Source organism: Engystomops pustulosus, chromosome 5, assembly GCF_040894005.1.
Source record: "Engystomops pustulosus chromosome 5, aEngPut4.maternal, whole genome shotgun sequence".
NCBI classification, from domain to species: domain Eukaryota; kingdom Metazoa; phylum Chordata; class Amphibia; order Anura; family Leptodactylidae; genus Engystomops; species Engystomops pustulosus.
In genome coordinates, this window is record NC_092415.1 from 91,458,216 (window position 1) to 91,530,304 (window position 72,089).

General features: G+C 43.3%; 1 protein-coding gene across 2 annotated transcripts; it reads right to left on the reverse strand.

The window, feature by feature from the left end:
- Positions 1 to 406: 406 nt before the first annotated feature.
- On the reverse strand, positions 407 to 31,903 carry LOC140133074 (serpin B6-like). Of its 2 annotated transcripts, none has more exons than XM_072152673.1 (7): positions 31,745 to 31,903; positions 23,591 to 23,768; positions 20,661 to 20,798; positions 19,745 to 19,862; positions 18,087 to 18,229; positions 16,643 to 16,810; positions 407 to 4,687 (listed from the first exon to the last, which is right to left on the reverse strand). In XM_072152673.1, the coding sequence occupies exons 2-7, from the start codon at positions 23,756 to 23,758 to the stop codon at positions 4,283 to 4,285; spliced, it is 1,140 nt and encodes a 379-aa protein (XP_072008774.1). In that variant the 5' UTR covers positions 23,759 to 23,768; positions 31,745 to 31,903; the 3' UTR covers positions 407 to 4,282. The 2 variants fall into 2 exon arrangements, with proteins under 2 accessions (XP_072008774.1, XP_072008775.1); XM_072152674.1 differs by lacking the exon at positions 407 to 4,687 and adding an exon at positions 8,970 to 10,879.
- Positions 31,904 to 72,089: the final 40,186 nt, after the last annotated feature.

The following is a 72,089-nucleotide window of genomic DNA, read 5'->3' on the forward strand; positions in this document are numbered from 1 at the left end:
ACTTGGCAGACAAAATAGTTTTTTTAAATATGGAAAAATGCTTGGACAGACATAAATTTCATCAAACATAATCACCCATTGTTTTCTTTTCAAAAGTCCATTTCATCCAGTGTGAACTCCTGGGGTATACTTTCTGAAACAAACAAGCCTACTCCATTGAGCAGTATGGCATCAAGCATGTCATGTGACGTTTCAGGGTGTGTTTATCCTGGTTCACATGCATGCCTGGGAAGGATCCAAGTAATTCATAACTTCCTTTATTGAGACAATAAATCAGATGGTTGCTTTCATTTTCTACAGGGCCACTTGGATAGGGGACCTGAAATTTGATTGTTTATTGCAGACAGTCCCTGGGTTACGTACAAGATAGGGTCCGTAGGTTTGTTCTTAAGTTGAATTTGTGCGCAAGTCGAAATTGTATATTTTATAATTGTAGCTCCAGACAATTTTTTTTTTTCCCAAGTGACAATTAACCCCTTAATATGACACAAAATGCATATTTCTAGATACTACAATACAGAAGATAGCGGCTTTTGAATTCATACTACCCCTGCAATCACTAAACTGGACTCATCTGTTGTGAAAACAAGGTAAGAAAAGTCATATTTCTCTGACTTTGGGGGGAGATGTTTTATATGTAAATGGTTGAGATTTCACATAAAAGCGGGAATTCAAGAAAGGACAGTTTCCTTGCGCAAAAAAAACTGGTTAGAGAAAAATGCGTCACATATTTTAGATGCAGACAGTGAAGCGTTTGCCCTAATAACATAGGGGAAAAAGTTCATTAGATTTGGTGATCAAATAGTCAACATGACACAGTTTGTAAAACGTAAGACAAATTTTTTAGTCTATGTTTTAATATGTAGCTGCCAAAAAAATGAAAAATGTATATTTCATAATAAAGGAACACATGAGATCCGTTAATTCAGAGGAAGGAGCAACAAGATCAGGGGTCGGGAACCTTTGGCTCGCGAACCAGATGTGGCTCTTTTGATGGCTGCATCTGGATCACAGACAGGGCTTCTATCCAGGGGTGTACTGGCCATAAGACCCACCGGGAGAAATCCTGGTGGGCCGACTAGTCAGGGACCGTTCTGAAACTGGTGGGGCCGGTGGAAAAATAAAAAACCATCTACTCACTCTTCTGGCGCACGGAGCGGTCATCGCCGGCCAGACTGCTTCAAGTAGCGGAGCTGCGAGGGAGCATTGGAAAGGTGAGTACAAAGTTTTTTATTTGTATGTACTAGGATGGGGGACTGGCTTGCTGTATACAAGGACTGGCTATATACTGTACAAAACCTGCCTGTACCTAGATGCAGTGGTGTGTACTGCTCCCTATAGGCTTAAAACAGCGAGGCTCTCTACAGGACATCCCTTAGACTTGAGTCCGCGGGTTGCTGGCGATACAAGCCACGTGATGGATGGGCGGAGCCAGCTGTCAGTCCCGCAACCGACGTGTTCCATGTGTAAGGTAGCGTCTTAGCGAATCAACTGATTCATCAGCCACAGCTGAGCGGGATGCAAGTTAACAGGTAAGGTGACCACAGTTAGTTAAACAGTTACAGCTATAGGTCCGTCCAACCCTGGTGATTGGGCTATAGGTGGTATATGATAACAAAAATAACCTATAAGAAGCCATGATTATCAATCCAGGTGTGATGGATCCCACCTCCTTCACTTCATATAGCACCATTTTTTAGATCACTTCATACAGAGGCTGGAAGAAGTGCAGTGTTGTGCGAAACAGCCGTTGCCTTGTCAATGAGCACCCTGTGTGTCCTCCCTCGCACCATATACCCTGCCCCTGTTTTGTAAGTATGTTGTATTATAATATTGATGAAATAAAGAGGATGAAAGCTACTTTGGGAGATCAGTAAATGTCGTGCATTTCTTCTTACTACTTTTGTACATTTGCTATTTGGGGATCACTGTCGCGTTGGATTCAAAGCACCTACGATACTATTCAGTTGTGGCAATCTGAAGCACTTATCCTATGTTCAGACGATTGTAAAGGATTGGGAGTGCCATGTCGATCTTTGTTTTTTGGGATTGCATCTCACTTGAAGTTGATTTTCTAGATCATGGTGGACTGAAAGAAACATGATCCGGAAGTTAACCATCTACTTGACTAACGTTTGTACTAGTAGTGATTTAGTTTAGGTAATCTTCTGCTTACAGGTTTCCTTTAAATGATCATCAATGGAAATGCATGATTGACTAAGGATCTTGCATCAAAATTACACTTGGTTTAATTTGTTCTAAACTCTGTCAATATGTTTAATTGTTCAGCATGGTCTAAATCTAATCAGTAATATATCTTTTGTGTCTCCATTTGATGCTATGTCTATCCATTAGGAGTAGTTATAAAAGACAGGATCAGTATTTTTGTGTAGCATTAGAAAAGAGATGGAAAGACAGTTCATCCGTACTTCCTTTTAAAAGTGCACCCATAAAATGACAACTACAAAAGCTTTTTTAAATTTTTGTATATTTTGGTTTTACATATGAACATTTATGTGTTCTGGATAACAAGAAATGCAGCTACAAAATCATACACAGTCCAACTAATCTACTGTAACAGTCCAACATAGAATTATACTATCTACGAGAGTCTAAAATAGGCACATATCATAACCGAAACTGAAGAAAATTGTAATTCTACTCTTTATGAGGTGATGCTAATAAACATTATACAGGTAACTTATAAGGCAATTTTTGTATAAATCAGGATTTTAAAATAAATGTATAAAAAGGTTTTATAAAACAAATAAGTTGTACTTGCCCTGCCAAGCAATCCAGTGCCATAAGATGGTCTCCACTACTGCCAATCAGCAGCAGAGCAAACGTATGGTTAATCAACTGAAACCACAACAGAAACCACAACAGAAACCAGGAGCCCCGGCACTAAATCTTCCAGTGAAAAGTATATATTGAAAAGACCAATTTTTGTCATATGAGGGCTTGTTTTTTGCCGTAAAATTTGTATCTTAAAATGGGTTAATTATTATAGTAAAATAGTATGATTATTCAAATTTATTAACTCTTTCCTGCAACCAAAAATAAACGAAATATGTACATTTGTCTATGTGTCGTCATATTCTGAGAGCTATAACTTTTTTATTCCTCAAAGGAGGGTTTATTGCAGGAAATGGCAATGGTTAGATTGGTACTATCATAGGGTACATTTGACTATTTGAGCACCTTCTATTAAATGTTTTTGGGAGATCAGAACAACTACTTTCTGTACTGCAAAGCATTGTATCTGTCAGTGTTTTACTGACATTTGGCTTATTAGACCCAGTCTTGGACTGGAACTAATAGGTCACTGTACATGGCAGATCACCAGCTGCCATGGCAACCCCCCCTGACACCTAGCAATCATGCTGCAGGGGGCCAGGGGAGTGACTGTGGGTACCATATTATTCCCTCTGTCTCTGTCCTTAACACCCCAGCAGGGCAAGATCTCACAGCCGGGCAGAAACCGCAAGGACCAGGCTGTATGTATGAGTTTGTCTCCTGCTGCGGATCCGAGGATTATATAGATCTTTCTTATGCAGCAACGGCCCACTAATTAGGATCATCTATATTGTCCCATGTCGCTAACCAGTTAAGACGTCTGTAAAAGTCAGTAAACTTCCTACATGTATGTATATTAATGGGAATGGGATTTTGACTATTATTGTAAACTTATTCTGAATTTACAGTTCTATCACAGCTCATGTGAAAAGACTGATGTCACTAAAAGCATGCAATCCTTTTAGAAGGTTACATTTAGTATTAACCATGTCTATCTAAGGAAATGGAAAGGTCTCAAATGCTTGTTGTCACAGTGGCACTCACAGCCAACAATATGAAAGACTGGGAGGCCAATAGTGCAGTAGAGTACATGACAATTAAACATCTCATATATATTTTTGTAGAACATGAAAATTCCTTTATTTTCAGACCAACTAGTTTTTTCCCCCCAAATGTTATGTACATTTAGGCAGCTTGAAAGACTAATGCTATTTTTACATGTTGCATACTTGTAGATTATCAGTGTAACTTCCGCCTCAAAAATATTCCATCATATAATGTATCTTGCTTAAAAATAACTTCCCTACTAAACCTCCCCCCAAACAGAAACTAACAATCTGCATCATTCTCTACACCGTTGTAATTATGTTTTGACTTTGCCATGGATTTTACATCCACAGCATGTAAATTTGCATAATATATGTGGATTTACTGCATATTTTTAAAGGGTTGAGAAACACACAGTCTACAGGGTGTGTATCCAGCCCTAAGGTGAAGCGAATCTACCAAAGAAAAGAATGCATCTGCTTTGCTTGTGTATAATAAAGAACAAGAAAGGATGGTCACAAGTGAATCTTGGTACAAGCCGAGCACAACGTAGCATAATAACAGCCCCGGTGGCAGCAGCCGCCTCTGTTCCCTCCTCATTCACCTCTACAAAAGATTTGTGAACCACTTTGGATAGAAATAAATCACGATCCCCAGACATGCCTGAGAAATCACATTTGCCCATGTCAAAGGCATCTGTCATGCCTAAACCTCCAAGAACGGATTCTAGATCATAACTGTTTTCTAGCTTGAATTTTGGAAAAGAGAGCTCCACTTCAGTTCTGTCCATGTTATCTGGATTAGTCACTTCTGTAAATTTCTCATAAGTGAGTTCCTTTTCAAGCTGGAAATAAAAATATGAATCATTAGTCTGATGTCATTTAAATTAAGAGAGATAAAAACACACAAATTTGATCAATCTTGAAGGAATGGTTTATCCTTACGCAAATACATCAAAGTATTTACAAGAATTTTAAGCAAGGCTCTATTAACATAGGATACCATGGCTTCTCTCCATGGTATGAAAGATCCTTTTTAATAGGAATGGCCTACTGTGAAATTGGTTACCTATTCAGTTGGCTCAAGTCAACATGAAGATTTGTCCTCCGTGACAAGTAATTATTACATGTAACCTAAAAATGTTAACATTAAAAAAAATATATATTTTTCTGTCAACATAGACATATGAGTGCTTATTTTTTGCATTTTTCAATCAGCAGTTTTAACCACACATTGCTGCGTTAGGCCTCTGGTATTGTTGGTGTTCACAGGCAAGCCTATGATGCAAGGAGTTTCATCCACAGCACTGTGCAGTTTGTGATATCCTGCCTGCTGAAAGTATGGATTTAGCCAATGTAATGAAGAAGGAAGGGGGTTGTGCCTAATGCATGTGCAGCTTTGTATGGTTAAAATTGCTGGTAGATACCAATTAAAAAGTTATGTTTTGTGAGAAGTGTAGATGGAAATATGGTAGTTTTGATGGAAATAACAGCTTTTTAACCTAGACATTAAAAAAAGAAGCAATAAAGAAGCAATAAATAAAACAACGAGGATGTATTTGCAAAAGGAAATACCTTAGGAAATTAGTTTCTGTAGTCCTAAGAAATGTGCAATAATTATGAAAATAAATACAAATTATGACACAATCAAAAGGAGTCATAGTGATGGGGCATGCTTCTAAATTGACAAATTTGTGAAGTGATTATGCATACATTTGATAAAGAAGGCTTGAGCATTTTCAATTTTGGATTCTAAACCATGCAAAATTAATATAAAATAAAAATACATCAGTTTCTACTACTCGCCACAAATCCCTTACCAGCTTTACTGTATCCATCCAAGATTATTTTAGAAAAGGACATTCGACAACACAAACATGTAGCCAGATTAAGAAACAGCCATTTACTTTCTCTTCTTAATGGCTAAATTTTACTACATGAATCAATTAAAAGGCCATTTATGATATATCCACAGGAGGTAGCCTTCTCAAGAATGTGATCTATAGACCAACATCTCATTGTTTAATAGAAGGGTAAAATATTAGCATGTGGTCTCTGCTTGATACAACACAACAGCACGTCAGTCCATTGGGTCCAACCAAATAAAAAGCAAATCCACAGATTGATCTCCAAGTAAAATCATACAGCTTTTTGTTGAAAGTTAGAAGAGACAAGCTATTACAATGCTTTTAGACCCTCATAAATGAGAATGCCTGACGGAGAACTTTGCTGCTCATACATCCAGGATTGCTTGTTCAACCATCTCAACACATGCAAGCCAAGTATGAAAGTATGTTTCAATAAGATGATGGTATGCTCCAGTCAGAAACATTTAGCAGCATCTATCAAAGAAATTGATCACATTCTATTCTAGTTTGCTAAATCGACAGATGCTGAGAAAATGTTGAGCTGCACTTCATCCCTTAATGACCGAACCCTTTTTTTTTGCGTTTCCATTTTCACTCTCCACCTTCAAAAATCTATAAGTTTTTTTTTACTAACAGGAGACAGATTTGTATTTCTTTCCTTTAAAGCCACTGTATAAAAGTCTTTGTTTCTAATAACGCAGTACTATGAGTGGAAGAAAAACAACCTTGTAACATAAGTTTTAACATGAAATAATACCCAAAGTTTAAATCTATCATTAGCTTTTATGCATTATTTACCAAACATACCTTAAGAATGCTGTAACAACACTGATGCAGAAGCATATCTTGTTTAATCTCTGAACTGAGTGGTTTTACTGAAAAAACAATTATAAAATTATAAAAAAATAAGACTCTGTCCCTCCTGTGACTGCCCCAAAGCTCTCCTCACCTTAATTATGCACTGCTTCATCCTTGTCCTGCCCAGCAATACATAATCACTGTGTTGTCCCTGACAGGCAGAAGTAATCAACCACTGCACCATCCCCCAGCTAGTGTGTATGAGCCATCTAGCTCAGATTGATTATTCCTGTCTGGACAGCTCAGGCAGCTCCTGTGTATGTATAATTACCGTATATACTCGTGTATAAGCCGAGTTTTTCAGCACAAAAAATGTGCTGAAAAACCTAATCTCGGCTTATACACGAGTTAATAAAAAAAAAAAAAAAATTAATACTCACCCTCCGGCTCCCGGCCCTCGGCGGCGGCTCCTGGTCCTCGGCGGCAGCTCCCGATCCTCTGCGGCGACTTCTCCCTTCGATCTTCACGTGCCGGCAGTCGCGTCTATGCGACTTGCCGGCGGGCGCATAATATGATGTAGCGGTGTCGCCGCTGACGACGTCATCAGCGGCGACACCGCCGCATCGCACTGTGCGCCCGCCGGCAAGTCGCATGGACGCGACTGCCGGCACGTGAAGATCGAAGAGAGAAGCCGCCACAATGGACCGGGAGCCGCCGCCGAGGACCGGGAGCCGCCGCCCAGGACCAGGAGCCGCCGCCGAGGACCGGGAGCCGCCGCCGAGGACCGGGAGCCGCCACTTCAAATCAAAGGTGAGTATCGTCGGAGGGTGAGTATTAAGTTTATTTTTTTTTATTATACTGAGGGCAGGCTGTATACTTCATGGGGGCAGGCTGTATACTTCATGGGGGCAGGCTGTATACTTCATGGGGGCAGGCTGTATACTTCATGGGGGCAGGCTGTATACTTCATGGGGGCAGGCTGTATACTTCATGGGGGCAGGCTGTATACTTCATGGGGGCAGGCTGTATACTTCATGGGGGCAGGCTGTATACTTCATTGGGGCAGGCTGTATACTTCATTGGGGCAGGCTGTATACTTCATTGGGACAGGCTGTATACTTCATTGGGGCAGGCTGTATACTTCATGGGAGCAGGCTGTATACTTCATGGGGGCAGGCTGTATACTTCATGGGGGCAGGCTGTATACTTCATGGGGGCAGGCTGTATACTTCATGGGGGCAGGCTGTATACTTCATTGGGGCAGGCTGTATACTTCATGGGGGCAGGCTGTATACTTCATTGGGGCAGGCTGTATACTTCATTGGGGCAGGCTGTATACTTCATGGGGGCAGGCTGTATACTTCATGGGGGCAGGCTGTATACTTCATGGGGGCAGGCTGTATACTTCATGGGGGCAGGCTGTATACTTCATGGGGGCAGGCTGTATACTTCATGGGGGCAGGCTGATTGTATACTACTTGGGACAGGCTGTATACTACACCCTCGGCTTATACTCGAGTCAATAGGTTTTCCCATTTTTTTGTGGTAAAATTAGGGGTCTCGGCTTATACTCGGGTCGGCTTATACTCGAGTATATACGGTAATGTGTTTTTGTCAGCAGCCAGGGCACCCAGCTTTCCCAAGTTCCTGAAATGTAAAATATATATTTTTTTTAAACAAAACCACACAGTTCAGGATTAAAACAAGAAAAGTTTCTGCATCGTTGTCACTAACACATTCTCAAGGTATGTTTGGTTCACAATGCATAAAACCAAATGGTTTTAACTTAAAACCCAATATTATGTTAGCAGACTATTACTATGTTATATATTGAAGCACCTCACAGATTATTGTAGCCTTTAACTGTCACATGTACAAAAACACATGAACTATACGAATATGGAATTTGAGAAATTACAATTAATAAAACACCTCCCAGGATTGTGTAGGGCACTTAACAAGTTTTCCAGATGTAACTCATGTTTCCCTAAAGCATTTTTATACAAATTAGAATCACAGTGCATCAGGTTAGAGATGTTTCTTGTTTGATGTTACTTGATGCTGGGCAACATAAAACAAAAAGATAAAGGCCTTAACCTTAGTGCGCTGAAAAATTATTAAAACTAATTTTTTTTCTAGAACAACAGATCACAGAAAGATTAATGTAGGTCTTGAAATCTACTAAAATATTAGTTTTACAACAAGTATAAAAATGCCAAATAAAGGATGCAAGTGAGAAATAACCAGCACCATGTTACAGGTAAGTACACATAAAAGACATTCCTATAGACGCATCTGGTAAATTCAAACAGATTTTCAAATGTCAAATGCCTAATATTAAACAAAAGGTAAAATGCTTTGTATAAGTGTGAAGATTGTAAGCAAAACCTGAAAATGAGTAAAGATTTTCAGGATTAAATGTATGTGATTGATTATAAATTGACTTTAAAGGATGACTAAATATTTTTAACCATTTTTTTTTATTTCATAAAATAATAGTGCAGGTGATAAGCATGAAATTGGTTATATTCTTTACTAACAATGTTTTTTGAAAACTTTTCTGAAAACTTTACACAGCAGACTAATAAGAGAAGCTAACATTTTACATGTCTAAAGGATACTTTGCTTGATAACTTATCTCCTTGCAGAACTGACTAAGAAGTTAAAGGAGTTTTTGGGCCAGGGTGTCATTCTGGTACTTACTGGATGAATGCCGAAATTGGAGCAGAATTAGTACACAGTTTTTTTCTTGTTATTTTGCCACCCCAGCCCTCACAGTGTCTTCCCAAATTCCTAAAAAATTCACTAGAAACTTTAAATGGGTTGTCCACTGTAAGCTCATTACAGCAAATGATTAATATATTATTTGTGTTACAAAAGGTTATTAAATTTTACAATAAACGTTCTGTATCAATTCTTCAATGTATAGTAGGTCTCAGCTTGTCGTTACCTTTGTGCAGTGTGCATTATGTATCATTGTTTTCCAGATGTTCCGTGCAACATTTCACTAAGGTTTCACTTTTTTGCGCCTTTTTTGGCGTAAATCTGCACCTCAGATAACCTCAAGTAACCTCTTTTGTCAAAATTCAAAAATTATTGCATTTTTTTTATTGGTTACTTCTAAGGGTGAGGTCACATGTAGAGGTTTAATTGCCTTTTTAATGCATTTTGAAACTAATTACAAAAGCTGAGTATAGGCGATTTGCCTTATTTCATTACTGTTAACATTTGCGTTTACAAAACGCAATATAAATGCCACGTTAATGCATGTGTTAACTATGCGTTTTGTGAAGTCAAATGTTAACATTGATGTAATTAGGAAAATCAACTCTCCTTAGCTTTTTTAATTCGTTTCAAAATGCATTAAAAATGCAACATGTTAAATCCCAAATCAACAGTATTGTCCACTCCTGTATATATTACCCCCTCACGTGGCCTGTGAGACATTTTCAACAAAAAGTAGCCAAAATTTGCCCCTTCCAGGATAGGAAAAACTGAACATGTATCAAAAGTAAAAAGACAGGATCATACATAAGGTGCAAAAAAGAGCTGCCAAATGTCTCAAATTCACCACTGAGAGACAAAAGTATGATACATGTGGCCCACTGTGTTTTAAAACCGTGAAGAATTGATACAGAAAATACCTGAAAATTGAATAACTTTTCGTTACACAAACAATATTATTTGCTGTAACAGCTTCTCTTCATCTATGAATGGTAGAAAAATAGAGGAAAAGTTTATGTCAACACACAAGTAAATAAAGAAAAAAGATAGGATACTACTATTGTAGGTAAATTAACATTAATTTCTGAAAGAAAGAAAACAGCTTTCAAAATTTAAGTAAGGCTTAAGTGTAAGGCACACAAATAAATCTTATTGTTGTATATGAGGCACTCTCATACTTGGAGATTGGGTCTAGCTGTATTGTTGAGTGCTGCTTTATTCGTCTCACATTTTAAACCTAATTTTTCAGGGTGCAGAATATCTACCAGCAAATAAGATGCTACGGCTTTGTCTATGAGTGATGAAGAATAGGAAAGGATGGTCACAGATGATCTTTGGCACTATCATCATACAACGAAGCATCATTATCCCTGCGGTGGCTGCAGCAGCCTCTGTACCCTCCTCATTCACTTCTACAAAAGACTTGTGCACTACTTTCGACAGAAATAGTTCATTATTGCTAGACATTCCTGAGAAATCAGATCCGTTCCCAAAGGCGTCAGGCATTCCCATGTCACTAAGTACAGATTTCAGGTCATAATTTTCTTCTAGTTTAAACTTTGGCAAATGCAACTCCATTTCTGTAATGTCCATTCTTTCTGGATCTGTCCACTCCAAAAATTTGCTATATGTTAACTCTTTTTCAAGCTGAAAAGAACAAAACGTTACAACAGTTACATTCCAAACAGTAGTTATGGCTTTAGAAAGTACGCATGTGGAAGGATAGCATACAGAACTAGGTGTCCAGGAAACATATGCCCTCAAATGAAAAAGGGCTTAGGACGGAAAAAATAGTAGCCGAAGGACAGAGTACTTTGCTGAATCACAGAGTACACACAGGATCACTTGTTCAACCATCTCACCACATGCAAGCCAAGTATGGAAGTATAGTTCAATAAGTCAGAAACGTTTGGCAGAATATCTCAAAGAAAGTGATCACGCTTGATTCTAGTTTGCTATATCAACAGATGCTGAGAAAATGTTGAGCTGCACCTAACCTCTGTCTAACGACCTTTCCCTTTTATTTTTCCCATGTAAAGAGTTGTGTGAGAGCTTGATTTCTGCATAACTAATTGCACTTCATAGTTGGGCGCTAGTGTCCATTATGGGCTTAAACGGGAAATACTGTTATTATATTTTGATAGATCGGACATTTTGGGACACGGTGATAACTAACATGTTAAGGGTTTTTTACATTTTATTTATATTTATATCAGTTCTAGGAAAAGGGGAGTGGTTTGAATTTTCAGTTTTTTTAATAAAAATTTTTTTAAAGCCTCATGGAGGCCATGGAGACAGATCATCACTCCCCGATGCAGTCACAGAAAGCGACGATCCAAGCCACCATCTTTTAACCTCCAGCTTTGCCACCACCGATCACAGGTGTAACCGGTGGGTGTTTGCTGCAATATACCCACCCCGTAGCGACAGGGCTCAGCCCGTAAGCCCTCTCCATACACCCGCAGCCAAAGTGTGACATACTTCTGATTGTGGGTTTTAACCTCTTATACACCCCTGATTAGCTTATTAGGGGGCATCCGATCCTTCCTGTGGCAGCCTTGGGTCTGATGAGTGCCCTGGGTCTGCCCAAGGCCCTTGTACACAGGCTCTGCCTCTGGGCAGAACCCAACTATAACTAAAGAAGTATGTGTCAGCATGCTCAGTCAGTTACATAACACTGCAATTTGTGTAGAAAAGTTTAATAAAAGAAAATGTCCCCAATACACTGCATTTTCATAAAAAGGCTAATAAAGTATAAAGAAAAACAAAAAGCCCCCATATTTGGTATCGCCACATCTGTAACAATCTGTACAAGAAATCCTGAAAAATTTGCCTAAAAGATGTTTTTTTTTTATCAATGTCTACACAAAATTTTTGAAAAAGTGATTAAAAAAAGTCATGTGCCACAAAATTATACTACTGATACAAATGAACAACTCTTCTTGCAAAAAATAAGCCCTGAACCGTTCTGTCAAGTGAAAAATACAGTTGCCTTAGCTCCCAGTGTCTGGCCAGACCAGAACACACTCCAGTAGCCTCTGCAGTTAATTTACATATTACTAAAATAAAGTTTTTAAAAAGTAAGGTTATCTTTCAGGATTATTAAATTACAGATTAGGGCAGAGGCAGGCAGGAGGGATCTAATCTACTTTTTATAGTAGATTTCAAATGGTAGGTCTCCCTTAAAGGTACTTTAATACCTATAAATTCATTTATATACGCAGTATTGGATAATCCTAGATTTGCCCTTGGGATGGAAGATGTCGTTTTTTAGGAAATGGAATATGGTAGGGTTACATAGGGTTTCCCCATTTCCAAATTGGGTCAAGATGGATTCAACCTTCGGAGATATCTGAAATTTAGGAGGTCAGAGTGTCGAGTCCACGGAGATCTTTTTTTCTTATGGACTTATTTAAATTCATTACCTCAATTGAAATTTTCTAAAAATGATCCTACTGATAAAAAAAAAAAAATTATGTATGAGCTCAGACTCTGGACACCACCCTCTTTCTGGGATTTATAGTATGCCTCTTATACCCATGAACCAAGTGCTATCCATTTACAGTAAAATGGGAACATGAAATGTCAATTAGTTTGACAACAGCTTACATAAATATATCTCCCATCAATTCAAGATTTCAAAAAGATGATTATAAAATATTATCACAATGGTATCAAGTACCTACTAAAATTAATGCTACTATTCAATGGGTTGGCAATGTGGAACACATTTTTTGGTCTTGACCGTTGCTGCTTCCCAAGTTCTTCAACAGAACTTGAATATTAATTTCCCTCTTGAACCAACTTTTGTTCTTTTACAACATTGTGAGATCTTTGCTGTGATTTCTGTTAGCAGCACCATTATGTATATCAGTGTTATAGAAGCAAACAACAGCGCCATCAGTCCCTCTGGCTTTCAAAATGTAATGAGATTATGTGTATGGTGGAATTGGCCTTATACACAAGGAGGGAAAATGGGTTAAACCCCTTCCCGACATTTGACATAATAGTACTGAATCGCATGAGGCGTGTTCCCGCATTTTGCAGTACTATTATACCATATATAGCCGACACCCACCTCGAAGGTCCCTTTGATTGCGGGTGTTAACCCCTTACACGCGGCAGTCATACTTGACCACGGTGTGCAAGGGGCATCACAGGTGAATTGGACCACCCACCACGCTTACCAGAGGGATGGGGGGGGTTCCACTGCTCGGGGGCTGCGCGATCATCTCCCGGGAGCTGGGTCCTAGCAGGAACCGGCTGTAACACACTGTAATACATCTGTATTATAATGTGTTATATGAATGACGGCTTGAACAAGCGATCAAAGCATCGCTTGTTCAACCCAACCCGTAAAAAAAAAAAAAAAAAAAAAAGTTTAAATAGTTTTTGTAATAAAAAGAATTAACCACTTACCGACATGTGACATAATACTACGTCACATGCCAGGTGCGGGTGCATGGAGAGGGTTCACAGACGGAGCCCTCTCCATAGGCGGTAAGTCTTTGCTGCATATTGCAGCAAAGGCTTAGCGGTAACACCCGCGATTAGCACCTTGTAATGAATGAGAGGGAAAATCCTCATATACTGCCATTTGCCATTTTGAAAAATATAAAAAAAATTCATTAAAAAGTGATCAAAAGGTTGCACACAGTCCTAAAAATGATAACATTGTAAACGTCATCAAAGTCTGCAAAAAACTACACCACCCACAGCTCTGTACACCAAAGTATAAAAAAAGTTATCAGCGCCAGAAGACGTCAAAAATCCCCCCAAAATTCCCAAAATACATTTCAACTTCATTGCAGTCCTGCCTTTAAAGGAGCAGCTAACATTGTTTCAGTGATTGCTCCTGGGTGTTGATGAGGACAGAGCTGGAAATCAATCTGTCATGATTAAGTAAGAATCACACCACTGGACACTTTAAAAGGAGGCTGGTGCTTGGCATCATTGTTTCTCTTCTGTTATCCATGGTTATCTCTAACTGTTGACTGAGGTGCAATCTATCGCATCACCAAGAAATTCAAGGAGAGAAGTTCCATTGTTGCCAAAAGCCTCCAGGGTGCCCAAGAAGGCGGAGGCGGAGACTCTTGGAGCAAGGCTTGGTGTCAAGGAGGGCAGCAAAGAAGCCACTTCTATCCAGAAAAAACATCAGGGACAGACTGATATTCTGCAAAAGGTACTCTCAAGTTGATTGAGAGCATGCCAGGGAGAATTGCAGAGGTCCTGAAGAAGAAGGGTCAACACTGCAAATATTGACTTGCTGCATTAACTCATTGTGTCAATAAAAGCTTTTGTTACTCATAATATGATTGCACTTCTATTGCTGTATGTGATAACAACATGTTACAAACACACATTAAAACCAGAGGGCAACAGATCATGTGAAAATATAATATTTGTGTCATTCTCAAAACTTATGGCCATGACTGTAAATAAATGCAAAACATAACACCAAAATTTTTCAACTAACATGAAGTACAAAGTGTCACAAGAAAACAAATTTCAAAATCACTTGGATATGTTAAAGCGTTCTAAAACTTTAACCACTTATAGAGACACAAGTCAAATTTGAAAAATGGGCCGTGTCAGGAAGGTGAAAAGTGGCTTCAGAGTTAAGGGGTTAATGCTACCTGCAAACTTGAAGTTCAGATGCCTATAGGACCTCGATTGCAAATGGTGATTTGTAGAAAAGTGAGCCTTGGCATTTGTAAGGTTGATATAAGTATTAGTTATACCCCGTTTCCTTGAAAATAAGACACTTCCAAAAATAATACCTAGCACAATTTTTTTCAAGCTTAGAAATAAGGCCTTCCCTGAAAACAAGACCTAGCGACAGTCATTGCTACAATTTCCCCCACACCATACATTACTATTAGTAAACCATTTTAACATGAAATTCAGGGTTTGGAGAGTTATTCCAGAAGATGATAGGACTTAAAATACCAGGTTTGCCAAATGTACCATACACGGAAATAGAGTCACAAGAAATTCTTAAAGGGGTATTCCGGGAATATGAACGTCTGACACAAAAACCCATGATGATATAAATAAATAAATACAACAATACTCAATGTCATTAGTAACAAAACAGAGCTTAAATAATTTGATTTTATGATTTACAAAATTTATGGCCTCTCTAAAGTAGGTGGAGTTATCACTAAGATGGCCACCACTGGAAACTACAAGTTCCATGATCCTTTAGTTCTCAGTAACTCCTCCTCTCTCTTATGCTCTGCTCCCAGTGATGATATAACAGTGATATAACAAACTTTCTTGCTCTGTTACCATGGTAATGATGTGTAACTGCCATCAGCACAACACTGACCATACTGGATGCACTGCAACCAACCGACTACAGCCAAACGTAATGGTGATCACATGACATGCCCAGGCAGGTACAGGACATGTGATGTGGACATGTGACCAGCAGCCATCTTCTGTCCTGCAACGGACCGCGCAGAGGAAATTAACGGACTGATTAAAGGGCCAGTAGCATTTTAATTCTTCATTACAGTCTATGTCACCAGCATTTTCTGCTAAGGGGAGCAACATTTTAAATAACAACTAATTACACATTGGCTTATATTTTGAGTGCCCACTTGTATATGAATTATGCCGATTCCTGGAATACACCTTTAATGGAATTCAGAGTTTAGCTGGTATACTGATCTATGTGGAGACATGACTACAGTACAACAATATACGCAAATTTTACATCCCCTGAAATAAAGACCTGGCATGACTTTAGGAGCAAAAATTAATATAAGAAACAGTCTTATTTTTGGGGAAACAGGGTACCAGTAATCAACTGGCCGACGTAGGTTAAGTGGGGGATGTTTTCTTTTTTTTTTCTCTATTCTTGTTTTGCGTAGTGTTTTTCTTGTCTCTTTTTACTTGTGGAAGTATGCTTTTGTTAAAAACACTAAAAACTTCCCTTTAGAGGTGATCTAGTATCAGTTTTACTGATGGTAGATGTGTCCTGCTAAGAAGTACCCAAGGAACTATGCTCTTCTGGACTTCTTTCATTTTAACGGTATACTCCGCAAATGTTAGTAACCGTTAGTTACCGTATATATATACATGCATAAGCAGAGTTTTTCAGCACAAAAAAATGTACTGAAAAACCCCACCTCGGCTTGGAGCTGCAATGAACTTATAAAACTGTGCACTTCACAAGGTCAGGTGTGGGGCAGTTAGATTTTCCTAAAGGGGGTTAAAAAACATAACAGTCCTATTACAAATCAGCTTATTACATGCATGATTTTCTTTTACATCAATTCTTTTATCTTTGATCAATGCAAGTATTTTTCACTGGTGTAGAAAAATAAAGAGGATATCGTCCATCCAAGCTTAAGTAGTGCTGTAAATCTAAAAGAGCGGAATACACAGATCACAGCTTCTTACCTTCTCAAGTCCAGTGGTTCCATCTTCAATGTCATCAGGGAGCAGTATGATCATACTCAATTCATTATTAACATATGGCAACTCCAGGACTTTGGTAAACAATTCCCCTATGTAAGTCATGGGATATTTGGCCTTTTTATACATCATCTGCACTGGTTTAGTTTCATTCTAAATGGGGGAAGACATTTTTATCATAAGCATTGCATTTCTGCAATTGTGGCAGAAGAAAACATTCAAACAAAATATTCAACAATATTCATAAAAAAATCCAACGAAGTGGCTCTTCTGAAGAAAGTGGGATTTTGTTCACATTACAATGTTTCACTGCATCATTATGTATCATATTAATACAGGAGTATCGGGATGCTTGTTGGAAAAGCATAGAAAAGTCACCCTTTGACAAAAAAGCTTATGTATGTACAATGTGCTATGAAGCGCTAGGTAATTATTAGCAGGTCTGGACCGATTCTACTGACTTCCAGTACAGTTCTTCTTAAAACAGAAATGCAAACATGCTGTGACAATGAGAGCAGTTTAAACTCTATACTACCTGCCATATGTTAAAAAAAATCTCTCCAACACCCCATAGTAAAATACTAAGGCTACATTCACACCTTCCCTCCATTGTGAGGATTCCTGATGCATTGTAACAGAGGACTACAACATATCCAGCGGTATGCATTCTCCAGCTTGGCTCCTCTCTCCTGAAAGCAGGAGAAAACGTCGGCTCCCGCCGGATGTTACTGTCTATATTTGAATACGTCACAGGGGAAACACCCAGAGTGTACACGGGAAGCCATAAAATACAGTTGCATCTGTCATCCATAGGATTATGCTGAGTGTATAATGTGCTCTCCTACTGGAGGAAGGATGATAAAGAGCAGATTGCTTTGGTTTTTTTTTTATACTGATTCCTGCTGGATGAGACCTATACTGAGCAGATGGATGATAAATAGATGCCTGTCAGTATAAGTCTATGGACAAGTTCAGCGTGTACACCAGAACATTCATGGTGTACACAATAAGTGTGTCCAAAAAACATGATGTGAATGTAACCTAACCCTTCATGACGCAACTATCTTTATACCAATGTCAATGTCCCTGAAGGCCAAACATTTGCCTATTGTGGACAAGATACTACTATTGCTGTTTAAAATTCTGAACAAATAGTGCCTACACATGAACGGTTTCTATGCTCAGTTTTAGAGTTCTGGTATTCATGTATTCATAAACAATTTCCTCAAACCTTCTTGATGTGGTGGACAGGTTGCCTGCATACAAACAGATACATCTCAGCCCGTCAGTCAATCAGCAGTGAAAGGGATGGGAAAGCAAATCCCTCAAAAATGCAAAAGAATGGAACCATAGTATTTGATTCTTCAATTTGTCAAATTGCACAAAATCATATGTTGTCATTCATGTCTAGATAAGAAATTTCAATTACCTTACTGAGCCTAAATGGCATCTCATGCGTAGAAGTTTTATCAAATTGGTTTGCCCAATTTCCTTTGAAGTAAATTGCATTGACAAGCACTAATCTGGTCAGGGAATCTAGGCTGCCACTAGGTAACAAGTCCTGGATTTTACCTGAAATGAAAATCAGACATATGATATATTCAATATGTTGCAATTATTTAGAAATAAGATAAAGCTGTAAAGATCAAGGTCTGCTCTATATTTGTATTTATATATTTCTCTTATGCAACAAAAACATTAATTAGACAAACAAACAAAAGAATATCAGGTCATTTATCTTTAGTCCAGAAATTTGCACTTGTCTTTTTGGGGGGTGGGGGAGGAGGCACCCTATCTACAGCACCAGGAGAGTGGAATTTTTTTTAAGCCAAACAATTTAACCCCTTACCGACATGTGACGTAATAGTACGTCACATGTCGGGTCCCAATACATGGAGAGGGATCGCGGGCCGAGCCCTCTCCATAGCCGGTAAGTCTTTGCTGCATATTGCAGCAAAGGCTTACCGGTAACACCCGCAATCTATTTTCTGTGGATCGTCGCTCCCCGTGACATCATCGGGGAGCGGCGATCCGTCGCCATGGTAGCTTCGGGTCTCACGAAGACCCGAAGCTACTTCGGGTTAACCCATGCATTACCATGTGCTGTCAGCACATGGTAATGTATGAGTAGTAAAATCCCCATATACTGCCATACTGCAGTATGGCAGTATATGATAGGATCGTACAGACACCCTAGGGTTAAAGTACCCTAGGGAGTCTGAAAAATAGTAAAAATAAAAATTTTAAAAAAAAGTTAAAATAAAAAAAATTATAATAAAAAAACCCCTTTCCCTAGAATTGATATAAATATAAATAAACAGTAAAAATCATAAACACATTAGGTATTGCCGCGTCCGAAAATGCCCAATCAAAATATGATAACAGTTTAACCCCCTAACGGTAAATCGTGCCCAAAGTCGAAAATGGCACTTTTTTGCCATTTAAAAAAATGTTTAAAATTCTATAAAAAGTGATCAAAAGGTCGTACAGTCCTAAAAATGATAACATTGTAAACGTCATCAAAATCCGCAAAAAACGACACCACCCACAGCTCCATACACCAAAGTATGAAAAAGTTATTAGCCCCAGAAGATGGCAAAATCCCCCCAAAAAATTTTGTACAGGAGGTTTTAATTTTTTTAAATGTATGAAAACATTATAAAACCTATACAAATTTGGTATCCCCGTAATCGTACCGACCCAAAGAATAAAGTAGACCTGTCATTTGTGGTGCACAGTGAAATCCGTAAAATCCAAGCCCACAAGAATACGGCACAAGTGCGTTTTTTTACCAATTTCCCTGCATTTGGAATTTTTTTCCCGCTTCCCGGCATGAAATATTAAATACCACCATTTTGAAGTGTAATTTGTTACGCAGAAAATAAGCCATCACACAGCTCTGTACATGGAAAAATAAAAAAAAAGTTACAGATTTTTGAATGTGGGGAGTGAAAAATGAAAACGCAAAATCGAAAAAGGGCCGCGGCGGGAAGGGGTTAAAGACTTCCGTATCTGGAGTCTAATACTTAAACTTTGCAGGGAGTGTAAACAATTGGAGATGATATTGATTTACACAGCTTCCAGCACCTTCAGTTTTTTGTTCCACCCAGGAATTTATTTCCTTTCTGCACTCTTCTGCCTTGGTAGAGAAGTCCACAGGCTGTAAATCTGCAAGGTAGTGTTTCTGAGTAGATGTTAGGAATTCCTGCAAAAATTCAAAAAGGACTTTTAGTGATATTTCACAGAAGTCTAGGGACCATCTCTCCTTTTCCATTTTACTACATAACAGTTTTCCCAATAACACTGGTGGGAAATCTATTCTTAGACTGGTGTCAGGAATGAACATAGCACCCGGACTCTATTAAACTGTGGGCCCTCATTATTTTTATCGTTTGACACTTACTACCTATATATCAGTGATGGCGAACCTTTTAGAGCCTGAGTGCCCAAACTTCAAGCAAAAGCCACTTATATATTGCAAATTGCCAGCACAGCAATTTAAGCAGTAAATTGCTCTTGTTCTTTGACAACTTTCAATTGTTCAGCCTCCTAAAGACACCAACGCAATTGAAAGGAGGAGGGAAAATTTGCCTATCATTGTAGGAATATTCTGTAGAAAGAGCACTTTCGAATTTGGATGGTTTGGAGGTCATGGGCTCTGTGTGGCCTAAAATACCTATATTATTACAATACCTATATTATAATAAATTTCTGCTCTGTGTACCATCCATACGTTATTCTCCCCAGAATGTTATGTATACATAAACATCTGTGAATTAAGATTCCTTGAATAAAGGTACTATCCGAAAACTGCTGCTAGTACAATGAGGAATACAAGGAATCCAAACATTTACTAAAACAGGTCCTCATGCACCCCACACAGTTCTCACATCACTAATGCAATGCAATAGTCTGTCTGTCTGTTAGTCGCAAGCTGCAATACCTTGTATACAACTAAAAACAGAACTGGCGAGTCCTAGTATCTGGAGGACAACTGACTTACATCCAAAAACGTGAATGATCTCTCTCCATACAGACGGTTAGCAATTCTTAAAAGATATTCTGTGCCTGGTTTGTTGATTTCAGAGATCAGGGATTGGAAGGATGCATGGACATCTTTTGCTTTTTCAAACCGCAGCACCTACAACAAGGTATATCACATTGTGGTTAGATAAATCCTACTTGTTAAATACAGTGGAAACTTGAGTGACACGATAGGGAATATTAGTTGACTACTGCCTGTTGCAATTATACCATTCCCCGACTACTAAGGTTCCATTCACACAAAATGTTTTGTAGCAATGAAAAAAAAAATTTATATTCTTTCCGGGATCAGAAACACTGAGTGAATTGGGTCTGTGAATTTGTAAGTAAAAATGTCATTGAAAAAGACAAAATGGACCAGATACAGGCTTTTTTCCATAAAAAAAAATAAGTGGCCAAGAAAGAAGCATAGTCATGTAAATACATCCTAACTGAAATCAAGTGTAATTCATCTGTAACCAATCTATTTCTTTAATGCTAACAATTCCAGTGTGTATGAGCCATGTTCTTGATATTTCCTGCAGCTATACGTGTGGTTCTATTGAAAGTATCTTGAAGAGGACCTGTCAATATTATTTGGGACACTGAACCACCCACTTGTCCTTATGGACTGGTGGTTTAATGTCCCAAATAACCCTATTTGCCGCTATTAAAATAAATTTTTTTTAACATACTTTAGTCTGGTGCTACTGAATCCCGGCTTCACTGCACACGCACCTCAGTCACAGTGCTTGCATAATAAAGTTGGGGTGTAGGGAGCTCAAGAGATGGGTCTGATGTGTCTCATCAGATCTATCTCTAGGCAAGTATAAAGGTTTTTTTTTTTTTTTTATAGCGCCACTTTTGATAGAGGCTTGGTAATGGCCGATTTGTGACAGTAAACCACCAGTCCACAAGGACTATCATATGGCAGATGGTCTAACAACCAGCACTCCCAACTACCTTAGGGTAGATTTACACTTCTGTTGTCGGTTTTTATACCACATCATTGCTGGGGACAGGTCACTGTTAATGACAGCAATCTAAGGAGTGTATGCAGTTTCTGCTTTTCTTCACTAAACAGCAGCACAGAGACTACTGTATATACTCGAGTATAAGCCAAGTTTTTCAGCACTAAATTTGTGCTTAAAAACCCTAACTTGGCTTATACTCAAGTATTTATAAAAAAAAATAAAAAATATGAACACTGCACTCACCCTTAGGTCCACTTCTTGCTTATGATGCTCTGGTGCCTCTACTGGTCCTCTTCAGATCCTCTTGCGATGCCCGCGGCTCACAAACAATGAAGTCGACAAGCAGGCTGATGCGATAATGTGTGCCAGCCCGAGCATGAAGACCCGAAGAGGAGCTGAAGCACCCAAAGCAAGAAGAGGACCTAGGGTGGGCGTCGGAAAGGTAAGTACAGTGTTTGTTCTTTATATACCGCAGGGGGGCTGGCAGGCTATATACCGCAGGGGGGCTGGCAGGCTATATACCGCAGGGGGGCTGGCAGGCTATATACCGCAGGGGGGCTGGCAGGCTATATACCGCAGGGGGGCTGGCAGGCTATATACCGCAGGGGGGCTGGCAGGCTATATACTGCACTCTGTGCAACTTTTTCATATTATGCAAATGAGAAAGTGGAGCCAGGCAGAGACAGCTACGCTCCTTCGTCCTGTTCATTTCTTTGTGTGCAGTAAAGAAAAGCATTGCATTAGTCGTTATTTTACTTCATGTAAGGCAGCAGCTACACATGTACCAGACCTTCCTTACCCCCTACAGAGGAGTTGCATTCTATACATCTTGCAATCTTCCATCAGCACACACTGGTGAATCTCCCATTCTGAATCACAAGCTGCAGGGGAAAGGCAGCCAGTGACCTCCTGTGCACAGAACTGAACTGGGCCTTACTGCTGCTGGAAGAGCAATAAAACTTAGATGAAGGAGGAGGGTGTAGTGCTAAAGGGGTTTTCCCACAAAGAAAGTTAGGGTGCGACTGAGGTACATCGGGCCATCGGTTCTTGTGATCTGTAGGGGTCCCATCACTGAGACCCCCACCAATCAGCAATTTAGGCCCTATTCACGGGATATTTCCTAAATTTATTTGTGGGAAAACCCCTTTAAAGGGTAACAGAATGGAAAAGATCATGATAATTTTTCTTGGAGCTCACTGGCTGATGTTTGTGGTCAGGATCCCAATATATATATATAAAAGGTGAGAATAAACACAATACTAGAGTGCTTAAACCCTTACCCGGTCACTGAGGGACCTTAGACTAGGCCGACGGGTTTCTCAGTTGGCCTAACCTAAGTACAGCACGGGCCCCCCGTGCAGAGAAGAGCAGTGCCCCGGCTGTCTTATGGGGTTAAAGAAGACCTGGCAGGACAATTTGGGACCCTAAATCAACTACAGGTCCTTATGATCTAGGGTCCCAAATCAACCTTTTATAAGTTTTTAAATGAAAATAAAAAAAAAATAAAGAAACTTAAATACTTATCTAGATGTGAGTCTGATGATGCACATTGGACACACATCAGGAGATTCTGCACCGACACCTCATCTCGTGATGAGCGAGGTAAAGTCAGAACACTATCCCGGCTTCACTGCGCATGCGCTTTACCTAGGGCACATGTGCAGTAAAGCCGAGGTGTAATGCTTTGCTTGCATTTTAAACCAGATTGCTTAAAAACCAAGGAGATTTGGGACACTAACCAACCAGTCCATAAGGGCCTGTGACTGGATTATTGTTCCAAATTGCCCTGACAGGTTACCTTTAAGGTACCTTACTCAGTAGACTCTTATTCTCATTGAACAGATCACATTTTCTATAGGCAACATTTGGCAATTCCACGAAAGAAGTCAGAAATTAATGTTTGTAACAGCCATTGTTGGTTAATTTCAGTGCCCACCTTTGACATCTGAGAGGCAGTATTTCCTTTAGCTCCAAGATAAATCATTGCTAGAGCAGAGGAGATGCTTAATGGGGAGAAAAACACGTTGGATTTGTTGTTGCCTTCTGTAAGCTTGTTAAATAAATGAATAGCAAATGTCCCATTAGCTGAGTTGAGAGAATCCATTGTTCAAAACCTGCAAAATTAAGAGAAAACTAATGGTCATTTATATACTTCAAACCACAGCTCACCCTTATGCAGAAAGAGAATACTATGATGTCTAGTCATAGGGAAGTGTATAGTAATAGAATATATGTTTATCAATACAATACAGCTCGCAGGTACATGCGGAACCAACAGGTTTCTTAACCCAGGTGGTTCCTCGCATGCCATCCCTGAGTGTTTCACATTTTTACCGGAGTGGGAAAAGTATAGTTGTGAGCGAAATGGGTTTCAGCAATGTCACGGTTGTCTGAGGAAATGTTCACTTTTTTTCTTAGGTATGCACATAGCTCAACAAGTTCTAATAAAAACAGAAGACACACCAATCTGGCATCTTCTCAGAATATCGATGAATATAAATGCGAACAGCAATGTAGAAACAATGGAGATACATAATGTAGTTTCAATACAACCATAAGCAGTTATATGCATAAATGCATTTTATGCCTGTGAAAACTGGCTTTTAGTAATGAAAATGATAAATATAGATTTCATTTTTTGAGCCATCAGCAAATATAATCTCCATTGCTTTGTAGGTTAAATCCCTTTACTTTTAACTAAGTATCCCTTACACACAAGCCAAACTGGTTTAGGTATTGGAAAGTACCCCTTACATAGGGATTGCAACTCATTACTACCACAATCCTCCCCTCTCCCGACCCAAACTATGATGCTGCTAGACCTGCAGTCAGGATGGAATTTGCAGCCAAAATATGAACTACAAAACTAGACCACATGATATATGTCTTAATAAACCGAAGGAAAAGTAACAGTATTTTGATAGAAAAGTGGTGTTAAGAGTTTGGGTACTGGGGGTTTATTAGGCTGATGATCTTTATAATTTTCTCTTCTCAAATTAAAATGAAATTAAAAAGGGAACTTCACCCCAGATATTTTGGTCAAGTATTATGCATTAGCCCTGATGGCTGGCTTGCTTAACTATTGCTAGTGTGGCATGAAGCCAAGGATCCAAAACATTGAGAAAGTCTGGATTAAGCACTTCAACAGAGACCCAGGTCTATTATCACATTTATGTGAATTGTTCATGATAGGAGGAACATGGTATAAAAATGTCTGTGCCTAACCAGCAGATATTACAGTCACAACATTTGGATGGTACGAGTATAAAAACAATATGGCAGTGTTAAGAGATTTATACACTGGGTTTACTATCTGCAGTAGGTAAATTATTGCTGTGGATTATATGGGGGATTTAACTCTGTCCCGCAGGTTCTGACCTCTTAGTATATCTGAGTGTGCCCATGGAGTAATTCTACGCTGGCATTTACCTATAACAGTGACTGGCATTGGCAAAGACTATAGCTTGTGTGCCAGGAATTGTGTCTTTATGATGACTTGTACAGCGGTAGAAGTTTTCCTATGCTAGGGAAACTGGAATGGATTTGCACTTGAAGGGGTATTCCCATTTCAGTAAATACATGTTATTGTTTGTTTAATGAAAAGTTATGCAATTTTCCAATATACTTTCTGTACCAATTCCTCCCAGTTTTCTATATCCCTGCTTTCTGTCATTCTATAAAAAATCTTCTATGTTTACTGCCAGTGGACAGAAATCTGACCATGGTTACACAGGTGCATTCCTCATTAGTATCAGAGAGTAATCAGAGCCGTGAACCTGTGTGACCATGCTCAGATTTCTATCCACAGGAAGTAAACAATGAAGCTTCCTATAGAAGGACAGCAAGCAGAGATCTAGAAAACAGTGATGAATTGATACAGAATGTTTATTGGAAAATTGTATAACTTTTTATCATAAAAACAATAACATTCATTTGCCAAACCAGGAACACCACTTTAAATTTGCGAGTTTGCAAGTCACACTTCATAAATATGGTCTAGAATATCTGAAGTCACATGATAAACCTAGAGAAAATTAAAAGTATTATGGATTGGCAAAAAATACGAAAAAAAAAAATTGGCAAAAATCATCAGATGCGGCAATTGTGCAACATTTTGAAGACAAAAATGGGACGCAGCTGAAATCTAAAGGGGTAGTAACACGAAGACAAGATTCTTGAATACCGTATACTCAGGATAACAAAATAACACATTCTCTAATTCACTGTTATTAACTATAATACAACATTTCACAGATATAATTCCCAACTGTCTCTATCAGCCTTGGTTTATACAATTTTGGTTGTCCCTGGATACGACTGTAAATCTTTTGACTATGGTTAAATTCTTCTCATAAATCGCTTTTTCTGTCTGCACACTGCAGTGTTTTCTGCCTTCTACCCCTCCCACTGCATTACAAAACCAACTCAGACACAGGCACTTCCTGCTAGGAAGCAGCAGTGTGCAGCGACTTACTCTACAAGCTGCAGACAGATAAAGTTTTTATCCGAGAGAGAGGCATATAGCAGAGTTGACTCGGTGTGCGTTATAGGTGAGTTAGCAGAGCCGAGAGGGTCATTGTGTCTTATATCCATCTCATGGATCTCTGATCTCTCTTTATGTATCAGATACTAGTACAATGTTCAGAAGCTAAATAAAAGTGTAGATAAAGATGTAGCCTAATAACCTAAGCACATTGTCAGCACACAGCACTTAAGAGATCATAATGGGGCAGATTTATCAAGCTGTCTGAAAGTCAGAATATTTCTAGTTGCCCAAGGCAACCAATCACAGCTTCCCTGTGCACTGGTACATTGAAAGCTGAGCTGTGATTGGTTGCCATGGGCAACTAGAAATATTCAGACAGCTTGGTAAATCTGCCCCAATGTGTCTGCTTAGAGAGTCCCCACCCACTCTCTGGAATTTTACACTGAGCAGCCTAGTGATATGATAGTATAAAATAGCATTTATCTCACAACTTTTGAGGAGTATTTTGAGAAATGAGGTGTGTGAAATTTTTAGTAATACAAATAAATAAATTCTAAGATTTCAGAAAATGTAGAAGCTTTATGCATGGAGGGGGAGTGGGAGGGTTAACCATGGCAGTAGATCTCCATCAACCATAAACTGTGGAGATAAGATTAAAATTACAAGTCACATAATGACCAGAAACAATAATCTTTTCCATGTACTAATAGAAAAAGAAATACTGAGCACAGTCACTGTGAAGAGACTGGAAATATAATGATCCAGGACAACACTTTATCATCCACTTCAACTAAATTACATGTCATTCATTGCTGCAGAAATCAACCTTTTATCTTCCCCAGTAACAACAAAGTTTATTTCTGTTGGTTTTTGATACATGTGTTAGGGCTGCGGAATTACCCACAGCCATTCTGCTAGGTGGGAAGGAAGCCTTAATTCTGAGAGCCAAAGACCTGCTTCCCTCATTACTGATTGGCAACCATTGTATAGTTGGCAAGTGATCACTTCCTAATTATTAAAGTTAATTACACAATGACTTATTATATTTACAGTATGTAGCATAATTTCAACTTCCCTGGCAATCCAGATTTTTAATATTAATTCAAAAAACTGAATGCTGAAATTTAGAAAACATCTGGGACCTGGGCAGTTCTATAGTAATAAATGAGTCAATCCATGTTACTGCATCACAGGGGTGATGAAGGAAGAGCAAAGGGTAACTTTCAGTTACACTTCAAAGTTACCTTGATCTCCAGTGACAGGTCAACAGCGGGTATGACAGCCCCAAAGGCTTTCTTGCCATTATGAAAAGACAATGCTGATATTTATTTTGAGCACAAATAAAAATAGCAAAAAACAAAAACATGCAAGAAAAATCAGGGATTAGGATGCAACCTAAGACATTACCCATTTCACGACGGACGTCCATAAAAGTCACTGGGGCAAATTTATCAAGCTGTATGAAAGACAGAATATTTCTAGTTGCCCACAGCAACCAATCACAGCTCCCCTTTAAAATATTCATGAGCACTGGTAAAAGGAAAGCTGAGCTGTGATTGTTTACCATGGGCAACTAGAAATATTCTGACTTTCAGACACCTTGATAAATCTGCCCCAATGAACCACATTTACTAAAAACAGTGAAGAGTACGCCAGATTCAGGATTTCTGGCGCTCGTTCTTCATGAATCTGATGAATCTCACTGTACTTCCCGACGGAATGCACCAACTTTTTTTTTGGGTGCACCTTTATCATAGGGCGCGCGCCACATTTCAGAATAGTGCGGCCGCGACACAAAATGGTTGCTTGCAACACAAATGTGGTGCAGGCACTTCTTAAATACCTGTGCAAGCAGTTTGCACTGTAAAGAATACACAAAGTCAGACAGGAAACTGGCGCAAGCACCTTAGTAAATGTGGGCCAATAGGTCTGCAAAAACAAAACTGACAGTACATCCAGGGCTGTGGAGTCAGTAAGCCAAACTTCCAACACCTCAATTTCCTTAAAGGGGTGTTCCCACAAAACAAGTTAGGCCCTATCCACAAGATAGGGCTAAACTTGCTGATCAGTGGGGGTGTTGGCAATCTATCAGCTCTGTAGAGATGAATAGAGCAAATCTCATGGAGCAACGAGGAGTCCGACTGAGGTACCTTAGACTTGAGGACTATGCCATAAAAAAAACAATGCCATAAGGACACGAAACAGCAGATATGGACACAATACTAACAAGACATGGACTGAAAACAGATCTGATCAGTATGAAAGAGTCGTAAAAGGGATACACATTAGGTTCAAGTTTAAAAACAAGTGTCCCATCTAAAATGCATATTATAAACATAAATCATGTACAGACGGTCCCCTACTTAAGAACACTCGACTTAGATACGACCCCTAGTTACAAACGGACCTCTGAATATTGGTAATTTATTGTACTTAGTCCTAGACTACAATAAACAGCTATAACAGATATCAAATGTGTCTGTAATGAAGCTTTAGTGTTAATATTGAAACTTATGACAACCCAACATTTTTAAAATCCAATTGTCAAAGAGACCAAAAAAGTTCTGTCTGGGGGTTAAATGATAAAATATACAGTTCCGACTTACATACAAATTCAACTTAAGAACAAACCTACAGACCCTATCTTGTATGTAACCCGGGGACTGCCTGTACTATACATAGACTACACTTTCTGTCTCATTTTGAAACAAAAGGGGAGTTACCATTAACACAAATATTCAAATCATACCAAAGAAACAAAAACCTGCCATAAAAAGCCTACACGTTGATGAACGTTTGTCTATTGAACTAGCAGTGACAGAGACAAAGGTTTGGTGGATAGTGGGAGAAGAGAAGGAGAGAAATAGCTAGACAGACAAAATACAGGCAATCCCCAGGTTACATACAAGATAGGGTCTGTAGGTTTGTTCTTAAATTGAATTTGTATGTAAGTCAGAAATGTATATTTTATCATTGTAGCCCCAGACAGAACTTTTTTGGTCTCTGTGACAATTGGATTTTAAAAATGTTGGGTTGTCATAAGAATCAATATTAACACTAAAGCTTCATTACAGACACCTGTGATAACTGTTACAGCTGATCATTGTAGCCTAGGACTAACGTACAATAAATTACCAATATTCAGAGGTCCGTTTGTAACTAGGGGTGGTATGTAAGTCGAGTGTTCTTAAGTAGGGGACCGCCTGTATAATAGTTTTCTATTCTCCACAGTTTGCTAAATGTCTGCTTACTGCACCACATTTGAAGAACAATGGTTGGAAATGGGTTAATTACATATCTTTTTTTTAATCACAGAATGGAGCTGGTGAAAGGACACTGCAGCCACACCCAGAGGAGATAACAATCACAGCACAGTAACAGAAGATGAGGCAGGACAGTCCTCTATGAGGTAAGCCGTTTCAATCAATCCGCAATTATAATAACCAGACTGAGTTGTCAGAAACCTCCAGCTTGACAAGCATCTGGGCCTGTCATAAATAATAACTCGGACACGGGCGTTATCCCTTGTAGTGAGTTTGTCCACTAAACTGCTCCACAGTGTATGATAAATGTGCCCCGCTGTACATTACGATTTGATTATGACAATCACATACACACTTTAAGGGAAAACAATTGATTTGCAGTAAATGTCAATTATTGCTGTAGATTATAGTGTGTAGCTCAACCTTTATCAAGACTTTATCAAAGTATCTGGTGCTGAATGATAAACCTGGTGTCGTTTAAGACGGTCTAGTTGCACTTTGCGCCAGCCATTAGTTGGCTCATTATATGCCAGATATTGGCACATTTTAGGCATACTTTTGTTGAACTTTCAACCACCTACCCTTTTACCCAGGATTGTTGTACTAGTTACAAAAGTGGCTGGGAACTCTCCAGAATACTTGATATATGTGGTGCAGAACTTTTTAGATAGTTTATTGTTGCAAATTAAACTAGAATTCTGTGAGAAGTTTGTTAAATCTGACACCAAGTGACCAAGCCCTGCCCCCATTAATAAGAAAAGAAATGAAACAGGACTGCTGACAGGTTACAGAATGCTGGTGGCTGCATAAAGTTAGCCTAATGGGGAATGGGGGTCCTGCGGTACAGCAGGTTACCTTTGCAGCAATGCATATTTCTATTGGAGAATATACCTGAATTAGAACGTGGACGCAATTTAAAGAGAACTTTCCGGCTCTGTAATGGACTGATGTACTACATAGTTACCAGTTTCTTGTGTGTATTTTTTTTATATAAAATTGAAAATATGCAAATTAAGGTCTTAGGGGTTGTTGCGGAGGCAAGAAAATGTGACCAAACCGTTTCGGTTTGATAAACCAGCTGCTACATGTCCCCTAAGGAAAGAAAGGGAACGCTTTTCTAGATCAGCTCAAAATATAATAATTTCCAGAAAGTTACTATTTATTTTTATATTGTTCTTCCTAAGAATGTCAGATGAAGTGCTGTAAGACAGTGGCATACTATATGATGTACATATATCTATACAGACCTGAAGTGCTATAAGACAGTGGCATACTATATGATGTACATATATCTATACAGACCTGAAGTGCTATAAGACAGTGGCATACTATATGATGTACATATATCTATACAGACCTGAAGTGCAGTAAGTGGCATACTATATAATGTACATATATCTATACACAGACCTGAAGTGCAGTAAGACAGTGGCATACTATATAATGTACATATATCTATACAGACCTAAAGTGCAGTAAGACAGTGGCATACTATATAATGTACATATATCTATACAGACCTAAAGTGCAGTAAGACAGTGGCATACTATATAATGTACATATATCTATACAGACCTAAAGTGCAGTAAGACAGTGGCATACTATATAATGTACATATATCTATACAGACCTAAAGTGTAGTAAGTGGCATACTATATAATGTACATATATCTATACAGACCTAAAGTGCAGTAAGACAGTGGCATACTATATGATGTACATATATCTATACAGACCTGAAGTGCTATAAGACAGTGGCATACTATATGATGTACATATATCTATACAGACCTGAAGTGCTATAAGACAGTGGCATACTATATGATGTACATATATCTATACAGACCTAAAGTGCTGTAAGACAGTGGCATACTATATGATGTACATATATCTATACAGACCTGAAGTGCAGTAAGTGGCATACTATATAATGTACATATATCTATACACAGACCTGAAGTGCAGTAAGACAGTGGCATACTATATAATGTACATATATCTATACAGACCTAAAGTGCAGTAAGTGGCATACTATATAATGTACATATATCTATACCCAGACCTGAAGTGCTATAAGACAGTGGCATACTATATAATGTACATATATCTATGTATATACACAGACCCGAGTGCTGTAATTAGCATAATATATACTGTACATATATCTATACATAGACCTGAAGTTCTGTAAGACAGTGGCATACTATATACTGCACATATATCTATACATATACCCAGACCTGAAGTGTTGTAATACATGGGAAGGCTAGATATCATATTGCGTGTATGTATATAACGTGCTAGACTATATATAATGTATAACGCAGTGCTTACTACTCACCTGCGGTATCGCTGGGAGTGGATGGGTGTGACAACCGCCTGCAGTACTGTCCCGTGTAGCAGTGAGTACAGCGCCACAGGCTGCTCCCTAGTAATACGCAGACAGCAGGAAGTCACATGCACACCCTTGGCTGACTGCTGTAGCTACAGAGCTGGAGGGCCTGTGCTGACGTCATCATGATTGTGGGAGGAGTCAGGCTCTGGTTGCTGGAAGCGCTTTGTGAACAGACTATGACCCGTTGTCAGACCTGTATGTGTAGTGCAGCTAGTGTGTGTATCAGGGTGTATGTTATAGCAAGTGTCCTTTGGGTTTTATAAGGCCTATGTGTGTGTGGTGTACAGTATGGGAAAATGTGCAAACAAGTTTTTTTAAGTTGGCATAAGGAAACCCCCTCTTTTAGCTATTTACCCAATCTTACACATAATACTATTTGTACTTCTACCCCCACCCCTCCTCACATGGTGTGGTCCCTGTTCTCTATCTTCCTCTACTTGTAGCCGCCTCCTGTCCTCTAGTCTCTTTGTGTGGCCCCCTGTCCTCCTGTAGCCTTCTCCTGTCCTCCAGCCTCCTTATTGTGGCCTCCTGTAGCCCCCTGTCCTCCAGCCTCCTCCTGTAGCCACTTGTCCTCCAGCCTCCTCCTGTAGGCACTTGTCCTCCAGCCTCCTCCTGTTGCCACCTGTCCTCCGGCCTCCTCCTATAGCATCTAGTCCTCAAGCCTCCTCCTGTCCCCCAGTCTCCTCCAGCAGCCCCCTGTCCTCTTTCTTCCTCCTGTCCCACAGCCTCCTTCTGTCATCTAGCCTCCTGTCCTTTTGCCTCCTCCAGTAGCCTCTAGTCCTCCAACCTCCTCCTGTCCTCCAGCTTTGCATGTCTCCAGCAGGTGGTGGGAGAAATATGAAGGGAGAGGCTGATTCAAAATGTTTCTCATTGGGGCAACCCATGAGGTGTATGTATGAATCCCTGGATGATGGTGCAACACCCTCGCCAATGCAAGGCAGAGCTGTGTTTGCAAATATGTCCCACCATGTAGCTTGCAACCTGTGTAGGGTCTGATTAGCCTCACAGCATGTCACTACATAACACAGATGAACTCTGCAGTGGTAGATCCTGCCTGGTAAGGCAGGAGTTAATTGCTTTATGTGATGTCATATGTGTCAGCCAATCACAGGTGTTATACTTTGTCTCTGTGAGCTGAGCTGTGAGCTGAGATGTAATTGGAGGAGTAGCCACCACCTGACCAGGGGAGTAACAAGATCCCTGGAAACTTCAGTGCAGTGTGAGGAGAGAGTTCACTCTCTCAGATTAGAGACTCAGAGGAGTCAGTGCAGCTAGCACATCAGACCAGAGCAAGTGAGCCCAGCTCCCTGCCTGAGTGTAGTGAGTTAGTGAGTGAGGAAAGGGATATCATCCTACCTTCCAGGGTGATATCTGAAGCAATCCAGGATAAAGCTGAAGCATCCTATTAGGACACAGCTACCTCCCAGCCTGCCCTCTGCATCCAGGCTGGTGATCTACATCCTGTGGCTCCCTCCAACTTGCATCTCAGCAATCTACCATTCTGTTAAAGGCACGTTGCTGCGGTTCCTGTCGGTTCCAATAAAGAACTGTAAGTTGGTTTTTGTTCAACCTCTGCCTCCGTCTGGTCCCTGCTACTACGGCTGTCACCATCACGGGCACCCTGTCCACCACACAGAGACTCATCCTCTAGAGACCAAAGGGTTGCCCCAGGGAGATCCTCTATAGCAGCCTCTCCCTCATCATTTCTTGCCAACACCACCCTGCTGGAGACCTGCCAGGCTGTAGGACAGCCCTCCGGTTCCCCATACCAAGCACCGTGACAATAGCGTGCCTAGGCCGCAACCGCCAGCCACTCAGGTACTGCGGGCCCCGGCTGACTCCAGGCCCCGAGAAAAGGCTAGGCCTCGGTGGGGGATGTTGCAATGGAGGTTGGGAATGCCTGGGATGGTGAAGCAGCCTAATACAAGGATTACACGAAGGTACATTGTGCAAAGCAATTTACAGTTCTTTATTCAACTTCAAACGGCAGGCAATGGCTAGACAGTAACAGCAGATTGAAAAAGCTGGAAAGCTGATGGAGATAGCTGGTCCGCAGGAAGGTTGCTCACAGCCTGGAAGTAACTTCAGGCTGGGCTGGTAAATATGGAACCAAGTCTGGATCGTGGACCTCTGCTCTGAGGATTAGTCTCCTGATTTGCCCTGGGTGCTAGGCAGTGGCCTGAGTCACCTGACCTGCTTCTCACTCTGCTTAATGGAACTGCAGACAAACCATGAGGTCTGGTTCTCTCTGAAGATCCTGTGCTCCCGCGCACCTGGGGCTTTTTTATACTCCCTTGGTCAGGTGGCAACACTCTCCAATCAGCTTCAACATCATATCAGTGGTTACAGACAATTGATGTTAACTGTTGCCTAACCATGCAGTGGCGGCAAGCTTCAGTTACTAAGATTACCATTAGTAGCTTATGGATGAGTTGCGCAAGCTCACCAAAATAGATCCTGACAAGAAGAGGGTTCTATTTGCAACAACCACCTTGCCTATGCATTAGCAGGGGTGTTGCACATGTACACTTAGTCGTCAGGCCAAGGGCCAATCGCCTGTATACAAAGCTTGAGAAGTGTTTATTCCATCAAAACAGCCTTCCTTTCCCCAGGTATATCAAGGGACTACAGATTGATCCCACAAAGTTTGTGGTGTGCAGAGATCTATCGCTCTCATCTCTTGTTTCTACTAGTGGCCAGGTCTGGTCAAGGATGCATGAGGCTTTGTGAGTTCCTGCACTTTCTGTGCCCGAAATAAGCCATCATATCTCAAGCTAGCAGGTCTCCCTATACCCAGCTGCCTGTGGACTCACGTGGCCATGGACTTTGTTACGGATCTTCCGCCATCTTCCAGTAATACTTTCAACTGGGTGGTCACAGACCATTTCTCTAAAATGTCCCACTTTGTTCCTCTGCCTGGTCTGCCGCCGAGCCATCTTATTGCTAGCTTGTTCTTTCTCCACATCTTTTGGTTTCATGAACTTCCTCAGCACATTGTCTCGGACCAAGGGGTCCAGTTTGTTTCCAGATTCTGGCGTTCCTTGTTCAAACAACTTCAAGTAAAGCTGGACTTCTCCTCCGCCTATAATTTACAGTCAAACAGGCAGTGAATAGAGTCAATCAGACTCTGGGCTGTTATCTACGGAACTTTGTTTCCGCTTGACAGGACGACTGGTCCACTCTGTTACCCTGGGCGGAATACTCAAATAATTCCATGGACTCTGAATCTGCTGTTGCCAATCTCTTCTTTATTGTCTATGAACTACTTCCACGGCCATCTCATCCTCTTTCCGTGCCTTCTGATGTTCCTGCAGTAGAAGAATTGGTACAAGACCTCAAGTACATCTGGGAGAAAACTCAGCAGTCTCTACTTCGGACATCCACCCACACCAAAACCCAGGCTGACAAGAAATGGAGGCCTCCTCCAGACTTCTCTCCGGGTGATTAAGTGTGGCTGTCCTCTAGATGTCTGGCTGAAGATTCCCACTTAAAAACTTGGGTCCATTTGAGGTGCTTAAGCGCATTAACCCTGTGGCTTAAAATCTTCTCCTTCCTCCCACCATGTGCATCCCGAACTCCTTCCACGTCTCCCTTCTAAAGCTTGTCCTTCTGAAACGCTTCTCCCGGCAAAAAGCTCCTCCTTCTACTGTCTCAGGTACTCTGCTGACCTAAGCACTCCACGAGTCTTACAATCTGCTCTCCAGTGGCTTCTCTTGTGCTCCCGCATGCACATCCTTGCCTCCTAGAGCACGGGTGTGCCAGCTCTGTAAGATTTAAATGGCCAGCGCGCCGCTAATTGGCACTGGCCAGCTGCTGACCTGTTGAATAGCCAGCCTCTTCCTGTGACCCCTGCCGGACCTTTGTGTCTCATAGCCCTAGAGAAAGCTTTCTATTGCTATTCCTGTGTATTATCTGTTGTAACCTTCTGCTACATTCCTGACCTTGATTCTCTGCTGCCTTGACCTTGTGCTATGTCCCCGACTCTGATCTGTGCCGCCTGTTCTCACCTTCTGCCTGACCACTGCTTGCCGATTCTGTGCCTCGCTTGGCATCCTCTGCAGGCAAAGTTGCGCCTGTTGAGCGACCTAGTGGTACCACGCCGCAGCAAGTCCAACCCGGTTTGCGGCAGGTTCTAGTGAATACCGGGTGCCAATTAGACTCAGCTCCCAGGTGTTGCTAACGTCATCTAGTGAACAGTGGTCCAGTGGGTCCACTACCACCAACACTGACAATATTGATATATTGGTTACTATTTCGAAAATGATGTTATTTTGGTGTTATCCGCAAGATGTAGGACAATACTGTGTGCTGACATATATTTGATATCTGATTAGTAGTGGTCACATCAATGTATTCTCCATATCCTGAGTATTTTTCCATCTTGCAAAGTATTTAGCCAATTCTCCCCTATACAGCATCAGCTTATTATTTTTTATTGATGTACTGGTTTTTTATAATAAAATTTGCCCTTTTTATGATCTATGGGTCATAACTTTGTGGGTTTTTGTGCTGTTTCTAATGACTTTCAGGAAGAATAATGACATGATGGAGGATTAAAACCAAACCAGTATATCTATTTCCAACAAATTCCCAACTGTAGACAACATTGTTTAATGTGGTTGCATCTCTTCAGTACAGTGTAAAGAATTTCACACATAAACATATGACACCTTCACTACAGCGTAGGAGAAAGTGAAAAAAAGCCGGCTCACCCAACCTTAGGATCATCAGAGCTGTACACTTTCGGTGGTCGTCTTCTGGTGCACGGAGAGACTAATCTATAGCCGTATAGCACATGCAGGATAAAGGAGTGGTAGACCGGCACAGCATGAAGACCGTCATGTAGGTACGATGCAAAAATTCTTCTTTATTAATAAAACGTCACATAACACGGGAAACAAGCAGGTTAACGCGTTTCGACGGATACCGTCTTAATCATAACCTATCTAACATGTCAAGCCAGCCGCCTTTTATATAAAACAGCTGAGTGGTAGAAAAGAGGGAACTCCCTCTATACCTGACGTCACTAGGTCCGGGTCGCGCCTCCGAATCACATGACCCTAAACTCCTCCCCCTTAGTCACATGATCGGGAGCGTGGCTCGGAACCGTGCGGTGGCAGTAAGTAAACAAACCATTAAAACACTTATAGTATATAAAAATGACACTTATACAAGTACCTAATGCTGATTTTGTATAAAACAATAGTATTGAATAGGCACAGAAGTGAAAATGTACTGTTGGGAACAAACTCAAACTCAAATCGGACTAACATTACAGCACCGTAATGTGACTCTACCGTGAACCTATACTACATAGCACATACTGTATACAATGCCTGTTATGGTGCTGATATTTGGAGAAGAATAGGGGGAGGAAGATATAGGATATAAGACAATCAGTGATATATATCTAATTACGCAAATGGATTGGCATAAAGACTGTAATGTATGGTATACAACACACTATATCATGAAGTATCATTAATACGTAAGTATGACATCCTGTCTTTTATTCATGCCTTGTGGAGTTCTAGTTTCCATTACAAAGATCCAATAACTCTCTCTGTTTATTAGTTTCCTCTTCATATTAACCCCTCTTATTGGGTATGAAACCTTCTCAAAACCCGTCCATGAGAAATAACACGTAGATTTGTTGTGTGTTTCTCTAAAGTGTCTGGAGGCCGCTGATATGCCCACGGACTCGTTAGTGATGTCTGACAAATGACGGCGTATCCTGACTTTGAGAGGACCTGTGGTATGGCCTATATATTGAATGTTACAACTTATGCATTTGATGGAATATATGGCGTTGCATGTATTGCAGTTAAGGTACGATTGAATAGGGTAAATTCTGCTAGTGGTGCTAGATACTATATTCGTGTCCACCGTAACAAATCTGCATGCCTTACATTGTGTGTGGCCACATTTATAGCATCCTTTAGTGTTTAGCCATGTCCCACCGGAATTCTGGCTTTTGAACAGGCTAGGGGAGAGAGCATTACCCAGAGTAGGAGCTCTCTTGGCAACACATTTGATGCCACTATCCAGTATTGTGTAAAGACTTGGGTCCTGCAATAAAATCGGAATACATTTTTGAACTATTTTTGTGATTTCTTTATATTGTCTACTATAGGCTGTAGAAAAAATAATAGGGGTCTTGGGTTTTGGGGTTTCGCCTTCTCTTCCATTACTGCCCTTGTGTTCTTTATGTATTAAATCTTTCTTATCTACTAGTAGGTCCTGTTGGGATGTATTTGAAATCTTATTCTCAGCATTCTTAATAATGCCTTTTTGATAGCCTCTCTGATGGAGTCTAGCCTTGAGACTGTTTTTTTCTTTTTCAAAATCATCATTGTCAGAACAGTTTCTTCTTAAACGTATCAGTTCCCCATATGGTATGTTCTGTATTACATGGGGGGGATGACAGGAGAAAGCTAACAGGGTGGTGTTTCTCGCCATCTCCTTCCTATAGGGTAAACTTCTAACCCTGTCGCCCTCTCCTATTAAAGTTACGTCTAAAAATGGGATAGAATTTCCTCCAAACATGGACGTAAATTTTAAATTCATGGGGTTGTCATTAAGATAACTTACAAAATTGTCAAAGGATGTCTCTGACCCTTTCCATACCCACACCAGGTCGTCTATGTACCGACCAAACCATACTATAGACGCCTGATGTAGGTTGGAAGATGAAAAAATATAAGCCTCTTCCCATTGTGACATATATATGTTTGCAAGGGAGGGGGAGAATTTGGCCCCCATGGGGGCCCCCTCCACTTGCAAATAGTATCTGCCATCGAAATAAAAGAAATTGTTTTGTAGTAGAAAACCAGTGGCTAGAACTATGTACTCTTTCAGTATTGTACTGTAAGTACTGTAACTGTCTAAATGCCTACGTAGAAACAGCAAACCTAATTCGTGTGGTATAGATGAGTACAAGGCGGTAACGTCACATGACGCCCAGTTATATTCCTTGTGCCATTTAAACTCTTTCATGATCTGTAATAGATGTTTTGTGTCACGTAAAAAAGATGGGGTGACTCTGGTGATGGGCTGAAGGAAGTGATCTAGCCATTCGCCTAGTCTTTCACCCACCCCCCCAATCCCAGCCACAATGGGTCTTAAAGGTGGCAGAAACATTTTTGTGAACTTTGGGGAGTGAGTGAAAGACTGGCGTAATGGGGTCCTTCACATATAGGTAGTCTTTCTCTTTCTGTGTGATAACCCCCAGCGTTAAACCCTCCTCCAAAATCTTGGATAAGCATTTTTGCACTGAACTGGTTGGGTTAGACTCTAGGGTACGGTAGGTGGTCCTATCTTTCAAAATGTCCTCATTAAGAAGTTTGTAGAGGGCGGCATCCATAACTACTATGGCCCCCCCCTTTGTCTGCCGACCTGATGGTCAAATCTGAATCCTCCTTAAGTAGTTGTAGGGCCTCTCTCTCACCTTTAGTTAAATTATGGTGTAAGTGGTGTGGACCTTTCTCTTTAACCCTCTTGTGCAGTGCTACAAGTTCTTTCTCCACTATGTCTTGGAAATTGTCCAGGACGGGAACCCGTGAGTTAATGGGATAGAAGTCAGTGTTGGAAATATGATACTCACTGTTAACAGAATTATTAACTTCACATTGTTCACACTTAAGAGATCTTAATGTTAGTACATTACCCTGTTCTTGGAAATCACTGATATTTACATCAGATCTCATCAGGTCTGCTATATAATCATTGTGTTTATTGTCAACAAAAACTGAATTCTCAGTTGACTCATCTATATTTGCATACGGCACGATTAAATAATCGTCTCTTGACGATTATATTACGTGCTAATTTGTTAATGTCCAATAGAGTATTAAATAAATTAAAGTCCACTGAAGCTACGCTACGCTGTAGTGAAGGTGTCATATGTTTATGTGTGAAATTTGAGCCGATAGCCGCAGTCTCCCCGTAAAACACCTAGATCATATAGTCTTCAAGCGTAACAAAATGTCACAACACGAGGAATTGGACACAGAATCGGCGAGCCAGAATACTTCCTCTAACGATACTAGGAGGAATAGAGCAGCAGCTATTTTCAATACAGGCTCCTCAGAGTCTGATTCTGTGGCCATTGATTTTGTACATTGGGACAAACTTTTGAAACTAAGTGAAAAGGAGGCTCGTGTTTGGTGGGATGCCGAGACTTTAAGCTCTTATATAGAGAAAAACATGATACCCAGAGGGTTAAGAATCAAAAAAATACCCACCACAGAGTACTCCAAAACTTTTTTGGAGAATTGGCATGAGGCCTTGAGTGAATGTTCGCTAAAACTGATGCGACTTATAGTGGAACAGGAACAAACCATCCTCTCAGACATCAAAATGGAGATCAACGACCTGAGAGAAACACTTCAAAAAAGTTTACCGGAGCAAACTTATTTGCAACAAACATCAGCTATTGCCGAAAAGGTCAAAATGTTGGAAGACAATATTACTGCAATAAAAAGGAAAAAATTTGAACGTGACATCATAGATTATCGTAACAATGAGGTATATGTATGGAAACGACGAGAACAAGGGTCATATGCCAATACAAGTACACCTAGATCCAGACAGGGTTAGAAGTTTACCCTATAGGAAGGAGATGGCGAGAAACACCACCCTGTTAGCTTTCTCCTGTAATCCCCCCCATGTAATACAGAACATACCATATGGGGAACTGATACGTTTAAGAAGAAACTGTTCTGACAATGATGATTTTGAAAAAGAAAAAAACAGTCTCAAGGCTAGACTCCATCAGTGAGGCTATCAAAAAGGCATTATTAAGAATGCTGAGAATAAGATTTCAAATACATCCCAACAGGACCTACTAGTAGATAAGAAAGATTTAATACATAAAGAACACAAGGGCAGTAATGGAAGAGAAGGCGAAAACCCAAGACCCCTATTATTTTTTCTACAGCCTATAGTAGACAATATAAAGAAATCACAAAAATAGTTCAAAAATGTATTCCGATTTTATTGCAGGACCCAAGTCTTTACACAATACTGGATAGTGGCATCAAATGTGTTGCCAAGAGAGCTCCTACTCTGGGTAATGCTCTCTCACCTAGCCTGTTCAAAAGCCAGAATTCCGGTGGGACATGGCTAAACACTAAAGGATGCTATAAATGTGGCCACACACAATGTAAGGCATGCAGATTTGTTACGGTGGACACGAATATAGTATCTAGCACCACTAGCAGAATTTACCCTATTCAATCGTACCTTAACTGCAATACATGCAACGCCATATATTCCATCAAATGCATAAGTTGTAACATTCAATATATAGGCCATACCACAGGTCCTCTCAAAGTCAGGATACGCCGTCATTTGTCAGACATCACTAACGAGTCCGTGGGCATATCAGCGGCCTCCAGACACTTTAGAGAAACACACAACAAATCTACGTGTTATTTCTCATGGACGGGTTTTGAGAAGGTTTCATACCCAATAAGAGGGGGTAATATGAAGAGGAAACTAATAAACAGAGAGAGTTATTGGATCTTTGTAATGGAAACTAGAACTCCACAAGGCATGAATAAAAGACAGGATGTCATACTTACGTATTAATGATACTTCATGATATAGTGTGTTGTATACCATACATTACAGGCTTTATGCCAATCCATTTGCGTAATTAGATATATATCACTGATTGTCTTATATCCTATATCTTCCTCCCCCTATTCTTCTCCAAATATCAGCACCATAACAGGCATTGTATACAGTATGTGCTATGTAGTATAGGTTCACGGTAGAGTCACATTACGGTGCTGTAATGTTAGTCCGATTTGAGTTTGAGTTTGTTCCCAACAGTACATTTTCACTTCTGTGCCTATTCAATACTATTGTTTTATACAAAATCAGCATTAGGTACTTGTATAAGTGTCATTTTTATATACTATAAGTGTTTTAATGGTTTGTTTACTTACTGCCAGCGCACGGTTCCGAGCCACGCTCCCGATCATGTGACTAAGGGGGAGGAGTTTAGGGTCATGTGATTCGGAGGCGCGACCCGGACCTAGTGACGTCAGGTATAGAGGGAGTTCCCTCTTTTCTACCACTCAGCTGTTTTATATAAAAGGCGGCTGGCTTGACATGTTAGATAGGTTATGATTAAGACGGTATCCGTCGAAACGCGTTAACCTGCTTGTTTCCCGTGTTATGTGATGTTTTATTAATAAAGAAGAATTTTTGCATCGTACCTACGTGACGGTCTTCATGCTGTGCCGGTCTACCACTCCTTTATCCAGTGTAAAGAATTGGTTTGGCTGAGCGAGAAGCTTTTGACTAGGGTTGGGAAGTCTTCCACAGTAGCGAAACAAAGGTGTGGTTTTCTTTATCCCATCCTGGAAAACTTATTTGAATAATTTCCCAGAATCCTAGTGGAGTGTCAATGGCAATAGGTCTCCACACACACCAACAAGGCAGCCTTAATTGGCTCCATTAAGTCTCCATTAGGAGAACTCTTACTTCCCGATCCTATTTAATAGCCTCTCACTCAGCCAAACCAGTTCTCTACACTGTAGAGAACTGCAAATACATTGAAACAGTGCTATCTAGAGAAGGCAATCTGTTCCTTTTGGAATAGATAAACTGGTTTGGTTTTAATTCTGCATCATGTCATAAGTTTTCTTGAAAGTATTGCTTGATGTTAAGGGGGCTGACTTACAACGTAGGGAAAAGATGTAATGTTTTCCTTATCCCATCCTGGAAAACGTATTTACACATTTCCCAGAGTCCCCCAGCGTCAATGCCTCTAAGTCTCCATGCACTTGCAAGGTGGCCTTAATCTTTAAGGAGCTCTTACTTCCCGACCCTAGATACTTTCAACACAGCAGCTGCTCTCTACACATGCATGACTGGTCTACATACGTACATTATGGCACCAACCGTGTCACATATCCCTCTGTACGTACAGGGTATACTTGATGTCAAGGGAGCTACCTCACATGGTAGCTAAAAAAGGCGTGGTTTTCCTTATCCCATCCTGAAAACCATATTTGCATTTTTTTCCACAGTCCCCTGTTGGAGTGTCAATGGCTATTAGTCTCATTTAATTTTTCCATACTTGTTACACATGAAAAACAGACAAATACACAGGCGGGGTTAGTGATCAGTGACAGTCCGAAAAATAAATCAGCACCCCCCCCCCCCTTGGTGCCAATATGGATTATAATACTGTAGCACGTGGCTCCTCCTTGTCATACTCCTCCCCTGAATATGATTTTTTTGCTCTCTTTGGATTTTTTATGCTTGGCCGGCACACACAATGACGTCATTCGATCCTATATGGATCCTAAATGGGGCATTGAGGCCATATCTATTTTTATTGATAAAGAGATTATATTACCTGATACAACAGCACAACTATTTCTCCTTTCTGGATCACATCTATTTCATGTCCGGTACTGCGATGGGCATTAAATTTGCATCTAGTTTCTCTAACCTCTTTGCTGGACAATAAAAAGATATATAGATAGGAACATGGAAGAGTTCAATGAATTTTTCGCCCAGATAAATGCAAATTTCTGCTGCCTACTATTCACAAATTATATTTTTTCCAGCAATGTCCAATTTCTTGATGTGGTCATGTTTCAGGGACGAATTAAGTCAAAAACTTTAAATCAGCTGAAAGCAATAGCTATATGAATTTCCACAGCAGCCACTATAAGAAGTGGCTTGTAAATATTCAGTTTAAAAGGAAAAGAATGAATGAGACTGACAAATAATGTGGACTATAAAGAATAGAGTAAATTTTTGGTAAAAAAAATTGAGAGAGGAAGTGGGCCACTCAGCCAGACTGTCTGAACAAAAACCGCTACAAAAACGATAAATTATCTCATAAAAATGAAAATGATTTTTCTGTTCATTTTATTACTAGATTTGCAAATGCCTGTCTGTCTACCAAACACCTTTACTTACCTTTAGGTGCTCCAAAACAATCAAGAAGAGTAAAGTAGACCAAAGGCTAAGTCATTGCTACAAGAAGCAAATATTTCTTCATGAATTTGGTGCACCCTGTACCGTTTGGGAAATGTACACCAACCTTTTTTTGGTGCACCTTTAACATAGAGCATGCGATATAATTCTGTTGCAAAAAATAACTGGGGCGAACACTTTAATTGGTAGTCCCTGTTCATGGCCCTCCCAGTAGATACGTAGCCCCTGCACAACTCCCCTCCCCAAGTAGATAGGTAGCCCATGTAGTGGCCATGATCCTTACTATAGGCTTACTATCCTTATCCTTACTATACACTTTACTATAAGATCTTCCTTTACCAGTTAGAATTAGATACTTATCTACTTTTTCCATTAAGTGTACTTTTGAAACTCATCCTTATATACTCTGTGGCTCATCTATAGTTGTCCTCGGCTGATTAGTTTGTAGCTCTCACAGCCTTTCTGGTTACCCTGGAAACCAGAGTTGCCTACCCTTGCTTCAGACAGGTGATTGGGACATGAGCCATGTCCTTTGATAAAATATCTTGTGTTTCGTTATCCTTCTTGGTGAATGCTTTTATGTGTGGCTAATTATTATTTATTTTATCTAAAATTCTATTGTTTAACCTCTTAAGGACGCAGCCATTTTGTAGCCTAAGGCTCAGATCCATTTTTTGGATTCTGACTTGCGTCGCTTTATATGGTTATAACTTTTGAACGCTGTTACTTATCTAAACGATTCTGAGATTGTTTTTTCTTCACATGTTGTACTTCATTTGAGTGGTAAATTTTGGCTGATAAGTTTTGCATTTATTTACAAAAAAAAGAAAAAATGATGAATTGAAAATTTTTTTTTTTCGAAATTCGAATAAGTTTCTGAATAACATTTCCCATATGTCTACTTTACATTTTCATCATTTTTGAAATGTCTGGATAATTTATTTTGATGTCACGTGGCTTACAAACAGATTATCGATTTTCCATATTTTCAGAATTTACTATTTTGGGGATCAAATAAAGTTTTAATTAAATTTTACATATTTAGCATTAAAACCCCCTACATAATTAACCCATTTTCAAATCTGCACCTCTCAAGATATCAGAAACAGCTTTTAGGAAGATTGTTGACCCCTTCAGATCTTCATGGAGGTGAAATTTAGAATGATCAAATTTTTTCGGTTATACGTTCATTTAGCCCTAAAATTTACACATTTCCAAAAGATAAAAAGAGAAAACCCACCATACAATTTGCTATGAAATTGCTCCCGATTTCAGAGACCCCCCACATGTGGCCGTTACTTGTTTTATGGGCGCATGGCAAGGCGCAGAAAGGAAGGAGGGACCTGCAGTTGTCAGGATTTTAGTTTCCTCATTGGCCTCTTTTGTAGGCCATAAAATTTTCGCTTTTTTGTTATTGGGGCTGTTCTGTCCCCACACAAGGCGATTGAAGGTGTAACTGACTGGTAGATAGTAACTGAGAAACTTTCCTCCCTTTGTATCCAGAATGTGGAGCAACAGGACCAGAGCTCAGATGCAGGAGATAAGATGCAGTGATGCAAGACTTGGTTTATTTACCTCAGATACAGCGATAGTCACAGATACAGTGTTGTGCGGCTCTGAGATTGTTGATGCTGGTAATTAATGAGTCTTGAAGATGATATACGCTTCTGTAATATGGACATCTGAGCTGCTGGTCAGAAATTGATGCTTCAGTAGCCCATAACACGTGTTTTCCCAGTTACAGGCAACCGAAGATGGCTGCCACAGGAAAATAACAAGGAACAGGGCTCCAAACCAAACCCACTTAGAAAAAACTTATAAAAACAAGCAGAGGGAGCGCATGTGCATCCTGACCAGCAGATGGCAGCATAGCCCCAATATATCACATATAACAGTGGTGGCGAACCTATGGCACTGGTGCCGGAGATGGCACTCAGAGGCCTCTTTGTGGGCACACGGGCTGTCTCCCAGGCACAGAGTTTGCCAGACATGGCATTTCCTGCAGTCTCAGGCAGTCCAAGTAGTGCCCTGCTATTTTAAAGTGACCCATCCTGTGCTGATTGGTCCTGTCAAAAGAGTGAAAAGGTGTGTACAGGGTCAGATTGGAGCTCCAAAATTCTGGTAGCAATAAGTTTGGTACTGCCTAAATTGCCGTGTTGGCACTTTGGGAAAAGCCAGTGTTTTTTGGGTCTCATTTTGGGCACTCGATCTCTAAAAGGTTCTCCATCACTGACATATAAGAATAATGGATGTAGAACAAAATGCAGTAATATAAATAGGAGAATAACAACATATACAACTAAGGGGAACAGCACAGGGGCCATGTGACTGCATTTTTTTTGCGGGACGAGATGCTTTTTCCATTGTTACCATTTTGGGGTTGGTATCCCCTTTTGTTGAAAATGTAGGAACTTTTTTTTGAGGTCACGAGTAGAAAAGCATTACTTCTGTACTGGATTTTTTACTTTTTTTTCATGTTCACAGTATAGCCTAATAATCATGGTATCTTTATTCTATGGGTTGATACGATTACCGGGATACCAGACATTAATATTTTTTCTCATGTTTTACAAAATTTGCCAAATAAAACCCTAATGTGGGGGGAAATCTATAATTTGTGCATTGCCGTCTCCCATGTGGCATAACATTTTTACTTTTTTGGCTACGGAGCTGGTTTATGGCTTGTTTTTTGCGGGACATGTTGTAGTTTGCACCAGTATCGTTCTGGAGTACATATGTTTTGTTGATCACTTTCTATTGCATTTTTTATGGGATTCAATGGGTAAAAATCATAATTTTTGGCGGGTTTTTAAAGGTTTTTTTTTTTACGGCGTTCATTGTATAGGTTTAATAGTTATTTACGGATTGTTACGGACGCAGTGATACTATATATGTGGGGTTTGTGTTATGATTTAGACTTTTTTGAGCGTTATATGTCTCTTTATGTTTTGGGGCTTATGGGCATTTTTAGTGATTTATAAACTTATTTTTTATCCAAAAACATTTTTTTTTAACTTTTTGACTATTTCCACCATGGGACATAAACAAGCAATCATCTGATTGGTTGTTCATGGTAATACTCTGCAATACTTATGTATTGCAGGGTATTAGCAGTGTCAGCCTATGCACATGCATAGGCTGACACTGTGCCTTTAAGATGACGTCACAGACGCCATCTTAAAGGCACTGCCTTAAGGCATCTCTGGGGTCCCGATCGGACCGGCATCGTCTCTACGCAGTAGCTATACTGCGCTGAACGCTATTTGCAGGACTCAGCGCAGTACAGCTACGGTGCAGAGCGCTAAGGGGTTAAAATGGTGGGAAGTAGTTGATTATACCTTGTTACTCAGTTCTATCTAAACACCGCCCATTGGAACTCCTGCTGGTGAGCTGTTGATGCCCTGGGGATGAACAAGAGGGTATACATACATACTTGGTTACAGGGCCGCATCTGCCATGAGGCGAGATGAAAATCTCGCCTCAGACGGCAGATGTCTGAGCTTCAGGGAGGGCGGCGGCAGCAAACAGGTGAGAGTCTTTTCCCTTTGTCATACAGTTGCAAGTGTTGCTACCAGCGCCTACGCGGGATTACCCGCGCCCATCCACACTTCCTGTCAGCTGCGGAAGTGGTGTGAAATGGGAGCGGAGAGGAGCTGTGCAGTGGGTACTTGAGAGGATCGGAGAGGAGCTGTAAAGAAATGAGCGGTGGAGAGAAGGCGGAAGAGGTCCGGAGCAGAGAGAAGTGAGGATGAAGGGAGCAGAGAGGAGGAAAGAGAAGCGCTGCAGAGAGGAGCAGAGTGGAGAGAGGAAGAACGGAGCAGAGAGGAGAAGAGGAGCGCTGCAGAGAGGAGCAGAGAGAATTGAGGAAGAACGGAGCAGAGAGGAGAAGAGGAGCCTGCAGAGAGGAGCAGAGAGAATTGAGGAAGAACGGAGCAGAGAGGAGAAGAGGAGCGCTGCAGAGAGGAGCAGAGTGGAGAAAGAAGGAATGGAGCAGAGAGGAGGAAAGAGGAACGCTGCAGAGAGGAGCAGAGTGGAGAGAGAAGGAACAAAGCAGAGGAGCAGAGCAGAGTGAAGTAGAATGGAGCAGAGAGGAGGAAAGAGGAGCGCTGCAGAGAGGAGCAGAGCAGAGAGAGAAGGAACAAAGCAGAGGAGCAGAGCAGAGTGAAGTAGAACGGAGCAGAGTGGAGCAGCACAGAGAGGACTGCAGACGAGCTCTGCAGATAGGAGCAGAGAAGAGCGAATCATGACCCGGCGATGACTGAGGACCAGGGCTGGGAAAAAACCATACACTTCTAGCCTAACCACCCATCTACCTAATAAAAAACACAGAGACAATTTTCCGTTGGAAAGATGAATGGTCACAGCTTTATTAACAATTGTTGAATACAATCTGAAATAGAAAAAATACAGTTATACAAATGTCATAACATAAATAACAATCAATTAATGATGGCTGAGTTCTTGGCAACACCACTAAAATTCGCATGCCTTCCAGGCTAAACGCAAACAACTTTCAGTATAAGTTATAGTCTCCAGAAACCAAAATTGCACGCTCAGTGCACGAGAACCACACCCCCAGCTCCACTTGCCGCCAACCTCCTAGCTCAGTGGCGAACGAAGGTGTGGCCCTAGACCAACCATTGGAGACTAAAACACCACCTTCCTCCCGGTAAAGCCCCCCGGGGGAAAACATTTATTTTTCTCAAACCACCAACCTTATTATAGTGGTTAAATTGCATAACCACCGAAATTTAAATGCACTAACTGGGTATTGCCAAGAACCCGCCACGCATGGCCGCCTGACCCCTTAGGTGGCCAAGCTACCCCACAACCTCACGCAAAACTCAGCCACTTCAGACAAACCAAAATTAAAAATGTCCAGGCCCACATCCGTGAGGTGCACCCCGTCTGGGCCTGTGTAACTGACGTCCTCATCCAACAACGAATGCCGCACTACCAAACCCCCATTCAAACGGACAAACTTAGCAACACTCTTGTTGATTTTCACTCTACAGCGATTCAGAGCTGCCACCGAATTCGCATTGCGCCCCTTTTCCCACCTGATGATGTCCGACCACACTATCAGCATGTTGGGATGACTGTCCCATATGCATAACAAATCCCTCTTTATGGATTTTATCATAGGGCGCATAGGGAAACTGCCTATATCATTCCCACCTGCATGCAACAGTAACACATCAGGCGGACCCCATCTCCGGAAATTCTCTAGCAATTTCTGCCTTACCCTCCCCCACGTGAGGCCTCTGTATCCTAGCCAATGCACACTTACCTGGTCGGGGTTAAGCCCTAAGGACCTACCACACAACCGCAACCTCGCCCTCCTTTCGGCCCAACAGACGAAAGAATGGCCAAACACCCAAATGACACATTTCTTCCCACCTGGTAAATAAACAACATATGTAATAAAGGGGTGGGCCGCAACCTGCCGCCCCCCACAACAAACAAATGCCAAACAATGACCCCAGTTAGCGCTCCAACCGTCCCATCCTCACATAAGACTTAAAGCGCCGCGACTCCCATCTACCAATCCTCTTTATTTCCTCCTCCCGGAGCCCCCACCGTGCTGCCTCTGTAGCTGCGCCAATCCTGAAGGAGTGTGAATTATACTCACTTGGGCATAAACCAATCCTCGAAATGCATCTTTTAAAAATTGATACAAACTGATATCGCAACAATGACGACCCATCCTCATGCACTAACAATGAATCACTACCCCGCCGTCTCACCGCCAAGAATGACTCTAAACCTCCAACCGGACATGCAACGCAACCCGACATACGGCCCAGCTTAACCAAAACCCCCTTACTCCCTTTATCAGTTTTCGACCCAAACAACCAAATACGAACCTCCTGAGCACCCCAAGACACATGCCTCAATTGAATGCCGCCAGCCGACCTCCGGCTATTACTCACCAATTCCCCAATCCGAAAAGCCCCAAAAAATGCCCAAGCATAAGCCAGGTGAAACAAACGAACCTCATATGTCGAATGACAAACCTCCTGTAACTGCCCCAGCACCTCTCCCAAAATCTGCAACGAAACAGGCCTTCTTCCGTCTACCCTCACTCCCTTTGCGGCAAAGCCCTTTACCGCTCGGCGTAACATAAATGATTGAGTAACATCCTCTCCCCCAGCCAACCTGAAGAGAAATGACAACGCAGACAGATGTTTTTTAACTGACGCCCCAGACACACCACTATCGAACAGGTTTAACATAAAACAAAAAAGCACTTCTGCCCTGCTGTCCCCCATGCCTTCCAATTCACAAACATCCGTGAATTCAAACCAAGCCCTCCATACCTTCTGATAAGCCGTCCACGTTGACGGGGCCAAAGACCTCCTTACCCACTGCAAGAATCTCACCACACTAGGTCCCACTAGGTCCCACAAATGCCCTGGACATGGTAAAGGGTCCTTCGATGCCCCCGGATCCAACTCCCGAAACCTGTCCAACTGCAAACGAGACAGCGCATCAGCAATGTTGTTTTCCACCCCTGGAATATGCACCGCCCTAAACATCACGTTCCATTCCAAACACTGCAGCACCAGCCGCTGAAGCAACACCACCACCGGCGGTGAGGACGCTGTCTGCCTATTTATAACTTCCACCACCACCATATTATCGCAATGAAAAACAACGCTTTTGCTATAGAGCCGCTGACCCCAAAGCTCCACTGCCACTACAATAGGGAACAATTCTAGCAGACACAAGTTGGCCGTGAGCCCCTTCTCCACCCACCTAGCTGGCCATGAGCCCACGCTCCACTCCCCTTGACAGTAAGCCCCATAACCAATGGCCCCAGCTGCGTCTGTAAACAAATGCAGGGCTTCGTTGGACACTGGCTCACTCATCCACAAAGTTCTCCCATTATAGTTTATCAAAAAACTGTCCCAAACCCGCAAATCGTCCCTAAGCTCCTTCTTCAAACGGATCAGAAATTCAGGGCGCCGCACCCCAGCCGTTGCTTGTGCCAGCCTCCTACAAAAAACACGCCCCATAGGCATAATTCTACAGGCAAAATTGAGTTTTCCCAACAACGACTGCAACTGTCTTAACGAAATTTTAGTTTTCACCAGTGCCTCCTGAACCGCCAACCTCAGGCTATTCAACTTGTCCTCCGGCAGCCTGCATTCCATTGCCACAGAGTCAATCTCAATCCCCAGAAAGCATAATACCGTGGTCGGACCCTCCGTCTTGTCCCTCGCTAATGGCACCCCAAATTGTGAAAAAACGTCCGTCAATGTCTGCAACAGAATCCTGCAGCCCCAGTTGTCCCGTGGCCCAACACACAAAAAGTCATCTAAATAGTGGATCACACCATTAAGACCCGACTCCCTTCGAATGACCCACTCCAAAAACGTACTAAAAGCCTCAAAGTAGGCGCACGAAATGGAGCAGCCCATTGGAAGGCACCCGTCTACATAAAATTGGTTATCAAAGAAACATCCTAGCAGGTGCATTGATTCAGGATGCACTGGCAGAAGACGAAAAGCGGCTTCAATGTCCGCCTTCGCCATCAATGCCCCTTTACCTGCTTCCCGAACCAATGCCACCGCCGCATCAAAGGAGGTGTGTGTATGACACCGCTGTCAGCGCCGGGTCAATGTCATCATTTACCAACAACCCCGCCGGGTATGATAGATGATGAATGAGGCGAAATTTTCCCGCCTCTTTCTTCGGCACCACCCCCAGCGGGGACACCCGCAACCCTTCGACGGGCGTCTCCGTAAACGGGCCCAACATTCTCCCCAAGTTAACTTCCTTAGTAATTTTTTCCCGCACGACCTCGGGATATTGGGCCACGGACTTCAAATTCTTAACAAACCCAACGTGCCCCCCTTTTTTAAAAGGTATCCTAAAGCCTTCTTTAAAACCCTCTTCCAGCAGCCCCACTTTTTCCTTATTTGGGTACATCCTTAGCCACGGAATCATTTCGCTGACCCGCACCGAAGTCGCCCCCTTTCTGAAATGTGTTACCTGAACGCTGCTGTCCTCCTTTTCCCCGCTTGAAACACTTAGCCAAGGAGTGGTTCGTTCCCCCACACCCCGAGCATTCGTGCCGGAACGAGCAAGAGGAGCCCCATGAGCATGCTCCCTCATTAAATTTCCAGCACACCCCTTTTTTAAAGTTACCCGACGAGCCTCCTCCTTTTGCCCCGTCGGGTCCAGCCTGAAAGGACGACCCACTGTACCCTCCTCTACCCCCGAACGGGTTTCTGACTGGTGTCCTCGGGGCATTCATGATACTCATCCACAGAGCTATATCCCTTTGATCCCACTCAAGCGATGGCTGTACTGCCATCCTTTGCCTGAATTGCTCATCATATTGCATCCAAGCCGTACCCCCATACGTCTTGTAAGCATCCCAAATTGTGTCCAAATACCCAAATAGCCCAGAGCAGCACTCCGGATTCTTTTCTCCAATCACGCTCCCCGTAATTGCGAAAGCATGCAGCCAATTCCCAAAATTGCGTGGAATTAACCGATACCTTCTGCGTTCCTCATCCTCCTCTTTTCGATGCTCCTTCCCTTTTTCCCACTTTTCAATGCTAAACCTGTTCAGTGGCAACAATGTGAAAATATCTATGTTCTCACGCTTCCATATTTTCTCCTTTACCTCCTGCTTTAGGTGACCCCCCAGAGGTCCGTTAAAACAAATATATAAACGACCCTTTGCCCCATCCGATACGGGTAGTGACTTTGACGCCCCTTCTTTCTCAGTCTGCACGCTCACCTCCGCCACTACATTCTGCCCCGCCGGCCTGGTCGTTACCGGCACCACTTGCGCCCTGGCCACTACCCCCCCAGATGCCGGCGGGTCAGGACACTCCCTCCACGCCCCCACCGGGCTACGCAACTGTGACCCCAGTGACGACTCAACCGATGTCAACAACCTTCTAAAACCTTGAAACAAGTCCCCCACCGCACCCAAATAAATATTGCTAGTGTTGACCTGCCCCGTAGGAACCAATGCCCTGTCCCAGCTACCTCCTTGCTCTGCGTGTGTTACATGTGTCGTTTGTGCTGTAGAACCCCCACCTGGTTGTAGCAAGCTGCCGCTACGCGGCGCCGGCGCAGATCCAGCCTCCCACGCAGTCTGTCTAGACCCTGTCGCCGCTGCAGCTCCAGACGCAGCATCACCTCCAGCTCCATCTCCTGGCGAAGCCACTCCCACGGCCCGTCGCAGAACGCCCATCACTGCTCCATCCGAACCACCTCTCTCCTGCAAAGGAAAAAACACGGACGAAACACCCTGATACATATGAACATTCCCCCCAGGAGGCGCTGCAGATGCCACCTGTAAACCCCTGTCGCTGCTGGGCCCTCCAGAATACTGTTGGAGCCCCCCAGCGGCCCTAAGCCCGCCCTCACTAAACCCCTGTGGCTGCACCACCACATTTACACTCCCAGGGGTGACCGCTGATCCTAGTGTCACCCCCGCAGACCCAGCCCCCAGTGAGGCCGCTGGCCTGACCTCACGCTGCTCAGTGAAATGCGCCCAAGGTGCCCCCGCCTCCCCTGAGTGTGCCCGCTGCCTTGTCGCCTGCCCGCTTACATCCTGAGCAGCCGCCTCACCTGGCTGCCCGGCATCCGACCGGCGATCCCCCCGCTCTCCCCTGGGAAGGCCGGCCTCGACCACTTGCCTCCCCTCTGCCATACCTGCAGCCTCCCCCTGTCGCCTGGCTGCCGCCTGTCGCTACTCACCGCCGGCCTGGTGGTAGCGCTGCCTGGGCTCCTCCGGTCCGGACTCCCCTCTTTGTCGTCACTTCCGGTCGCCGCGCTGAGGCCACACCTCCTCTTCCGGTTTCCTTCGCGCCTCTCCTCCGGACCTCCCGGCGCCATCTTCGCGGCCCCACGAGCCACCGCCATCTTGGACCCGCCGCTCCGGACAGCAATCCCACCTCGCCTGCTGTCCTTGGAAAACGCTGACGCCGACCTGGCTCTCTTCTTCTGCGCCACTGCACCACTGCGACGACCTCCAGGAACCCCGGTAAGGCTCCTCCTCGGCAAGACTCTCGGCGGTGATGGTGAGGGACTCAAACGCACCGGCGGCCTCCTGGCTCGCACCGGCCTCTCCCCCGGGCTCTGCTCACCAACGCCTGCTCCCCAGGCCGCCATCTGGTCTTCTACCCATTCCGGGCCCCGCGCCTCCGCTTCCTCCCGCATCCTTGCTAGAAAGGCCTCTAACGCTCCTAGGAAGAACTGGCAAAAGAAAAACACCCGCCTCGCTTCCACACCCACCGCCGACAAAATTTTTTCTGGCCAGAATGAGGCTTACCCTTCCTGCCAGCCCTTATAAGCCCTACTAACTCCTCCCCCCATTTTAAAACCTCCTATCACCTCACACTGCATTTTCCTCCCCCCAATAAACTCAACCCAAGTTTATAGCCCCTTCCCAGTCCAGCCAGTCATGCCCGCTCTCCGCCCACTTGCATCAGGCTCCGCTCTCACATAAGTGTGGTAAGGTACTTCAGCACAGTCCATCTATCTGCACCCCAATATACAAGCATCAGGGCCAGTACACCAACAAGTGAGCTGTGCCCTGGTGTTCTAAGGGTTAACCCTTAAAATGCTAGCATAGATTGTGATAATGCCTCTGCATACTCTATGAAAAAAGTCTCACACCTAGTCTTTTCCCAACCCAGGAGGAGCACTGTGCCCCAGTTACAGAGCAGTCCTGCTGTTACAGGATAGACATGTCCAGAGACCAAGTTCCAGAGTGACTGGAGCTCTATGAGCCTCACTAGTGTTGTAGTGATGTGCAGGGTCCTGGCTCCTGCTCTCTGACTCCTATCTGTGGGGGCAGGGTGCACAGAGCTGGGTCTGGTACTGACTGCAGTCTGCCTCTGCCAGCCGACTCCATGTCATGAAGGACGAGGCTGCAGGGAGGAGGAGGTGAGCACCAGAGACCTGTGACACCACTGAGCAGAGGTTAGAAGCTGTCACTGAAGACCCTTACATAGACACAGAGCCCAGTACACACTTTGCTGATCAACCTTGCGGCTCATTTCTCCTGGATGGCTGTAATCTGTCTGAATATAACTTCTTCCAGTTTTCTCTATATCTGACATTACCTATAGCAAGTTGATCAATAACTGGGATACCTCATAGCTATCAAAGGTGACAGTAGTGAGCATGTATAAGAGGTGCTGCAGGTGCTTATGAGGGATATAGTATGTATAAGCAATATAAGGCTGCATTCACACGTGGCTTTGCGGCAAATCTCAGTGGGCGTTACTTGACCCAACCACATGCGTTTCCATTCAAGTGCATGCAATCAGTTACAAGCACCTGCTGTGTTTTTATTATTTAAGTTGAAGACACTTGGTGCTGGCGGCTATTTTATCTAGCGTCTTTATGTGACATTATACTGTGACTGTGGTGTTTTTAGGGATGCAGTTTGAGATGTGCTGAAGACGTCTTGTGTTGAATTTTGCTGAGAGAAGTCGCAGCCAGAGAAATTATCAAAGTTGTGTAACTGATGGAGAAGAATTGTCATCTGCAAGGAGCAACCAAGATGAAGACTACGACAGATCAGAGTTAGAAGGTCGGAGCTACTGATTTATACAATAAGTGATGTCTATATCTCCCTTATGGCAGCCCTGGTGTGCAATACATTTTTTGGCGCTATGTAGAAATGTGGGGGTATCTATAATATATATATGTCTAATATATATATGTGTGTGTGAACCTATATTTGAGTTACTTATAATATGGTGTGGGTGTATTTGTATGTATTCTGACTCAATAACCTGGCTGTAAGCAGGTGTTTATAGATAGTCTTATATCTTTGTTTTAACCAGTACTTACACCGAAATCACTCGTCAGATAGTGTCAACTCCATCGAAAGAAGCATGTGGGAAGATTCCAGCTTTATTTAGTGCAGAAATCTTGAAGAAATGCTGGTTACAACGGTGTGAAAAGGATATAATTTGCCAGGGTAGCAGAGACATTCAGATATACACTTTTCCTGACAAAGATGGCTGCATACATGAGGGAGAGGGGAGGAGTTACAATACTGAAGCTAGGGGACAGGAAGACAGGAGGGTCAAAAGGCAAAGCAGTATAACACATATACATGTCAATGAATAGAAACAAGTCCTGGGACATGACACTCCCCGTCTGAAATCTTAAGATTTCATAATATACCAACATTGAAAGAATGTCGTATGAGTCCATAGGTTCTTCTTAAAACCTGTAAACAAGAGAAAAAACAACATGCAAACAATAACAATAAGTCCAAATCTTGAGGTTGAAGATTTGAAATTCTGATGCGAAACTGTGAAGAAGTTCAAGTAAACCCATCTTCGGATTGGGGAAGACGCAATCAGCAAAACTTCCACCAACCCACACTGTAATCCACAGGTGATATCATAGTCTATGGCGGTATGCTCCCCGCCATAAGCTGAGTGGGTATCCAAGTCACTCATGTAGCTTCTTCTTTTGGTAGCAGAAGCACTAGCTCATGGATAGGACGGAAGAAGACCTTTGCGGAACCTCCCTTTGTTACCTTGACTTCCACTTTGCGAATCTTTCCATCGTCGCTAGGCATGACTTTAGTGATGAGACCCATGGGCCATTCATTACGATGGGCTTCTTTATCCTTTAATAGAACAAGATCACCTTCCTGGAGGTTAGGTTTTGTAGTCTGCCACTTTTGACGGCTTTGAAGCATATGTAGATACTCTCTCTTCCACCTATGCCAAAACACATTAGACAGATGTTGCACCTGTTTCCACTGGCGTCTGTAGATGTCACTGTGGTCAAAGGTGCCTGGAGGAATATCAGCAGTTCCGATCTTCTGAGTAAGAAGTGTTGCAGGAGTAAGAATGATTGGAGAATCAGGGTCTGAGGAAACTGGAACTAAAGGCCTTGCATTTATTATGGCAGATACTTCAGCAAGGAAAGTGACCAATGTCTCATGAGTAAGCAAGGAAGACTTGTTGTCCATTAGCATTGATTCAAGTATCCTGCGTGCAATTCCAATCATGCGTTCCCAGGATCCTCCCATATGGGATGAATGTGGAGGGTTAAACACCCAAGTACATCTATTGTTGGTCAAGAAGTTTTCCAATTGTAGTTCCTTGCAAGCTCCCACAAAGTTGGAACCGCAGTCGGACCTCAACTGTTTGACAGGTCCACGAATGGAGAAGAATCTTCTAAGGGCATTGATGAAGCAAGAGGTATCCATGCATTCAATTACTTCAATGTGTACTGCTCGAATGCTGAGACAAGTAAACAGTACTGCCCATCGCTTGCTATTTGCAGCTCCACCACGGGTTCTACGAGTAACTACTGGCCATGGACCAAAGACATCGACCCCAACATAAGTAAATGGTGGATCAGTACTTAGACGGTCTGCTGGTAGGCTTGCCATTTGCTGCTGTTGCTGTCTTCCTCTTAACTTGTGACACTTAACACATTTGTGGAGTACAGAGGAAATACATCTCTTCATGCCCACAATCCAGAAACCAGCTGACCTGATGACACCTTCAGTAAACTGCCTGCCTTGGTGCTGTACTAGTTCATGATGGTGTCTGATCAGCAATGTAGCAATGTAATGTCCACCTGGTATGATGATAGGATTTTGTTCCTTGTTACACAGGTCAGATCTCTCTATCCGGCCGCCCACTCTGAGTAACTGGTGGCAATCGAGCACTGGATTGAGTTTGTAGAGTGCACTACTCTTGGACAAACTGATGTTTTTTGATATAAAATTTATCTCCTGATGATACACTTCTTGTTGAACACAACAGATGATGACTTGTTCAGCATGTTCAAGGTCTGAAGCAGTAGGGTGTTCCTTACACGTATGCCACCCATGACACTGTGATGGTGTGTCCTTAGCAAAGCAGCGAGAGATGTGAACCAATCTGGCAATAGCTCGCACAATGGATGACCAAGTTGAGAAACGCTCGAAGCGATGTGACTTCAGCTTGACCTTTGAAGTTACAGAGGTGTACAACGTGGAGGCTGTGGGCCTGATTTCCTTATCAGACTCAGGATCAATTAGCTCAAAGACATCATTGGATGGAGTCAGGCAAGTTTCCTCACACAGAAACTTTGGAGGAGATAACCACATGTGATCTAAAAGACGTGCAATTGGTGCAGGTCTTGTTCCTCGATCAGCAGGGTTAAGTTCCGTGGAGATATACTGCCACTGTTCAGGCATAGAAAAGCTCCTGATGCGTTCTACTCGGTTGCTGACATACATGTAAAACTGTTTAGTCTGGTTATGTATATAACCGAGCACAACTTTGCTGTCAGTGTAAAATATAAACAAATCAATTGAAATGTCTATTTCGTCTCGTATCACTTCAGCAATTTCAACTGCTAGCACGGCTGCGCAAAGCTCAAGTCTCGGTATAGAGTGTGCGGGTTTTGGAGTAAGTTTTGCCTTACCTAAGACGAATCCGCAATGTGTCTCATTGCTGGCTCCTGTGATCTTCAGATAGGCTACTGCAGCTATGGCTTCCACCGATGCATCAGAGAAGATGTGGACTTCCCTTCTGATGGCTGTTGAAAGGGAGCTGGTTGAATAACAACGTGGAACTTGGAGTTGCTCTAACACTTCCAGAGACCTTTTCCATTTTTCCCACCTTAGTTGTTTCTCAATAGGTAGCGGAGAGTCCCAGTCCGTATTTTCAGTGGTAAGTTGTCTTAGCAGTATCTTGCCTTGGATGGTGATGGGCGCAATGAACCCAAGAGGATCGTAAATACTGTTCACAACAGATAAAACTCCTCGCTTGGTGAAAGGTTTATCACAAGCAGACACTTGGAAAGTAAAAGTATCTTGTTCAATGTTCCAGAGCAACCCTAGGCTGCGCACAGGAGGAGCGCCAGAACCAAGATCAAGACTCTTCAAGTTGATTGCATGATCTTCTGAGGGAAAGGCTTTCATTACCTCATGGTTAGTGGAGATGATCTTGTGAAGTCTGAGATTCGCTGCAGACAGCATCTCTTGTGTTCTGGTAAGAAGATCAACTGCCTCTTCACTTGTGGGTAAAGACTTAAGTCCATCATCAACATAGAAATTCCTCTCAACAAACTGACGAGCATCAGAACCATACTCCTTCTCACCTTGTTGAGCTGTCCTTCTGAGTCCATAGATTGCTACAGCAGGAGATGGGCTGTTGCCGAAGACATGCACCTTCATTCGATAATCTATGACTTCCTTGTTGACGTCGTTGTCCTTGTGCCAAAGAAACCGAAGATAGTTTCTGTTGTCTTCTTTAACAATGAAGCAATGGAACATCTGTTGAATGTCAGCCATTATTGCAACAGGTTCTTGTCTGAAGCGCATTAGGACCCCTAGAAGACTGTTGTTGAGGTTAGGACCAGTGAGGAGCATATTGTTGAGAGACACTCCCTCAAACTGTGCGCTAGAATCAAACACCACTCTGATTTGGTCTGGTTTCCGAGGGTGGTACACACCAAATGATGGCAGGTACCAACATTCTTCTCCTTTCTTAAGTGGCGGTGCAGGTTCTGCATGGTCTCTATCAAACACCTTCTGCATAAAGTCTACAAAGTGCTTTTCCATCTCTGGTTTTCTCTTTAAGGTACGCTTTAAAGATGAAAATCTTGAGGCTGCTTGCTGCAGATTGTTTGGTAGTTTTGTTCTTGGAGTACGGAAAGGTAAAGGTGCTACCCAGCTGTTGGAATCATTTTGAGTAAATTCCTTATCCATTACTTTGAGAAATTCTTTATCTTCTCTAGCAGGTGCCAACTTGTTGTCATCGCTTGTGGTGTTGAACACTGTAGATCCAAGGCTATCATCCCATGGAAGGCAAATGTTCATGTCATCTTGCTGATCATGCTGCCCCTTACAGTTACTCATCTTTTCTTTCACCTGGTAATGACATGGGCATGGCTGAAAATAAGTGCTGCGACCATTTGGCAATATATGAGTCTTAAATGAGGATATCTTGGTAGGCCTTTTCATTCGGTCAATGCAGACGTTGCCTATAATGACCCAGCCTAGGTCAAGGCGCTGGGCAAATGGTGCATCATGTGGACCATTGATTTGCTGACGTATTTTGTGCACTCTGAGAATGTCCCTTCCCAGTAAAAGCAGGATCTCTGCATTCTTATCCAGAGCTGGTATTTCACTGGCTATGGTCCTTAGATGAGGATGATGGAGAGCAGCTTCTGGTGTAGGGATCTCCTGTCTGTTTGATGGTATCTGGTTGCATTCAACAAGTGTGGGCAAAGGTACCTCTAGATTTCCCATTAGAGAAGCTACTACAAGTCCACTGGCTCTTCTCCCTGAAACCTCTGTAATGCCACTACAAGTGCCCAAGGTATATGGGTAAGCATCCCCCTTTAGGTTAAACAGATCAAAAAGTTCTGACCTTGCAAGTGATCGGTTGCTCTGGTCGTCCAGGATGGCATACACCTTTAAAGTCTTTTCTGGCTGACCATTTGGGTACACCTTGACCAGGCATATTCTTGCACAGGACTTGTCACAAAGATCTTCTCCGCAGACTTCTGTACATGAAGAGGATACTGTAATAGGCCTTGCTGCTTGATCTGTGTTCTCCCCGCCATGCTTTGCTGGAGGAGGGAGATCTGTAGATGGTGTAGGGCTGGACTGAGAGGGGTGAAGAGCTTGTACGTGGTTCTCACTGTCACATTCTATGCACTTTATAGTGGATTTACAGTCCTTAGCAACATGTTCAGTGGAAGCACAACATCGGTAACATATTCCAAACTTCTTTAGCAGCTCCTTGCGCTCTTGAAGTGGCTTCTTTCTGAAGCCAATACACTTCTTGAGAGGATGCGGCTTCTTATGAATAGGGCATAGGCGATTGGGGTTCTCAATCTTTTCACCTTGGTTGATCTTACAGCTGAGCTCCTCAGAAGCTGATGAGGTAGTGGGAAGGACATCAGTCTTTTTTACTGACACTGGACCTCTGTGTTTTCTGTACTCGGAGTGTGGGCTGTCATATTTAGAAGGTGGTGAACTGAGGCCGCTGGACTCACCGTAGAAAAAGCTTGGGTCATTCTTGGACTCTGCAATGTTGCTGACAAACTGACAGAAGTAGTCAAATGGAGGAAAACAGACTTCATTCTCTCTTTTGTATCTTGACCCAACTGTAGCCCATTTTTCTTGAATGTTAAGTGGCAGTTTGGCAACTATTTGGTTTACCCCACGAGAAGTATCCAGGTAGCTGAGACCAGGTAGGTGAGGGTCTGTCTTGGCTAGTTGGAGCTCTGAAAGTAGGTCACTAAGCTCTTGAAATTTTTGGTTGTCCTTGCCAGATAGCCTTGGGAAACCTTGCAACCGTTTGAAGAGAGCACTCTCAATTGCTTCAGGACTGCCATAGGTTCGCTCTAGTCTCTCCCAGGCAGCTGTAAGACCTGCTGCAGGATTACCAATGTGGACAGACCTGAGTCTCTTAATACGTTCTGTGGACTGTGGGCCTAGCCATCGGATCAACAGATCTAGCTCTTCAGCAGCAGTGATGCCGAGGTCACTAATTGCGGTTCTGAAGGCACATTTCCAGCCTCTGTAGTTCTCAGGCTGGTCATCAAACCTTGTGAGTCCGGTCTTAGTAAGTTCACGGCGTAACATGTATCTTGCAAACTCTGACATGTCTGTTCGTTCTGAGCTTAGACAAGGAAATGCTGGCTGAGTAAAGTTGGTCACGTTGTTCTCGGTGTTCTGGCTAAGAAACACAGGTGTAAATGAGGCTGCATAGGCGTTTAGCCCAGGAGGTGGCTTACTGTCCATAGGCTTAGCTGTGGCTTGGTATGATACTAGGCCATTGTTAGGGTTTGGCGTTTTGGCTTGTTGAACGTGCTGTGTTGTAGGGCCGTGGTGATTCATGTAGAGTGAAGGATCAGGATGATGAACAGGCAGAGTGTTGTACTGACCTTGATTTTGGGATATTGCAGGAGGAATTATGTGTTGTCGCTGTGAAGACGTATCTGCTCTGTCAGGGACGGTAATAGCAATCTGGGGTTCACTGCCTTGGCTTAACACATAGTCTCTAGTACGCTTGAGAGGGTCCTCTGCATCCATTCCGCTCAAGGCAACACTGTCTCTTTCACTCCCACTGGCTGCTTCTTCCAGGACCTTCACCTTTGCGATGGCTACAGCATGCTCACATTGTTTCTGAAGAGCTTCTATTTCTGCCTTTCTTCTAGCTGCATCTGCTTCTATTTCAGCCTTCCTCTGCGCGGCCTCTGCTTCCATTTCAGCCTTCCTCTGCGCTGCCTCTGCTTCCATTTCAGCTTTCTTTTGTGCAAAGGCGGCCTGAACCTTAGTCGCCTCGGCTTCTGCACGCGCCTTTATAAGCTGCTCACTGAGTGTTGACCTAGACGTGCGTTTAGAACGTCTTGTGGACTCAGAAGTACAAGATGTTGTCTCTTGAAGTTGCACAATTCTTGCCCTTGTTTTTGACAAAGTTTCATATATTAAGCCGTCTCGTTCAGCATTAAGATGCTGGAAGTTTTGCAGTTCTTCTAGACTATCTTGTGTATTGATTCTTTTCAGAATGCTTTCATATTCTTGACATTTCAGCATGTAATGCTCATGCATAGTGGACAGTGTCTCTAGGGCTCCCTCTAGAGGCAATACATTATGTTCAGGCAAGGAAATGGTGAAGACATGTGCCTGTAAATTTTTCCACAGTTTCATAATGTCTGATGAAAGTTCATGCTGCAGGCTTTCAAGGTTCTCTCTAACCTTCCATGTAGGCTTAACAGAGCGTTTGTCCTTATCACTGGACAGCAGACTGGGATCCATGCCTCCCTGTACTGAGTGTCCCTCAGCCATGATGATGGAATACCCACAGGATGGATTACTCTGAGGAGGGATGGATGCTATGACTGTAGCTGTAGCTGAGTCTCTGTCCCCACGGCTGGGGCTGGCAGTCTATGATCCTTTTCACTGGCTGACTCAATAACCTGGCTGTAAGCAGGTGTTTATAGATAGTCTTATATCTTTGTTTTAACCAGTACTTACACCGAAATCACTCGTCAGATAGTGTCAACTCCATCGAAAGAAGCATGTGGGAAGATTCCAGCTTTATTTAGTGCAGAAATCTTGAAGAAATGCTGGTTACAACGGTGTGAAAAGGATATAATTTGCCAGGGTAGCAGAGACATTCAGATATACACTTTTCCTGACAAAGATGGCTGCATACATGAGGGAGAGGGGAGGAGTTACAATACTGAAGCTAGGGGACAGGAAGACAGGAGGGTCAAAAGGCAAAGCAGTATAACACATATACATGTCAATGAATAGAAACAAGTCCTGGGACATGACAGTATGTGTAGTGTGTGTGTATATATTGTGGGGATTTGGCCCAGTAGAAACCGTGGTAGCGGGGTGCAGGGATGCAGTTCAAGACAGGGACACCAGGGTACAGTCCAAACAGGTCTCGCCTGCGTTTATTGCAGCAAAATAAAACCAGCCTTTACATTCAGGTATTTGAATAAACAAAAGAAAACCTACCCGTCAGGGTGCTAACTATACAAATAGTCCACTAGCTCACACTAAACAAAGATCACGTGGCTGCTCCAGACACACAGGTCAGAGCTGTGTCCTCTCAGCCTCCTTCCACAGAGAGACAACCCACTCAACTCTGCTGAGTCATTTTATCCAGGCTAATTAGGCTGTTCCCATCACCTGTGTCCAAGGTGCTGGACAAACCCACCTCAGCACTAAGGCCTTGCATAGAAGCAAAACCTAGGGGAAACATACCGCCCATCCACAGTTAACCCCTTCAGTGTCTCACATACCCTCCCCCTCTGTTTGACCCTGTGGGGACGAACACTTTTGGCCATCAGACAGTGGGTACGGGATAGGGCATCGGCATTCCCATGCAATTTTCCTGCTCGATGTTCCACCGTGAATTTAAAATTCTGGAGCATTAGGAACCACCTTGTGACCCTGGCGTTCCTCTCCTTGGCCTGACTCATCCAGGTGAGGGGAGAGTGATCGGTCACTAGTGTAAACTGCCGCCCTACCAGATAATACCTCAGGGATTCCAGAGCCCATTTTATCGCCAAGCACTCCCTCTCAACTATACTATAGTTCTTCTCAGGGGGTGTGAGCTTGCGGCTCAGGAATGTCACGGGATGTTCCTCACCCTCCACTACTTGGGACAGGACAGCCCCCAAGCCCACGTCAGAAGCGTCAGTCTGCACAATAAAGGTCTTGGTGAAGTTAGGGGTGATCAGTATCGGTCCCTCACACAAAACCGTCTTAAGTCGCTGAAACGCCCCCTCAGCCTCTTCACTCCACTTTACCATCACCGCCCTGCTACCCTTAGTCAGGTCAGTCAGAGGTGCCGCTATTGTCGCAAAATCGGGGATAAATCGGCGATAATAGCCCACTATGCCCAGAAAAGCCCTCACTTGCTTCTTGCTCAAAGGTCGTGGCCACTGCTGGATCGCCTCTACTTTATTTACTTGGGGTTTGATGACCCCTCGCCCAATACGGTACCCCAGGTAACGGGCCTCTTCCAGACCCAGTGCACACTTTTGGGGGTTCGCTGTCAGCCCTGCTGCCCTCAGGGAGTCTACCACTGCTTGTACTTTGGCTAGATGACTCTCCCAGTCGTTACTATAGACTATAATGTCATCTAAGTAGGCCGAGGCATAACTCCGGTGAGGTTTTAGCACGAGATCCATTAACCTCTGGAATGTGGCGGGAGCCCCATGTAGCCCAAAGGGAAGTACCACGTACTGAAAAAGCCCGTCAGGAGTAACAAAAGCGGTCTTCTCTTTGGCCTTGTCAGTAAGGGGCACCTGCCAATACCCTTTCGTCAGGTCAAGGGTGGAGAAGAACCTAGCCTGTCCAAGTCGTTCTATCAACTCGTCAACCCTGGGCATGGGATAAGAATCAAATTTGGACACCTCGTTCAACTTCCTAAAATCATTGCAGAACCGTAGGGAACCATCAGGTTTGGGAATCAACACAATAGGACTCGACCAGTCACTTTTAGACTCCTCGATAACCCCCAGGTCTAACATCTGCCTGACTTCTTTAGATATGGCAAGCCGGCGTGCTTCGGGGACCCGGTAGGGTTTTTGGTGTACCCGGATGTGGGGTTCGGTTATGATGTCATGCTTGATGACTGAAGTACGTCCCGGTAACTTAGAGAACACATCCACATTTCGGAGCACAAACTCCTTTGCTTCCTGAATCTGGGCCCTGGAGAGGGACTCCGAGATCCGTACTTCAGACACCTTGGCATCGGGTACACCTACCTCCGGTGTCCCCTTCTTGGGGACAGACGCTTTTTCTACTCCCATGGCCATCAGGGACTCTCTTTCCCTCCATGGCTTTAGGAGGTTCACGTGGTATATCTGTTCGGGTTTCCTCCTCCCCGGCTGAGATACCTTGTAGGTTACCTCCCCCACTTTCTCCATGACCTCATATGGTCCTTGCCATTTTGCCAAGAACTTGCTCTCAACGGTGGGCACCAGAACTAGCACTCTGTCGCCTGGGTTAAAGGTCCTGAGTCTGGCTGACCTATTGTAGACCCTAGACTGGGCCTCTTGTGCCCTTGTCATGTGCTCCTTTACAAGGGGCATTACCGCCTCTATGCGGTCCTGCATAAGGGAGACGTGTTCTATCACACTACGGTGGGGGGTCCTCTCCTGTTCCCAGGTCTCCTTGGCTACATCCAAAAGCCCACGTGGGGAACGGCCATATAACAGCTCAAAGGGTGAGAAACCCGTGGAGGACTGTGGAACTTCACGTATGGCAAACATCAAATAGGGCAACAAACAATCCCAGTCCTTCCCATCTTTGCTGACCACCCTCTTTAGCATCCCCTTCAAGGTCTTATTAAACCTCTCGACCAGGCCATCTGTCTGAGGATGATACACAGAGGTGCGGAGCTGTTTGACCTGCAGTAACTTACACATCTCCTTCATTACCCTAGACATGAATGGGGTACCCTGGTCAGTCAAGATTTCCTTGGGGAGGCCTGTGCGTGAGAACACCTGGAACAGCTCCCTAGCAATATTTTTGGAGGAGGTGTTCCTTAATGGAATCGCCTCGGGATACCGCGTAGCGTAGTCCAGGATAACTAGGATGTATTGGTGCCCCCTTGAGGATTTGACTATGGGGCCAACCAGATCCATTGCAATCCGTTCAAATGGCACCTCTATGATTGGTAGCGGGACCAAAGGACTCCTGAAGTGGGACACCGGGGCAGTAAGTTGACACTCAGGGCAGGAGCTACAATACCGGTTTACCTCCTCCCACACCCCGGGCCAGAAAAATCTCTGCAGGATCCTCTCTCGGGTCTTCTCAGCACCTAAGTGCCCTCCCAGCACATGTTTGTGTGCCAACTCTAGCACCAGCCTACGGTGAGATTGGGGTACTACAAGTTGCTCAACCTCCTCACCCCGTATCTGGTCGACCCTGTACAACAGTTCCCCAACAATCACCATTCGGGGGTATATTTTGTCAGCCCCTGGTATTTGGAGTACCCCATTTATCACCTTAACATTCTCCCGTGCTTTAAACAAGGTAGGGTCCTGTAGCTGTGCAGCCCCAAAATTTTCACGGGAAATCTCAAAGTCCGGCATGTCGGCCACCTCCTCGTGGCCCTCGACCTCACCAGCTAGGACCTCTAGGGGAGAGAATTCATCACATGGGGTCACCCCTACTGCTGGTGTGGGTACATCGGCCTCAAAGGGTTCAGGGGCCAAGGCCAGACATACCTGATGTCCATTATCTGCAACAGCACCTGAGGTGGGTCTTCGTCTCCAGAGGTCCCAAAACACAGGTAAGTCTCTGCCGATAATAGCCTCATGAAACAGGGTCCCCACCACCCCCACTTCATGGGCAATAGTACCACAAGGGGTATGTAGGTTGATGACAGCAGTGGGATATTCGCGAGTGTCCCCATGTATACACAACACTCCCACTCTCCGCCCACTGTATAGTCCAGGATCAACCAAAGTTCCCCGCACCAGGGTGACCAGACTCCCTGAGTCTAGCAAGGCTTCCACTGTGTGACCACCGATTGTGACCATGCACACTTGGGGTTCTGCATCCGTGACTGACTCGGCCGCCAGAACCGGCCGGGCAAACAGTGACACTCGCCGGGTCTGGTTGCAGACCATTGGCTCCACTGACAGTGGACAGTTGGCAGCAATATGGCCCATTTCATGGCACCGCCAGCACTGGATACGGCCATGACCTCTGTCACGAGCCTCACTGGGTTTCTGGGTATCCACGCCCCCCAATGAACCCCCTCCCAACCTGACATGTCTCCCCTTTTCCGCAGTAGCAGTCTTACCAGCTGGTTTGGTGACCCTGTCACTGGCACTGCTTCGTGTGGGAGAGGTAAGTAGAAGGTCCTCCGTAGCCCGATACCTCTCTACAAGGGACACAAGCTCCTCAGCTTTTGTGGGACCGGCCTGTCCAACCCACCGCTGGAGCCGAGAGGGCAGAGAACGGGTGAACTTGTCGAGGACCACTCTCTCTACCATCTGTGCTGGGGTGCAGTCCTCTGGTTGTAGCCACTTCCGGACAAGATGGATCAGGTCATGCATTTGGGAGCGTGGGGGTAGTTTTTCTGAGTACGCCCACTGGTGGACCCGGCTGGAACGAACTTGAACGGTGACCCCAAGACGAGCCAGAACCTCCGCCTTTAGCTGGGGGTACTCACGGGCCTCCGTTTCACTCAGGTCGTAGTAAGCCTTCTGCGCTTCGCCCGTCAGGAACGGTGCCAGGACATCTGCCCACTGCTCAGCTGGTAACTCCTCTCGCTCAGCTACTCGCTCGAACACAGTGAGATACGCCTCCACGTCGTCGGTCGCCGTCATTTTTTGTAAAGCCTTTTGTACTGCAGCCCGTGCGGAATGCTGGACACCCGGGTACCCTTGCAAACCAGTATGGGACCCCTCAGTAGTCATCGCTTGCGGTGCTGCCATAACGCCAGAAAACTTTTCCATCATCAGCTGGAACATGGCTCGGGACTCTTCCTGCTGCTGGCGGGACCTCTCCTCCTGCTGCTGGAGCATGGCTTGCTGCAGCTGTCGATTAGCTCGGGACTCTTCCTGTTGTTGCTGGAGCATGGCTTGCTGCTGGCGGGACCTCTCCTCCTGCTGCTGGAGCATGGCTTGCTGCAGCTGCCGATTAGCCTGGGACTCTTCCTGCTGCTGGCGGGATCTCTCCTCCTGCTGCTGGAGCATGGCTTTAATAAAGTCCTCCATCTTGGCTTTATCCTGCAATTTGCCTGCTGCTTTCACCCAGGCCATGCAATGTTGCAGGATGTAGCGAGCCTTTCAGGTGTGTGTCTTTTGAACTGCCCGCAATCCGAAGCACCATATGTGGGGATTTGGCCCAGTAGAGACCGTGGTAGCGGGGTGCAGGGATGCAGTTCAAGACAGGGACACCAGGGTACAGTCCAAACAGGTCTCGCCTGCGTTTATTGCAGCAAAATAAAACCAGCCTTTACATTCAGGTATTTGAATAAACAAAAGAAAACCTACCCGTCAGGGTGCTAACTATACAAATAGTCCACTAGCTCACACTAAACAAAGATCACGTGGCTGCTCCAGACACACAGGTCAGAGCTGTGTCCTCTCAGCCTCCTTCCACAGAGAGACAACCCACTCAACTCTGCTGAGTCATTTTATCCAGGCTAATTAGGCTGTTCCCATCACCTGTGTCCAAGGTGCTGGACAAACCCACCTCAGCACTAAGGCCTTGCATAGAAGCAAAACCTAGGGGAAACATACCGCCCATCCACAGTTAACCCCTTCAGTGTCTCACAATATATAGTGCTGTGATTATTTATGAATGTTATGCACATATAGTGCCTGTGGAGTGTGCATATATATATGGGATATGTTTACTCTGAAGAATAATGTGAGGACTGGCAGCAAGGGTTTAGGTATATGGGGCCCTGATTCTAAGTTCGCACCAGGGGGGTCTTGTTACGCCACTGGACTTCACGGCTTACTAACTTAAAGGCTGCAGCAAATGACTTGGGTTTAGTCAGTAGTTAAAATCCAAAATCTTTATTAGGGTATCAAATAGTAAAAAGATCAAATTCATCAGGATGAGATTGCTTGTATTTCATCCTGATGAATTTGATCTTTCAACCTTTTGATACCCTAATAAAGTGTTTTGAGATTTTAACCAAGGATTAAACCAAATCACTTGCTGCAACCAGTGCCAAAAGCTTCTCTTCTATTTGAGTTATCCACAAGTCTGGCTGTATATACCATCTATGGGGGATAGTTTGGCTGTATATACTATCTGTAGGTGGTGTTCTGACAGTATATTTTATCTATGGATGGTGCTCTGTTTTATATACTATCTATGGGTGGTGGTCTGGCTGTATATAGTGTCTATGGGTGGTGGTCTGGCTATATATACTATCTATGGTTGGCGGTCTGGCTGTATACACTATCTATAGGTGGTGGTCTGGCTGTATATGCTATTTATGGAGGGTTCTGGCTGTATATACTATCTACTGAGGGGGTTCTGGCTGTGCATACCACCTACAAAGGATTCTGGCAGAATATACTATCTATAGAGGGTTTTGGCTGTATATACTGTTAGGGGTTTCTGTCAGTATGTCTGTGTCACTTATTGAATACTAATGTGTGAAACAGCACCAGCGTATGTAGTCCTAGTGATCTGGTAGCGCTGTGTGAGTATGTTATCAATTGTTGTTAATGTCACGGGCATATTCAGATCAGGTTGGAGATACTTTTTAAAGATTTCCCTGCAATTTCAGTGAGAAATGGATCGGAAGTAGGGTGCTGAGAAATAGGGGGGGGCAGCATTTAAATTTTCGCCTCAGGCAGCAAAAAGGCCAGAATCGGCCCTGCTTGGTTACATGGATCAGGTTTTCTTTAATATTTATTTTTATATCTGTGGAATCTGATGAAGGTCCCTACAGCCAAAATGAGTCTTTCCTGTAACCTTTAAAAGATACTTATTGTCAGGAACCAGGGATGATGACTTAAGCCGACACCTGGTAGTGGAGTCTAAGTATTATCCGGTTTTCACCAGAGACAGCAGCAAAGCAGGTTGGACTTGTTGCGGCGTGGTACCACCAGGTCGTTCCTTGTTCATGGTGGTAGCCAAGGCGTAGTACAGAATTGTAAGGCAAACTCGTGGTTGGGGACAGGTAGGAGGTCGAGACAGGCAGCACAGGATCATAGTCAGGAACAGGAATTGATGATTCAGGTACCCCTGAGGAAGCCGCAGTGTGCGGCGATACGCGTGGGGCGTACCTTCCTGGGCCACCATCCGCCCTGCACACCACACACAGTAGTATTTTTTCATTCCTGCAGCTGCTCTCTCGCTTATAGCCATATTTTGCACAGCGTTTTCTGCCTTACTAACATACAGGGCATCTGCAATTATATGTTACCGGTATTCCTCTTTTCAGGTGATATATTTTGTTATTTGCATGTGCCACCTTGCACTGCTTCCATCCTTGATTGGGTGTGTGGGGGGTTTGATCTTTGTGGGGGGCCCAGATCTGGTGGTTCTGACATTATCAGGTGTCTGGCTCCAGTTGTTATCCATTATATGGGTGCATCCTGTCTACACCCTTTTTAATTGTTTTTATAGTCTGTTTTGTCCGATTCATGTTTGGTTTTTGTTATTTGTGTATTTAATAAAGCAATATAGTTTTTTGCTACATGACACATGTCTCCTTCTTTTTTGGTATTGACAGGAACAGAATTGAGGTCACAACGAGAAATCACGATAATCAGAAAGGGCATGGAACAAAGGGCCATCGTCTCTGATTGGTCTCATCTCCCTGGCCACTCGGATTGACACCCGGTTCTCAGAGCGTTTCGGGGGGCAGCGTCTTGAAGAAGCACAGGACCTTACGTGTGTCCCGCCTGGTTCCTGTCTTCCAAAGACCTCCTCAGAAGTCTTCTGTGTCTGCTGCCGTGGAACCCATGCAGGTGGACAGAGCTCGGCTGACCCTCCAAGAGCGATCTAGGCGAAGACAGAATCTCTGCCTCAATTGCGCCCATCCGGAGCACTTTCTTGAGATGTGTCTAGTCCATCCTCAGCGTTCAGGAAATGCACGCACCTAGGGTTCATGAGAGAACAAAGCTTCTCTATGCCTTAATGTCCCAGTTCTACTCAACTTTGGAACAAGTGGCCCGGTTCAAGCTCCAGCCTTACTGGATTCCCTGCTCTGCAGGGAAGTTCGTGGATGCTGCATTGCCTTCCTGTGGTACGTCTAGAGAAGCCGCTGGTAATTTCTTCCATCAGTGGGCAGATCCTCTGCAACTCAGTCCACGTCTTCTGTTCGACAGGGGCTCCCCTGGTTGCGACATTCTCCTGTGCTCAATTGGCCTACTGGGGAGGTTCTTTGCTGTGGCCCGGAGTGCCAGTCTCGTTGTTTGGTGGTTCCTCATCCCATATCCACCACTTGATGCTGGGCACGTCTGCACCACGGGGTCATGTATATCCCCTTTTGTACCTGAAACCGCGGCCATGTCGCCCTATGTGAAGGAGAACCTGCAGAAGGGCTTTATACACAAGTCTTCTTTCCTGCCGGTGGTGGATTATTTAGTGGCTAAGAAGGATGACTCCCCCCGTCCATGCATTGATGACCACGGTCTCAATAAAGTTACGGTTATGAAAAACCACTACTCACTGCCTGATCACTGAACTTTTTGATCATTTATGTAGTGCCAAGGTTTTCACCAAGCAGGATCTGCGGGGAGGATATAACCTCATCCGCAACCGTGAAGGCGGTGAATGGAAGACAGCCTTCCAGAACAGTCTTCCATTCGGGTACATTATTTCTAACAAGGGACTACAGATGGATCCTGCCAAGTTGTCTGCAGTACTTCAGTGGCCGCGCCCAGTAGGGCTTTGTGCTATTCAGAGATTCCTGGGCTCCGCTAATTACTACTGCCAGTTGATACCACATTTCTCTTCTCTCGTATCTCCCATTGTGGTGCTGACAAAGAAGGACTCCAATCCTAAACTCTGGCCTACGGTGGCGGGAAAAACTTTCACTAAGCTACAGTATGCCTTTGCCTCTGCTTCTGTTCTCACCCAGCCTGATACTGAGAAACCATTCCTCCCAGAGGTTGGTGCCTCATCCGTTGGTGCTGGAGCCGTTCTCAGCCAGAAAGGGCCCAAAGGTCAAACCCTCACCTGCGGCTTTTTCTCTAAGACTTTCTCAGCCACAGAGAGGAATGATTCCATAGGTGATTTGGAGCTTCTGTCAGTAAAGCTAGCCTTGGAAGAATGACGTTATCTTCTGGAAGGTGCTTGTCATGTGGTCTGTATCTACACTGACCACAAGAATCTCCGATATCTCCAGACTGCTCA

Bases quoted from the DNA above. Each gene is read 5' to 3' on its own strand.
- LOC140133074 (XM_072152673.1), bottom strand. From the start codon at position 23,758: ATGGATTCTCTCAACTCAGCTAATGGGACATTTGCTATTCATTTATTT. The intron at 20,799-23,590 runs GTGGGCACTGAA...ACCTTGTTGTAG, and splicing joins CTGCCTCTCAGATGTCAAAG to GTGCTGCGGTTTGAAAAAGC. The intron at 4,688-16,642 runs GTAAGAAGCTGT...TTTTATTTCCAG, and splicing joins GAACCACTGGACTTGAGAAG to CTTGAAAAGGAACTCACTTA.